Raw genomic sequence first — 63696 nt, forward strand, 5'->3', positions numbered from 1 at the left:
GTCTGTTTGAAACAGCCTGCCCTGCAATTAACCCCTCTGTGTCAGGGCTTTCCTTCTACAGGCAGAATTAATTGTCCTTTTGTCACATTATCTTACCTGTCCCAAGAAACAACTTCTTGTGTTGCCTCCTTCTTCCTAGGGATAGTTAACTAGCAGAAATTAGGCCATTTATCGAATTGAATCTGCTCTGCCATTCAATCATGGCTGATATGTTTCTTAACCCCATTCTCCCTGTAACCTTTGAGCCCCTCGATACTCAAGAATGAGTGAATGGTGGAGCAGACTTAATGGGCTGAATAGCCTAATTTCACTTCCTGTGGTGTCACAGTTTCTCATCGGCCCTTTCGCTTCTTGGTCCAGAAAGAGTTATTGTTGATTCGTGAAGTTTGGAAAGCTCTGGAGTTTACAGGTGCACACCACGCTCCTCTCTGCCTCCTCCCGGAATAACGATTCCTCCGGAGTTACTGGCAGTTCTTGAGATCCCTGGATATCCCGGAATACAAGTCAGTGTGTCTGGAAGTCGCTGCTGCTACCCTGGAACAGAAGGATTATGGGGAGAAAATTCAGAAATCCGAAGAGCAAAGACACTTGGGACTTCTCGCCCAAGATTCTCTCAAGGTAAACTTACAGGTTGAGTCAGTAGTGATGAAGGCAAATGCAACAATGGCATTTATTTATTTTGACAGGACTTAAATATAAAAGCAGGGATGTACTTCTGAGGATCTAAAAGGTTCCAGTCAGGCCACAATTGGAGTACTGTACACAGTTTTGGGCCCCATATCTCAGGAAGGATGTACTGGCCCTGGAACATGTTCAGAGGAGGTTGATGAGAAAGGTCCCAGGATTGAAAAGCTTAAAAGATGAAGAACATTTGAGGACTCTGGGTCTATACTCAATGGAGTTTAGAAGATGACAAGGGAACTAATTGAAACCTACAGAATACTGAACAGCATAGACAGAATGGATGTTGGGAAAATGTTTCCATTGGGAGGAGAAACGAGGAGCCAAGGGCTCAGCTTTCAAGTAAAGGGAAGACGTTTTGGAACGGAGATAAGGAGAACTTTTTCAGACAGAGTGTGGTGTATCTATGGAAATCACTGCCCCAGAAGGCTGAGGAGGCCAGATCATTGAATATATTTAAGATGGGGATAACTAGGTTCTTGAGTATCAAGAGGATCAAAGGTTACGGGGAGAATGGGGTTGAGAAACTTATCAGCCATGATTGAATGGTGGAGCAGACTCAATGGGCTGAATGGCATAATTTCTGCTGCTATAATCTTATGATATGCTGATGTGTGGAGGGGTGAGTATGGGGGAAAAGCGATAAAGAGGGGAACACAATTAAGGTGAAGCTGGATACAGATACATAGGAAATACATGAATTGTACGATAAATTTCAGACCACATAGAAGCACTGGCACACACAGGGATCTGGGCATATAGATCTCTAAAAGTGGCAACACAGGCGGATAACGTGATCAAGAAGGCACACAGCACGTTTGCCTTGATCGTAAGAGTTGGCGAATTATGTTACAGCTATTTATTCTGATCACATTCAGAATATTACGTGCAGTTCTGGTCGCCACACTACCGGAAGGACATGGACACTCTGGGGAGAGGGTATAGGGAAGGTTCACTAGGACATTGCCTGGTCTGGAGGTCTCATTATGAGAAGAGATGGGATAAACCTGGATTATTTTCACTGTAAAGATGGAGGCGGAGTGATGACCTCAACAAAATGTTGAGACACACAGATTGGCTGGACAGGGGCGGCATGGTGGCTTAATCATTAGCACTGATGTGTCACAGTGCCAGGGAAACTGGTTCAATTTCAGTCTCAGGCGACTGTCTGGGTGGAGTTTGCACATTCTCCCTGTGTCGATATGGCTTTCCTCCGGTTTCCTCTCTCAATCCAAATGTGTAGGTTCGGGTGGAGTGGCTATGCTAAATTATCCCAATGCCCAGGGATTGGCAGGTTAAGTTGGATTGTCCGTGCTTAAATTGCCCCACAGTGTTCAGGAATGTGAAAATTGGTTACGTTAGTCAGGGGTAAATGTCGAGTAATAGGGGTAGGGAAATGGGTCTGTGTGGATTATTCTTTGGATGTTTGGTGTTGGGCCAGATAGTCTGTTAGATACTCAGAGGCTTTCCCCCCAGGGTGGAAAAGTCAACTACAAGAGGGCACAGGTTCAAGGTGAGAGGGGGACAGTCTGGGGGAGAATTGAAAGGGAAGAATTTTCGCACAGTTGGATGGTGGATGCCTGGAATACACTGCCAGTGGATGTAGTGGAAAGAGCCACCTTAGCAACACGAAAGATGTATCTAGATAGACACATGAATAGGAGGTGAATACAGGGACAGAAACCACGCATCGGCAATAAATAGCAGGACGAAGTTAGGATTAAGAATTCGTATAGACTTGGGTGGGGAGGGAATAGGGGCTAAATTGAACTTTCAAAAAGCAGGGGATAGCTGTATGCTGATGCAGGGGTGGGTGGAGGTTCAGGTGGAGCATAAATACTGACAGAGGCCAATTGGATCGACTGTGCTGGAGACTCAATGGGACAGCGACAAATGTATCTATTTCAGATCTACCTGCACTTCAGCCGCTTTTGTGGACTGTTTCCGTAGGGAAGGTGCAATCCCAGGCTCAGAGAGCGTCAGCCCCCACGAGAGGTAAAGTGAGTGAGAGCGCGATAAGTCAGCATAAAGGAACCCCTTACTCCTCCCACGTCACCCACTAAACAAGGTTCAAGATGTGACTCTCAGCAGTGGTAACAGCAGAATCCAACCCAAAACCCTGCGCCATCTCACTTGTGAAGTTGCTGATGTCTCCACAAGTTGCACGACTGGGTGAAGCCCTTCCCACACACTGGACAAGTGAACGGCCGCTCCTTTGTGTGGATGCGCTGGTGGAGGAATCGCACAAGCCATTGCTCCACATGGGACAGGTGAACGGCTTCTCCCCAGTGTGGACACGGAAGCTGAGCAGCAGGTGATATGATCGGGTGTAGCCCTTCCCGTACACGGAGCAGGAAAACGGTTTCTCCCCGGTGTGGATCCGCTGGTGCGGCAGCAGGTGGTGTGACTGAGTGAAGCGCTGCCCACACACGGGGCAGATGAACGGGTTCTTGCTGGTGTGGACACACTGGTGGGCCAGGAGGTGGTGGAACTGAGTGAAGCCTTTCCTGCACTGAGTGCAGGTGAACAGTCGCTGCCCCGTGTGCAAACGCCGATGAATCTCCAGCGCAGATAGCGAAGGGAAACCATTCCCACATTCCCCACATTTCCACGGTTTCTCCATGGTGCAGGTGCCCTCGTCTGTCTCAGACCTAAACAATCAGTTGAAAACTCGCTCACACTTACAGCCTGTGTGTGGTGTTACTGGTGCACCCGCTGATAATTGGAACACTCTCATTCAGTCTGTAAAGCTTGTTCCAGTCACTACTCTGGTGTGTGGGTATGTGAGACTCTGAGTTTCCTGTCACACTGACGTTTAAAACCGAACGAAGCAGACAGATCTTCTCCCCTTTGTTTTCAAGGTCATCAATATCCACATCCTCGTGAATCAAGTGACTGTCAGACTTTGATGTGATGTTTGGTCTGAGATTTCTGCCGCCAAATTCTTCTCTTGTAATATTCCTGTGAGGTGATTGCAAAGGTCATCACAGTCAGGCCATGGTAGAAAATCTGAACGTAACTCTAGTTACTGTGGAACATTCTTTCCTCTCAATCCCAAAGATATTTCTGATCTATATGTAACTGTAAACCAACAGGGTTATGGGGCAGACTGCATACCTCCACGAAGAGTTCACATGGACTCAAGTTGCTGAATGGACCTCTGTAGTGCAGTATTGACCCTCTTACTGAAGATCTACAATATGTTGCAGTTCGATGTTACAAGCCCAGAAACAACTGCAAATCAGACAAGGTCCTTTCAGAAGTTGGACCATGAACTTCTGAAGCTGCTGCTGCTCTTCCTCTCAATGAAGATTGATCTTCACCCAGACTGCAACTTCCTTCCTCTGTCCAATTATTTGTGAACACAGCCCTTTTTTTGAAGGATGGCATGTTTCCTGATCATCAGAATTAAAGGGGTGTCTTCCCCCGATATGCAAATGGACGGGAGGGCAGGGTCACATCTTGTTGTTGTTGTTGTGTGGAATCTGTGACAGCTGTAACAATTCATTCCAACTCCTGTACTCAGTGCTCTGACTGATGAAAGCAAGCATGCCGAAAGTCTTCTTCACCGCCCTGTCTACGCATGACTCCACTTTCTAGGAGCTATGAACCTGCACCCCGACATCTCTTGGTTTGAAATACTGCATATGAAACAGATTTGGTGCTTGTTGGTATGTGTGCTTATCTCGACTCTAATTCGGTAATTTATACTGAATGCCATGACTGATGAAGGCCAGTGTGACAAAAAATTTCTACCTGTGACTCCACTTTCAGAGAACTGTGAACCTGTACTCCAAGATCCCTCTGTTCCGCTACACTCCTTAAGGTCCTACCATTCACCATGAAATTCCTACCTTGATTTGACTATACAAAATGTAAGACCTCACACTTATATATATTAAACTCCATTTGCCATTAACCTAAAACCTATGCCCTCTAATTTTGGACTCCCCCACCCCAAGGGAAAAGACCTTGCCTTTTTACCCCACCCATGCCCCTCATGATTTTATAAAATGTCTTTAAAGACACCCCTCAGCCTCCAAAGCTCCAGGAAAAATAGCCCCAGTCTGTTCAGCCTCTTCCTGTAGCTCAAACCCTCCAACCCTGGCAGCATCCTTGTAAATGCTTTCTGAACCCTTTCAAGTTTCACAACACCCTTCCTGTGGCAGAAAGCACAGAATTGCATGCAGTATTGCAACAATGATGGAACCAATGTCCTCTCTGAAGAGGATTTTAAAACAATATTTAGAACTACAAGCAAATCAGGTTAGTTGGGCATGACTTTCCCATAGCAGTTTATTTTGGTTGTCCTTCATTAACCTATGCTTTATAATATATATGAAAATATTTTGAGGGTTGGGATTGTTGCTAGCATGTCCAACATTTGCTCACCATCCCTCATGGCCTTTGGACCGAGCAATTGGCTACATGCTAGAAGGCAGTTGAGAGTAAACCAGGATCAATTTGAAACTCCAGATGTAAAATCCAGTAACAATGCCCAAATGTCACCAACTCCCTACAATTTCTAAGCTTCCCAACACTGACTGGTCTGTAATTGCCAGTTGTATCCTTTTCCTTATTACTATTTACTATTCAATTCAGCCCATTGAGTTGATAAAATTAGATTACTTACAATGTGGAAACAAGTCCACACTGCCCCGCCGAAGCGCAATCCACCCATACCCCTACATCTACCCCTTACCTAACACTACAGGCAATTTAGCATGGCCAATTCACCTGACCTGCACATCTTTGGACTGTGGGAGGAAACCGGAGCACCTGGAGGAAACCCACGCAGACACGGGGAGAATGTGCAAACTCCACACAGTCAGTCGCCTGAGGCGGGAATTGAACCCGGGTCTCTGGCGCTGTGAGGCAGCAGTGCTAACCACTGTGCCACCGTGCCGCCCACAAACTGCTATTTATTGAGATCACGATTATTCTGGTAAACATTTACTCCACTTTCCTGCCATTGTTCCATAATCCTCAATTCACTTACTGATTAAAAAAAACAACTATCTCAGCCTTGAATGCAAACAACAACCCAGGCTCAACAGCCCTGTGTAGTATCAAGTTCCACAGATTTACTGCCCTCAGGAGAAATTCCTATCTGTCCTCAACATGCAATCTCTTATTTGGAGGTTCCTTCCTCTGGTCCCAGACTTACCCACGTTTCCACGTCTAGCCTGTCAAGTCTCCTCAGAATCTTGTACATGACAATAAGGTTACCTCTAATTCTTCTAACTTCTAATAAGCACAGGCCCAACCTATTCAGTTCTCCTCATAAGACATTCTTTCCATCCCTGATATCATCATGGTCAACCTTCTCTGGACTGCCTCCAATGCCAATATATCTTTCCACAGGTAACGGGCCCTAAACTGTTCACAGTATTCAGTTGTGGCCTGACTAATGCCTTACATAGGTTCACTATAACCTTCCTACATTTATACTCTATTGAAAAGGCCAACCTCCCATTTGCCTCCCTATTACTCACTGAAATTGGATGAAGAGATTCGTGGATGTGATTCCAAATCCCTCTATTCTAAAGCTTTCTGCATTTAATATTCAGTTCTTAACCTCCTGACAAACCGCATTACCTCATTTTCCCATCTGCCAAGCTTTCACTCATTTGCTTAACCTGTCTATATCCCTCTCCAGATATCTAATGTCATGCTCACTACCTGCTTTCACATCAACTGTCTCTTCTGCAAATTTAGCAATAGTACGTTCACTTTACTTATCCAAGTAATTCATATATATATATTGTAAATAATGTTGGCCCCAGGGCTGATCCCTGTGGTACACCACTAGTTACAAGTTGCCATCCTGATCATGCCCCTTACCACAACTGTGGGAGTTAGCTCATCCTCTATCCATGCTAACATAAAGCCTCCCAACACCGTAGGCTCTTTGATTATTTCACGAGATGTGAATATCATTGACTGTGCCAACAACTCTTCCCAAACTGACCTTGAAAAAGGTGGTGCTGAGATGCCTCTTAAATTGCTTCACAAATATGATGCCGACTGCAACAATGTTCAGGAGTGAGTTCCAGCATTTTGGTCAATAACAAAGAAACAATGCAATATATCGTGCAGTCGGAATCCTGTGTTCACACTTGTCTGTTCTTGGTGGTTGAGGTCATGGCTTGGAAGGTGCTTTTGAAGAACCACCACTCATGCAATCAAGCCAGACTGATAAGATTGTGGCCCCAGACTCTGCCATTTGATTTTCCTCATCAATCTACATTCTTTTCAGCCATGTTTCAGTCTCACACTGCCACGCAATGCCTTCTGTTATGGCTTAAAGGTAAGAATACACAAGATAATCAATCGTATTTTGGGTTGTATAAATCTTAGCCTGCCAGAATTACTTTCTTAGACTTTAATTAAACTTTAATTGGCTGCATGAAATGGTTTGTTGGTCAGACTTGAATCATCATGCTCAAAGACAATGCGAATAATATCATTAAACTCCTCTTTTTTGTTAAAAAAGGACAAGCTCTTGATTTATTTTTACAACTTACTGGTATTCACACCTGCACATTCAATGTCAAACTCAGATATCATAAATGAAATTACACCATTAATTTTGTTTTACAACAATCCAACAGATTAGTTAATAATACACAGTGAATACCAAGGCTGAAGAATGGGAAATTAAATTTGACCGAAAATGTAAAATCAAGATGTGAGATAACAAATGGGGGAAGGGCAGAAGGCAAGAAATGCAGCATCATAGAAGATGCTCCTCCAGGGAGTGTATTTTACCAACTACAACTGCTCAATATAAACAAACACTCTGACATGATCCTCCGGTTTTAATGTAAACCATAGCCCCATACAGTAGGTACCATTTAAATAAGTTAATAGATACAAGCCTTGAGCAAATCCAGCCTCCAGCCGGACCCCCCGCTTCTTGGAGCTCGGACCTTCCTCCAGCTCCGGGGGGTTGTTGAGCTCCTGGGCTCCGGCCGCCGCCGAAGAAGCCGCGGGCGCCGGCTCTCTCTCCTCCACCGCCGACATTTTTAATTTGTTTTCTCGTTCACCCGGTAACCGTCACCTCCCCCTTCCCGGGCCCCGGAAATTATACAAAAATAAACAATAAACCCCACCGGGGACTGTCTCCTTTTCTTCACAACTTTTGTTTGAAAAGTTCCGACTTTAATTTGAAATGTATTTTAAAGGTATTTTCTGAGGTAAACGATGCCTGTCTGCCCCCCTCCCTCCGTCAGAAACCGCCCGCTGAGTCGATGAGAAAACCGCAGCCTCGCGCCGCCATCTTTGTTTTTCTTCTTCTTTCCGTCTCCTCCTTCAGTGACGCGCGTCATCCACGCCCCGCCCAATCAGAGCGCTCCTTACTCCACCTGACCAACGGCGGCCGACTTTCGGAGACACGCCCCTTACATGCCGCACAGACTGCAAGTTTTGTGATTGGTGGAGAGGTTCGCAATCGTGGCGTGTCTCCGCCCCTTTCTTCTGAGGGTCTGTCTCCCTGAGGTACATTTGTATGACTCAAAAATTACCACATTGACTCAATCTAACTCAGAGAGTCAATGTTCCTGATAGTTTTTTTGTGTGTGAAACCGAGGGCCCTATGTGTCTTGTTATAGAGGCGGAGAGATACTCAGCAGGGAAACAGACTCCTCAATCCAACTCGTCTATACTAACCAGAAATCCAAAATTAATCTCGTCCCATGTGTCAGCATTTGGCTCATGAACCCATCCAGATACTTAGTGGATGTGCAGGTAAAACTTTAATAGATGTGGAATGCTCTCTTAGGGCCTTGGATGGAGGTGAGGGAGGAGGTGTGGGCGCAGGTTTTGCAGTTCCTGCGGTGGCAGGGGAAGGTGCCAGGATTGGAGGGTGGGTTGTATGGGTGCGTGGACCTGACCAAGTAGTCACGGAGGGAATGGTCTTTGCGGAAGGCGGAAAGGGGTGGGGAGGGAAGTATATCCCTGGTGGTGGGGTCTTTTTGAAGGTGGCAGATGATTTGGTTTATGCAAAGGTTGGTAGGGTGGAAGGTGAGCACCAGGGGCGTTCTGTCCTTGTTACGGTTGGAGGGGTGGGGTCTGAAGGCGGAGGTGTGGCATGTGGACGAGATGCATTGGCATGCATCTTTAACCACGTGGGAAGGGAAATTCCGGTCTCTAAAGAAGGAGGCCATCTGGTGTGGTTCTTTGGTGGAACTGGTCCTCCGAGGAGCAGATACGGTGGAAGTGGAGGAATTGGGAATACGGGATGGCATTTTTGCAAGAGGTAGGTCGGAAGAGGTGTAATCCAGGTAGCTGTGGGAGTTGGTGGGTTTGTAAAAAATGTCAGTGTCAAGTCGGTCGTCATTAATAGAGATGGAGAGGTCCAGGAAGGGGAGGGAGGTGTCAGAGATGGGCCAGGTAAATTTAAGGTCAGGGTGGAATGTGTTGGTGAAGTTGATGAATTGCTCAAACTCCTCGGGGGAGCATGAGGTGGCACCAATGCAGTCTTCAATGTAGCGGAGGAAGAGGTGGGGAGTGGTGCCGGTGTAATTACGGAAGATCGACTGTTCTATGTAGCCAACAAAGAGACAGGCATAGCTGGGGCCCATACGTGTGCCCATGGCTACCCCTTTGGTCTGGAGGAAGTGGGAGGATTCGAAGGAGAAATTGTTAAGGGTGAGGACCAGTTCGGCCAAACGATAAGAGTGTCGGTGGAATGGTACTGTTGGGGACGTCGGGAGAGGAAAACACTTGGAGGCCCTGGTCATGGCAGATGAAGGTGTAGAGGGATTGGATATCCATGGAGAAGATGAGGCGTTGGGGGCTGGGAAACGGGGTCTTGTAGGAGGTGGAGGGCGTGGGTGATGTCTCGAACGTATGTGTGGATTCCTGGACTAGGGGGGATAGGACAGTAGGTAGGTAGAGATGAGTTCAGTGGGGCAGGAGTATGCTGAGACAATGGGTCGGCGAGGGTGGTCAGGCTTGTGGATCTTGGGAAGGAGGTAGAACCCGGCACACCAGATGGCCTCCTTCTTTAGAGACTGCAATTTCCCTTCCCACGTGGTTAAAGATGCCCTCCAACGCATCTCGTCCACATCCCGCACCTCCACTCTCAGACCCCACCCCTCCAACCGTAACAAGGACAGAATGCCCCTGGTATTCACCTTCCACACTACCAACCTTTGCATAAACCAAATCATCCACCGACATTTCCGCCACCTCCAAAAAGACCCTACCACCAGGGATATATTTCCTACCCCACCCCTTTCTGCCTTCCACAAAGACCGTTCCCTCCATGACTACCTGGTCAGGTGCACGCCCCCCTCCCCACAACCCACCCTCCTATCCTGGCACCTTCCCCTGCCACCGCAGGAACTGCAAAACCTACGCCTGCACCTCCTCCCTCACCTCCATCCAAGGCCCTAAAGGAGCCTTCCACATCCATTAAAATTTTACCTGCACATCCACTAATATCATTTATTGCATTCGTTGCTCCCGATGCGGTCTCCTCTACATTGGGTTGACTGGACGCCTCCTAGCAGAGCACTTTAAGGAACATCTGTTGGACACCCGCACCAATCAACCACACCGCCCTGTGGCCCAACATTTCAACTCCCCATCCCACTCTGCCGAGGACATGGAGATCCTGGGCCTCCTTCACCCCCGCACGCCTGGAGGAAGAACGCCTCGGAATACTTCAACCCCGAGGCATCAATGTGGACTTCACCAGTTTCCTCATTTCCCCTTACCCCACCTCACCCCAGTTCCAAACTTCCAGCTCAGCACTGTTCCCATGAATTGTCCTACCTGCCTATCTCCTTTTCCACTTATCCACTCCACCCTCCCCCCGACCTATCACCTTCATCCCCTCCCCCACTCGGAGTTCCTGCTCGTTGGATGCTGCCTGAACTGCTGTGCTCTTCCAGCACCACTAATCCAGTATTGTACTCTATGCTACTTTCTCCCCACCCCCCTCTAGCTTATCTCTCCACGCTTTAGGCTCTCTGCCTTTATTCCTGATGAAGGGTTTTTGCCCGGAAAGTCGATTTCGCTGCTCGTTGGATGCTGCCTGAACTGCTGTGCACTTCCAGCACCACGAATCCACAATCTGGTTTCCAGCATCTGCAGTCATTATTTTTACCCTCAGAATCTCAGTCTAACTTCAACATTTAGACAATAGCAGGGCTCTAATTGGCAGGAGGACCAGACTCCTTCCGGTCCTCCAGGGTTCTCCATTGGTCAGTAAAAGATAGTCGCGCGGCGGAGAGCTATGCGCATGCGCAATACTCTGCGGACACAAATGCACATGCGCAGTGCTTGCTGACACAAAGGAGCATGTGAAGTAAGCCCTTTGGAAATTTTACGCTTTCTAATTCTAGTAAGTGGGACTTGATTGGGTTAGGATATCTGGTCAGTACAGACGGGTTGGACCGAAGGATCTGTTTCAGTGCTGTACAACCCCATGACTCTGTGGGATTAGGGCGTCACTGGTTAGACCAGCATTTCTTCCCCGGTGGGAGCGAGGACTGTCAAAATCCAACTCACTGCTGCGGGTCTGGAGTCATGTGTGGGGCAGACCAGGTAAAGGATGACATTTACCTTCCTGATAAAAGACATTAGTGAATCAGATGCCCCCCCCCCCCCCCCGGAAGTGATTTCATCGTTAGATTCTAAGTTTCAGACCTCTGACCGGATTAAAATTCCACCATCTGCCACGGCGGGATTCGAACCCGGGAGTCCCCAGAACTGGGTTAATCATCCAGCCAATAATAGCACGAGACTGTCGCTACTTCAATCCCTCTGCGATGGCACATGAACTCACCAGTGCTTGCGCAGGTAGGAGGAGTCAATGAACTCTTTCCCACACTGAAAGCAGGTGAATGGCCTGTCCTTAGTGTGGACCTGCTGGTGGATCAGCAGAGCAGCTAACTGAGCAAACCACCTCCCACACGCAGGGCTGTGAATGTCCTCTTTCCCCGAGTGGACCCGCTGGAGTGTTCACAGGTTGCACATCTGACTGAAGCCTTTCCCGCACTCAGGGCAGGTGAACAGCCTCTCTCTGGTATGAACCCCCTGGTGCGTCAGTTGGGTGGAAGAATCAATGAATCTCTACCCGCACACAGAGCAGGTGAAGGGCCACTCCCCGTGGATTTCAAGTGCCGAAAGGGGAGGGAATCATTTCCTAGCGTCCCCACATTTCCATAGTTTGTTTATCATTTTTGAGCTTGGGTTCTCCTGGCGTTGCTCTGGGTTTGCCGGCCAGCTGCAATTGCAAACAGAACAGATACACAGTCTCGAGTGGTGTGATGTTGATACCCCAAGCTGAGTAATTCGGTAGAGCGCTTTTCAGTCAATGCCCTCAATCTCCCTCACTTGGGTATCTATTCCACTATGTTCTTCCTGCCACACCAGTGTCCAAGATCTCTGAACCACACAGAAACAAACATTTCTTCTTGATTTAAATGACTGCTGATATTCAAGTTCCAATAAATCAAGTGGCTCAGTCAGAAGATGATATTACACTTGGTTTCAGATCTCTTTCTGCATGTCTTCCTCTTGAAATTCTCTAGAAAAAATAACAAAATAAGTGTACTGTTAAATTAGCATAGCATAGGCACCTAATTCCTGCAAACTGCCAGATGCCTTCTGATCACATATTATCCAGGGCACCAAAACTGTCATGCAGCCAGCCGGCCAGCCTTAAGAATCACCTAAGTGAAGCTTTCCTCCATACACAATGACCTGGAACAAGATGCTCTTAAAGATGCTGCAAATGGAGCTGAATCAAGGACGTGAAAGTATCAAGGCTGCTTGAAAAAGAAAGCCATTTAAGTTGCTGAATGACTTCCTTCTATCCTATTAAATGGAAAAGATGACAATAAATATAGAATATTATTAGAAGGTGAAACATATTAGCCATGAAGCTTTTACAACAGTGAGTAATATTAGATATACACAAAATGAAGCAACATATATGTACTTTTTATATTAATGTGCTAATCCCTTAATTGCTGCTTAGTTCCATGAGAAACGACCCTTTTAATTGTGTACATGAGGAAACAAGCAATCTATTTCTAGGGTGCAAACTGTATTCAAATGTATGTGTCAAATTAAGGAAAAAAGTGAAAATACTTTTGAGGAGGGAGTTTTACACTGAAATTGAATGAAGATAGAGCTTCACTCCAGACTGCAATTTCCTTCTGCATTCCAACATCTGTGAGTCCAGCACTTTCTGAAGGGTGGCTTGGCATGATAGATGCCGATAAAATGCTTCCTTGTCAGAGAATCTAGAACTCGATGACACAGATTATAAATAAGGGCTTTCCCATCTCAGGCAGAATGAGGAATTTATTCTCTTTTCTTTATTGCAATGCTCCCACACAGAGAGTAATAGAGACTGGCTCTTTGAATGTATTAAAGGCTGAAGTGAACTGAATTTTGAGAGACAGGGAATGAAAGGTTATGGAGTACAGGTAAAAAAATGAAGTTAAGGCCACAGCAGGACGTGTATGATCTTCTTAATTGGAAAGTAAGCCTGATGAATGGCAGTAGCAAGAGATTGAACACGTCCCATGCGTGAGTGGTCCTTCAAACAACTGTCGAAGCTGGAGATAGACATGGATTCCCTTATCATGGAGAAACCATGGAAATGGGAGGACTGCGGGAAGGAATTCAAAATTCAATCTTTGCTTAAACGCCATTGCCACGGTCACACCAGGGAGAGGCTGTTCGCCTGCTCCATGTGCAGCAAGGGCTTCATTCATTTATTCACACTGGTGACCCACCGGCGGAGTTTCATCGGGAAGAGATCTTTCACCTGCTCCGTGTGTGGGAAGGGGTTCATTTATTTATCAGCCTAGTGACACACCAGCGGGCTCACACCGGAGAGAGGCCGTTCACCTGCTCTGAGTGCAGGAAGGGATTCACCCCGACACCTGCCTTGCTGATCCACCAATAAGGCCATACCACTGAAGCGACCATCCTCCTGCTCTGTCTGCATGAAAGCATTCATTAATTTGTCCGCCCTACTTCCGCACCAGCGGGTTCACACCAGGGAGAGACTGTTCTCCTGCTCCATGTGCAGGAAGGAGTTCATTCATTTATCCACCCTGGTGACCCACCAGCGGGTTCACACCAAGGAGTAGACATTCACTTGGTCTGAGTGTGGGAAGAGATTCACTCACTCCTCTGACCTGCAGAAACCCCGGCACGTTCACACCAGGGAGAGGCTGTTCACCTGCTCCATCTGCGGGAAAGGGTTTAGCCATTCATCCATCCTGCTGGCGCACAGGCGCATCCACACTGAGGAGAGACCGTTCTCCTGTTCTGTGTACGGGAAGGTATTCACGGATTATTCCAGCTGCAGAGACACCAGCGGGTTCACACTGGGGAAAGGCCTTTCACCTGCTCCCTGTGCGGAAAGGGATTCAGTCAGTCATCTCATCTACTCAGACACCAATCCAGTCACAGCAAGGAGAGAACGTCTGGATTCTTTGTGGGTGTGACATGTGTTAGTATTCAAGAGGAAGGGGAATATTGCTGAGGCAGGACTGACTGCAGGTAGAGTAGGTGGCGGTGCATGGCTGATAGCATGGAGCAGAGGATCCGGAAAGAGAATTGTTGCTGAAGGTTATCGAATTTGTAGTGTGTACTGGGTATCCTGTTCAGGTTCAAACTGTGTTGGGCTGAATGTGGTCCGGAGTCCATGTGAGATCAGATGGTTCCATAGGCAGTTCTGAGAAATAGCTGATCCTGATGAAGGGCTTCTGCCTGAACATCAATCCTGATGAAGAGTTTATGCCCAAAACATCGATTCCCCTGCTTCTGGGATGCTGCCTGTCCTTTTCCAGCAACACACATTAGTACGCAAGAGGGCTTACAGTCACTGGTCAGTTGAGCACATATTAAGACACACTTACTGATTTGGAACATGCAGTGGAGTCGGGAGATGTATACCTGTCATGTTTTACTCTGTGAAGAAATCTATCCCATGGAAAGATTGGCTCCAGTTTGTCCCTTCCCCAGGAGGCTGTCAGGACGATAACATGGGAAACAGAGAATGCTTGTCCAGTACTGAAGGTTGGACAAATTAGAAAAATGAGAGTTTCTGATAATGTCCTACAATCCTGGTGGCTTTTGGAGGTATTTTTGAAATTGTCATGGTCTGTGTGACCCACTGATGTTCCCAGAGTTTGAGCCACACCACAAATGGCAGGATGGAGAAGGGAATGCAGACATTGGGTATATCGCCACCATAGAGTCATAGAACCTGACCACATGGAAACAAACCTTTCCGTCCAACTCATCCATGCTGACCAGTTATCCCAAATTGGTGAGTCCACTTCTGAAATATTGTGTTCAATTCTGGCCTTCTTGCATCAGAAGGATGTTAAAGTTGAAAGGGTTCAGACAAGATGTACAAGGATGTTGCCAGGCTTGGAGGGTTTGAGCTCTAGGGAGAGTTATAGAGTCTTAGAATCATGGAGATGTACATACGGAAACAGACTATTCATTCAAAATTGTCCATGCTGACTAGACATCCAAACCTAAACTAGTCCCATTTGCCAGCGCTTAGCCCATATCCCTCGAACCCTTCCAATTCATATACCCATCCAGATGCCATTTTGAATGTTGTCATTGTAGCAGCCTCCACCATTTCCTTTAATAGTGCATTCCATACACGCGCCACCCTCTGCGTGAAAAAGTTGCCCCGTACGGTTTCTCACCATAAACTTATGCCTGCTAGTTCTGGACTCCCCCACTCCAGGGAAAAAACCTTGTCTATTTCCCCTATCCATGCCCCTCATGATTTTATAAACCTGTATAATGTCACCCCTCACCCTCTGACACGCCAGAGAAAGTAGCCCTATATTGGTCAGAGCATTGAGTATATGAATTGGGAGGTCTCTGTCCAATGGTCACTTACTGTTCCCTTCAATAATTCTATAATTGGAAATATATGACATAGCTGAAGGACAAAAATACAACAGATAATTGTATTTGAATCTCGGAGACGAGCATATTGAATATAAAACCACTTATGGGTGGCACGGTGGCACAGGCTAGTCAGGCAGCAGGAGAGTTGATGTTTTGGGCACAAGCCCTTCATCAAGAATGATGTGTAGATGTACAATGGGACCTCAGTGTCCTTCTGCACCAGTCACTGGCAGTTGTCAGACAGGTGGAGCAAGCTATCAGCAAAGCAAGTGGTATATTAGCAAGAGGAATTGAGTTGAGAAGTGGGGATGTCTTCCTGGGGGGGGGGGGGGGGGGGGGTGTCATTGAACGTATTCACTGCTGAGTTCATCTGATATTTTGAACAACAATGGAATGGATGTTTATGGGGGATGTCAAGAAAATGGTTTCAAGACTAGTATAGAACAGTTACAGTGTGAGACAGCACAGAAACAGCCCCTTCAGTCCAACCAATCCATGCTGACTACGTTCTCAAACTAAACTAGTCCCACCTGCCAGTATTTGGTCTATATCCTCTGAATCTTTCCTATTCAGATACTTATCCAAATGTCCTTTAAATGCTATAACTGCACCTGCATCCACCACTTCCTCTGGACATTCATTTCACACGTGAACCACTCTCTGTGTAAAATGAAAAATAGTGTCCCTCATGTCTTTCAAATCTTTCTCCTCTCTCCTTCAAAATTTGCTCCCTAATCTTGAAACCCCCACCCGAGGGAAAGGACACCTGCCATTCACGTTAGCTATATCTGTCATGATTTAATCATCCTCAGTAAGGTCACCTCTCAACCTCCTATGCTCCAATGAAAAATGTCCCAGCCTATCCACCAAAATGTAGGTATATTCATATCCAGTTATGGTCTGTGCAATACAGGTCCAGGCTCGAAAGACCAGATGTCCTAGTCCTGCTCCCAATTCTCACCCTCTGTGTCCAGTACAGCAAGAGACCATAAGACATAGGAGCTGAGATTAGGCCATTCAGCCCATCAGGTCTGCTGATAGCCACAATCGCAGCTGATAGGTTTCTCAGCCCCATTCTCCTGCTTTCTCCCCGTAACCCTTGACCCCCTTGATACTCAAGAACCTGTCTACCTCCGTCTTAAATATTCTCAATGACCTGTCCTTTACAGCCTCCTATGGCAATGAATTCCAAAGATTCACCACTCTCTCGTTGAAGATGTTTCTCCTTATCTCCGTTCCAAAAGGCCTTCCCTTTACTCTAAGGCTGTGCCTTCAGGTTCTTGTCTCTCCTACCAATCGAAACATCTTCCCAACGTCCTGTCTGTCCATGCCATTCAGTATTCTGTATGTTTCAATTCGAGTGTGGGCCTGTGTATCAGCATGAACCAGACCCTTCAGGATGAGATGCAGCAGGAATTAGGTTCAGCAAAGTGAGAATGGAGGGAGTGAGTTTGGGATGGAGATTTTCAGCTTCTAGGGAATAAGAGAGTTTGCCATAAATGGGAATTGAGCAGATGGGTCATTGGGCCGAAGTTTGGGAGATGGAGTTTAATTTAGACAAATGTGAGGAGTTGCATTTTGGTCAAGCAATCCAGGCAGAACTGATACAGTTAAGGGGAGTGTTGCTGAACAAAGACCTTGGAGTGCAGCTTCATAATTCCTTGAAAGTGGAGTCTCAGGTAGCTAGGATAGTAAAGAAGGCGTTCAGTATGCTTTCCTTTCTTGGTCAGTGCATTGAGTATGGAAGTTGGGAGGTCATGTGGCCCCTGTACATGAAATTGGTTGGGCCACTTTTGGAACACTGCATTCAATTCTGGTCTCCTTGATATAGGAAAGATGTTGTGAAACTTTGAAAGAGGTTGGAAAAGATTTACAAGGTTGTTGCCAGACTTGGAGGAATTGAACTACTGGGAGAGGGAGAATAGGCCAGGGATATTTTCCCTGGAGCATCAGAGACTAAGGGGTGACCTTATTGACGTTTGTAACGGGCATGGATAGGGTGAATACCCAAGATCTTTTCCCCAGGATGGTGCAGTCCAAAACTAGATGGTGCATATTTGAGGTGAGAGGAGAATGGTTCACAGGTGTGGTTGTGAAGACTGAACTTTCAGAGTAGCTGTCAAAGATATTTTGCCCTGACTAGGAGCAGAAGTTGTAACAGTGAAATCTTTCATTTATGAGCAAACAACTGAGTGAGTGAGTCCATCTGGGATTTTGGGGGAAAGTGGGAATTCATTGCACTTTGGGGATATAGCCCTTCCCTATCCAGTCATTTCTGCTGTTGGGTGAGACTAGACCTCAAGGTTAGGGGGAGTAGCTTTCAAACACAGATTAAGAGGAACTGTTTTTCCTGGAGAGTAGTGAATCTATGGAATTCTCTGCCCAGTGAAGCAGTAGAGGCCATTTCAGTATATTGAAGACACAGTTGGATGAGTTTTTGCATGGTTGGTGAATTAAGGGTAGCTTTGACAATGCAGGAAGGAGGAGCTGCAATGGTGGATCGATCAGCCATGATCTTAATGAATGGCAGAGTAGGTCTGACAGGACAAATGGTCTACTCCTGCTTTTATTACTATGGAACTATAACCCTGCATTTCCCATGGCTAACCCAGCTTCAGGATTACAAGGATTGGATCCTGAATATTGAAGGGGTAGTTAAATGGGCAGCAAAGTAAAGGTAGAGGGTTGGTACTGCGAATCAAAGCATTGATCACAGGGTAGTCTGGTGTCAGCTCAGATTTCAGGTCCTGATTTCTCTCTCCTCTGTTGACCTCCCTGTTCGCTTAGAGTAAGATGTTGGTCTGTCAGCTCTGCTGGATTTCTGCTGAAGCTTTGACCCCCAGTTTTACACCATTTGGAAGAATAAAACATTGAGTCAATCGAGACTCAACCCACCATCTCTCAGCCTGTCAACCATCCAGATACAGTGTTGTCATAGCAGGGAATCAAACAAGAAAATCGAAACAAAATTAGAAATAAATAGATACTCGTGCTTAATGTTTGTTCACTAGTAAGTATACCAGGATAGGGTTCTCCCAGGATTCTTATAGTGCCCTATTTTGAGGAATTCTGTCCCTTACATCTAACTATTAGTATCCAGCTATAATTTACAACAACATTTTCAACCACAGAAATAAAGCATCTGTTATCTCAATGTCTGTGTGATATGCAGCAAAGAAATAGACTTTTTATTTCTCTCATGTGTGTGTGTGTACACACAAGTCCATGGCAGTGAATTTGTAGTTGCAGCATTATATTTGCCGATACATTCTATTTTGCTCCTAAAATGAACAATCTGCAGACAGTCAATACATGTAGTATTATGTAAACTCAACTTTGAAAATAGAACCAACCTGACTCAAGGTTATGATACAGACAGGCTCTGATCTCACACCTTTCATTGATTGTCTGAGCTGAAATAGAGTCGTAGAGATGTACAGCACAGAAACAGACCCTGCGATCCAACTTGTCCATGCCGACTAGATATCCCAACCTATCTAATCCCACCTTCCCACACCTAGCCCATATCCCTCCAAACCCTTGCTATTCCACCTCTTCCTCTTGCAGCTCATTCCATACACATACCTTTGTGAAAAGGTTGCCCTTTAGGTCTCTTTTATATCTTTCCGCGCTCACCCTAAACCTATGCCCTCTAGAACTGCCCTCCCCCTCCTCCCCCATCCTTCCCCCCTCCCTTTGCCCCCTCCTCCCCATCCCTGCCCCTAATCCCTCCCCCCTCCCTCTCCCTCCCCTTCCTCTCTCTCCCTCCCTCCCCCTCCCCCCTTCCTCCCCACTCTCCTCCCCCTCCCTCCCCCCACTCTCCTCCCCCTCCTCCTCCCTCCCCCCACTCTCCTCCTACCCCCACTCTCCTCCTCCCCCCCAACTCTCCTCCTCCCCCCCAGTCTGAAAAATGTCATCTTCTGTTATAAAATCTTATTTATCTCGAAGGTGCCTTGCAGCAAGTTGTGGGATTTACATATGTGTGATACCTGCAACACATTCTAAAAGATGAAAGATTACACAATCCAGGTTTGTTCAATAGATCATTTCAGTGGCAGGGCACTGTAATGATTTTTCATAAGTTCTGTGCGTTATGATCTTATCCTCCACAACCACATGATGAAGGAGCAGCGCTCCAAATGGTACTCTTTTCAAATAAACCTGTTGGACGATAACCTGGCGTTGTGTGATTTTTAACTTTGTCCAGGTTAAGGTGGATTGGCGATACTAAATTACCCATAGTGGCACGGTTGTGTAGGTTCGGGTGGATTAGTCAGGGGGTGAATGTAGAGGAATGGGTGTGGGTGGGTTACCCTTTGAGGGGTCGGTGTAGACTCGTTGGGCCGAATTGCCTGTTTCCACACGATGGGGATTTGTTGAAGGGAAGGGATTTTCCCAACTGTGCAGGGCAGCGCCGGCCGTCTGGAGCGGGCGTAATGCGGATCAGTCTGACACCGACCATAGCAGGCGCAGTGAGGGCCAGCCGGATGCTGTCCGTCCGGAGCAGGCGCAGAGAGGGCCAGCCGGATGCCGTCCATTCGGAGCAGGCGTAGTGAGGGCCAGCCGGATGCTGTCCGTCCGGAGCAGGCGCAGAGAGGGCCAGCCGGATGCCGTCCATCCGGAGAGGGCCAGCCGGATGCCGTCCATCCGGAGAGGGCCAGCCGGATGCTGTCCGTCCGGAGAGGGCCAGCCGGATGCCGTCCATCCGGAGAGGGCCAGCCGGATGCTGTCCGTCCGGAGCAGGCGCAGAGAGGGCCAGCCGGATGCCGTCCATTCGGAGCAGGCGTAGTGAGGGCCAGCCGGATGCTGTCCGTCCGGAGCAGGCGCAGAGAGGGCCAGCCGGATGCCGTCCATCCGGAGAGGGCCAGCCGGATGCCGTCCATCCGGAGAGGGCCAGCCGGATGCTGTCCGTCCGGAGAGGGCCAGCCGGATGCCGTCCCTCCGGAGCAGGCGCAGTAAGGGTCAGCTGGAGGCCGCCGTCCGCAGCAGGCGCAGCGAGGGCCAGTCGGATGCCGTCCCTCCGGAGCAGGCGTAATTCAGGTCAGTGGGACGCCGGCGTCTGGAGCAGGCGCAGTGCGGGGGCTGGGTGTTGGCCTAGGTCCGCCCTTGTGATGTCACAACGCGGAAGTGGCCCTGTCAGTTTCAGAGTGAAACTCTTTCCGTCTGGGCAACTCTTCTTCCTGGGAGCGAGAGAGAGAAGGGAGGGACATTTGTTCACTTTAGCAACTGGAATGAATCCAGGGAGGGAGCAAACTCAGCTATGAATCTTCATTACCTGGGTGAGTGAGGATGGAAGTATAGGATGGAGTTGTTTTCCCTAGCGCGGCAGAGTCTGAGGGGTGACCTTATCGACTTGTATAAAACCATCGGTAGTGTGGATCGGGTAAATAGACAAGGTCTTTTACTTGGGATAGGGGAGTCCAGGACAAGATAGTAACAAGATTTCGGGTGAGGGTGGGTGGGGTGGGCATTTAAAAGCATCCGAAGGGGCAAATATTTCACGCAGAGCCTGGTGCATGTTTGGAATGAGCTGCCAGAGGAAGTGATGGAGGTTGGTACAATTACAGCATGTAAAAGATATCTGGATGGGTGTATGAATAGAAAGGGTTCAGAAGCATATGGGCCAAGTGCTGGCAAATGGAACTAGATTAATTTAGGATATCTGGAAGATTTTGGCTGAAGGGTCTGTTTCTGTGCTGTATATCTCTATGACTCTGGCTTTCCACTAATATTTGCCACATCTGTATGTTCAGTTTCTCTCTGGTGTCAGTGTTAATGCCTTGATGTCTCATTTTGTTCCCCTCTTCCTAGGGGCATTAACCATTTTGTGTCTGGTTGTTCCTCAAGAAGCTGCATGGCAGGTTCACCCTGAATTAACATTTTTGTTTGCTTCCCAAAATCAGACCTGCTCGCTCTCAGCAGCATACCAATGTCGTGGAAGATATTAACTTTCAGGTGGAGTCATCCAAACTTCAGAGAGATGTCAGTCTTGATATTTTTGCTTTTCTGCCCCTGTAAGATCCTGAATCAATACCTTCAGGAGAATTAGTTAGAATGGAGTGAGAACAGAGAGAGAGAGTGGGATGGTGCTTTCAATTTTGTGGAATATTCTGCAGAAAGTAGAATTGCTTGTTCTGAGTTTCTATTCTGGACTGACAGTGATGACATTTGTAATCTCTTTTTACAGAGTATTTGAAGATAGAAGTTTCAAATCAACAGATGAAGGGCTTATGCCCAAAACATCAACTCTCCTACTCCTCAGATGCTGCCTGACCTGATGTGTTTTTCCAGCACACTTCTCGACTCACTGTACAGCATCTGCAATCCTTACTTTGACATCAATACCTGACAGTCACTCAATCCATCAGGACCTCAGCAATTTTCAACTTAGATTCTGTGAGAAGGAGCAAAGCTTTTTGGTTCCTGTTTCAATACATTTTCAGCATCAGTGGGATTGGATGAGAGACCCTACTGTTCAACTGCACTGAGTGTGGAGCCTGGAAGAGTGATACGGCCTGAAACGAGGAATTCACAGCGGGGAGAGGCTATACACGTGTTTGTGAGCAGCTGAAGTTTTGGCCATGGAGAATCCCGAGGAATCTCACCCTGTGGAGAAACCGTGGAAGTGTGGCGACTGTGGAAAAGGCTTCCGTGTCCCGTCTGCCCTGGAGATTCATCAGCGCAGTCACACCAGGGAGAGGCCATTCTCCTGCACCGAGTGCAGGAAGGGTTTTACTCAGGCTTCTACCCTGCTGAGGCACCAGCAGGTCCACACAGGGGAGAGGCCATTCTCCTGCCCTGAGTGCAGGAAGGGCTTTACCCAGGCTGCCTCCATGCTGAGGCACCAGCGGCGCCACACAGGGGAGAGGCCCTTCAGGTGCCCTGAGTGTGGGAAGGGCTTTACCCGGGCCTCCATCCTGCTGACCCACCAGCGGGTCCACACAGGAGAGAGGCCATTCCCCTGCCCCGAATGCGGGAAGGCCTTCAGCAATTCCTCCCACCTTCTGACCCACCAGCGTGTCCACACGCGGGAGAGGCCCTTCAGCTGTCCCAAGTGTGGGAAGGGATTCAGTCAAGTGGGCACCTTGCGGAAGCACCAGCTGCTCCACACCGGGGAGAGGCCCTTCAGCTGCCCCGAGTGCTGGAAAGCTTTCAGCGATTCTTCTGCCCTGCTGAGGCATCAGCTGGTCCACACGGGGGAGTGGCCTTTCAGGTGCCCCGAGTGCGGGAAGGGCTTTAGCGATTCCTCCAATCTCCAGACCCACCGGCGGGTCCACACGGGGGAGAGGCCCTTCAGTTGTCCTGAGTGCGGGAAGGCCTTCAGCGATTCCTCTAATCTCCAGACCCACCGGCGGGTCCACACGGGGGAGAGGCCCTTCAGTTGCCTCGAGTGCGGGAAGGCCTTCGCCTGCTCCTCCCCCTTGCGGAGGCACCAGCGAGTTCATTTGCCATCGCAGGATGATGAAGGAATGACAGCCTAGTGCCATTATCAACTGGACTAACAGCCCAGTTCTGGCGAATCCTGCCGCGGAAGAAGACGGAATTGGAATTCGGTCAGAAACCTGGAGCTCAGTATTTAACGATGAAACCATTTTTGGGGGCGAAGAAAACCCCCATCTGACTGACTCATGTCCTTTTTAGGGAAGGAAACTGTTGTTAGGGGAAACGATTCACTCAGTCGTCCCAGCTGCATTGTTTCCCTGGTCTGGCCTACGCATGACTGACTCCAGACCTACAGCAGTGTGGTTGTCAACACAGCTCCCCCCACCCATACACAGGGAGAAACTTACTTGGATACAGGGTATGGGTTGAAATTATTGAGTGAAGCAATACTTTCTATGGGTTAAGGCTGTACCAAGGATCCAGTTACAAAGGGACAACTAGATGCTAACCAATAGTAAAGTGGAGGGAGTGTGTGGGTTTTGACCTTGAGCTGTTTAAAAAAAATCAGTTACTTTTTTCTATGCCATTTTGCTAGGGGAATCTGAAGCTGTAACAAAGTTCGGTCACAATAAAGGTTACCTGAACTTACCGTCAGGCTCAGACTCTCATTGAAAGCTTTGAGCTCCAAATAGTTTTTGTTTTAAAGCTGCTCATTTCTTTCAGCCTCCTGCACTAAGTTTCCAATGTCGTGTATCAGATGGAGCAGTGAATGAGGAGCTTGTATCATTAGAAATTGCAAATTTTTCAGGAGTGCAGGTGCTGCATCGTTTCAGCAGCATTGTAAAGTTTACTGGCAGCACTGGGAGGTGTGGGATGTGTTCGCTAGAAACTGTTTTGGGGAGCCGATCTTGGACTGGGATGGATAAAGTTAAAAATCACGCAACACCAGGTTATAGTCCAACACATTTATTTGGAATCACGAGCTTTTGGAGTGCTGCTCCTTCATCAGGTAGCTGTGGAGCAGGATCAAAGCACACAGAGTTTATAGCAAAATATCACAGTGTCATGCAACTGATAGGATATATTGAACAAACCTAGATTGCTGTTAAGTCTTTAATCTTTTCGAATGGGTTGCAGATTTCCTTAATGTATAAATCTCAGAATTTCTTTTAAGTTACAATCTCATGATGACTTAAGGTTTTATAAAAATAGGTGACTTCTGAGCTCAGACAATGCATGGCAGGTGTGAGGTTTGAGTCTGTCTGTATCCCATCTTGAATCAGAATGGTTTCATTTCTAAAGTAGGAATTTATAAAATACTACATGGATTGACTGCCTGCATTAACTGTCTGCAGATTGTGTGCTTTGTTGAGCGAAATTGCATGTATCTGCAAATGTAATTCTACAAATGCAAATTCACCCCATAGATTTTATATATATGTGTGTGTGTGTATGCATGCATGTGACCTTGTGCATCAGAGTGCGCGTACCATGCTTCGTAAAGTGTGGGTGTGTTGGAGTATAAGCCTCAGGAGTTGAGAGTGTTGGGGTGTGTGTTTGAGAGGTATGGATAAAAGCAAGAGCTTGCATTTTGCTAAAATAAAGAAGTGCAGGACTTGTACAGTTAATGGGAGAGCCCTGAGTTGTATTGTAGAACAGAGAGATCTGAGGGTGTTGAGGTACATAGAAGTTTGAAAGTTGCATCATTGGTAGACTGGGTGGTTAAGAAGGCATTTAGCACACGTGCCTTCATTGTTCACACCATTGAGTATAGGAGTTGGGACATAATGTTGAGTTTATACAGGATGATGGTGAGGCTACTATTGGAGTACTGAGTACAGTTTGTCCTGTTATAGGAAGAATACTATTGGAGAGGGTTCGGAAAAGATTTGTCAGGACTGGAGGGTTTGAGTTATAAGGAGAGGCTGAGACTTCTTTCACTAAAGCAGAGGAGGTTGAGGGGTGACCTTATTGAAATATATAAAATCATGAGAGGTGTAGTAAAGTGATTAGCAAAAATAGCGAGGCGCACATATTGATATGTCGAGCTATGGGGGGGTGGGGGGAGGAGAGGTGTGTGTGTGTGGTGGTGGTGGTCATTGTGGCTCTATCCTTTTTTCTCCCATTGGCCTTTGGTCAGTTAGAAACTGTCAGTAACTTCATCTCCACAGAGTCTACTACGCGTGCTCCTCAGTGTCAGCAAAAACACCGCACATGCTTGTAGCTGTCCGCAAAAACAGCGCTACATTGTTTTGATAGACCAATGAGGAGTACGGGAGGACCAGTAGGAGTCTAGTCTTCTTGTTAAACACAGCCTATCTATTGTCTGAAGGTGGACCATTAGCTTCTCAAGCGGCTGCTGCTGCTGCTGCTTCTCTCTATGAATGAAGATTGAGATTCACCACAGACTGGAACTTCCTCTGTCCAACATCTGTGAGCACAGCGATCTCTCTTCTCTCCCCCCTCTTCTATTCTCTTTTTTTCATGCTGGGGTTCAATTTTTGACTTAAAGCAATTAAAAGCAGAGGGAGGGAATCCAGGGAGGGGACAGACTGGAAAAGTTGGTCCAGGTCTGTGTCTCAATTGGCAAACACATGGCAAATGCGTTACCTCAGTGTGAAGTTATAGCCGGTGTTGTGGAAAAAGAAAACAGCACAAAGCATTGTTTAAATGATCATATATTGGGATGTGGAATAAGTGAGGATGCAGAAGCTGGAGATCAGACTCAAAAAATGTGGCGCTGGCAGCACAGCAGGAAAGACAGCATCCGAGGAGCAGGAGAGTTGATGTTTCAGGCACAAGCCCTTCATCAGGAATGATGTGTGGATGGACAAAGAGGTCTCAGCGTTTTTTCACACCAGGAGAAATTGAGGTCTGCAGATGCTGCAGATCAGAGTTGAGAGTGTTGCTGGAAAAGCTGATTTTGGGCTGATTCTCCTGCTTCTCGGATGCTGCCTGACCTGCTGTGCGTTTCCAGCAACATGTTCTTCCACACCAATCAATGCCAGTTGTCAGACAGGTGCAGCAAGCAATGCGCAAGGCAAGTGGTATATTAGCAAGAGGCATTGAGTCCAGAAGTGGGGATGTCTTCCTGCAGTTTGGGGTCACTGAATACATTCAAGGCTGAGTTCATCTGATATTTTAAACAACAATGAATTGGATGGGTATTGGGGAAGGCAAGAAAATGGTTGTGAAGACCAGTACAGAAGAGTTAGAGTCAAACAACACAGAAACAGACCCTTATCCGAGGATGGATGTGGTGTCCCTACTTGGACAAATAGGTAGAAAACGAGCCACTAGGATATATGAACATCAACTAGCCACAAAAAGACATCACCCACTATCCCTAGTATCCTTACATATGCATGAGGAAGGACATCACTTCGACTGGCACAACACATCCATCCCAGGACAAGCCAAACCGAGACACACACGAGAATTCCTAGAAGCATCACATTCCAACCAGAATTCTATCAACAAATACATTGACTTGGATCCCATTTACACCCCCCTGAAAAAGAACAGGAAATGACATCGCCATACGAAATGATGCCACCACAGGAAATGGCATCACTGGCCCAAAGAAATCCAAACATCTAAATAGGAAGTGAGCTACACCACTGGTGTTTCATCTGGAGGCTCACTGCAGATGTTACCTAGTACAGTGATGAAAATGAAACTTCCAGCTCAGCGAGCAAACCTACATCCAGAACCTCAACCTGAGCTACAAACCTTCTCAAAACTCACCAGTTTCATGGTCCATTCTGGTTGCTGAGATTCTTCATATTGATGGATCCACTCCAATTAAACACTGGGAAGGATGAAGCTACTGCTTTCCAGTTTTTGCATCCATCTTCATTCCTGAGCTACTGCCTCCATCTCCCTCTCCCTTATAACTCTCAGATTCAGCCAGGCTGTTCATAACTTGCTGCATTGGATTCTGAGAGGAGCTTCTGACCTGTGCCAATACAAAGCCTCCTGTATCCGCCTCTGTCATCTCATTCGAGCCTGTCCCATTCTCAAAGTAGCTGCTGCTGCTGGAATCATCTTTGGTCCCTTCCTTACCTCCAGGCTTGACTACTTCAATGATGCAATCAATAATTTTACGCATTTGCCCTTCTGTAAACTTGAAATCATCTAAGACTTTGCTCTTGTTTCATGGCAACAATTTTCATTACTCTGTGGCTCATGTGTCCACTGACCTGTGCTGGTGCCAATTCAAGCAACAACCAAATTTTAAAATTCTCATTTTAGTCTTCAAATCTCTCCAATGGTTTCTCCCATCTTTATCTTTGTAATCTCCATATGTTGAGATGAGTGTGCTGCTTCAGTAGTGAGTGTCTTTGAACAGAACTTGCAGGTAATGGTCTCGAATGTAACTGATGCTCTTGACCTTCTTAACGGTAGTAGTTGGAAAGGAGCTATCTAAAGAGTTTTGACTTTCCAAACATCCTGATATTGCTTCCTTGATAATTGATTCTAACAACTTCCTATTAACAGCTGTTGAACAAACTGGTCTGCAATTTCTCACATATTGCCTCACTCCCTTTTTGAATACAGGTGTTACATTAGTATTTTCCCATTCCAGTGGATTCAGAAGATATCAGAGCAGAAATGAGGCCATTCAGCCCAGCAAGTCTGCTCCTTCACCCAATCATAGCTGAAATCAACTCCTTTCTGGCGCTTTCTCTTCGTAACCTTGACAATCAAGAATCTACCTATCTCAGTCTTAAATAAACTCAATGAATCTTTCTTAGGTCCAAGGAATTTTGGAATATTGTGACTAACGTATCCACTTCCTTTAGTACATGAGAATGTGGGCCATTAGGCCCAGGGGACCTGTCCGCCCTCAATCCTAATAGTGTACCAATCGACGTTGATTGTTTCAGTTCTACCCTTTCCACAGCCTCTGACTTGCCTGTTCCAATAGGGATAGTATTGCTGTCCTCCAATGTGAAAGCTGAGGAAAGTTTTGATTTAGCAGCTCTGCTATTTTAGTGTTCCCCATTAACTCAGCGGTATTACCTTCCAAGGGACCAACATTTACTTCAGCGATTTTGTTCCCTTCAGCATACCAATAGAAGCTCTTGCTATTCTTTTTGATATTTTGTGCTGGGTTTATTTCGCAATTTAACTTACCTATTTTTATTGATTTTATTCGTATCCGTTTGTTTATGTCTGAAAGATTCTCAATGCTTCAGCCTTCCAGAGGTCTGGAATAACATTTCTGAAAATTGAAAGAAAGTACGTTCAAACTTAAAAGAAACCCACCTTTCAAGTGGCTGAGGGCGGGGAAAACGATCGCCCCGCCCCCATTGTCTTCGAATTCTTGGAGGACTCCTCCAACCGCGCCACTTCGGCGGGTGATGACGTCACCAGGAGGGACCCCGCCCCCTGTGAGTTGGCGCATGTGCAATGGGACAAAGACCGTGTTACTGAGTGTGGGAGAGGAATGGCGCCGGCGGCTGAAGGAACAAGAACAGGAGCCGCTGGAAAAGCTGAGCAGGTCCGGCAGCTCGTGTCGGGAGAAATGTGAGGACGGGTTTCGGGTCCCGGTGATCCTCCTTCAGGACAGGACCAGGTTTCAGAAACATCCCGGGGAGGTCGCCAGGCCCGAGCGCCAAGACCTGGCTCCTGCCCCCGGGGAGAGGAGACAGTGAGACAGGGTAGGATTGGGAACCGCGGGAGGAGGGAGACTGGGGAGTTTATAAACTCCTAGGGGGAGGCCTGAGGCCTCCAATAGAAGCCCCACAGGCCCAGTGTTTACTTCACCGGCGAAGGAGCTCTCGGGTTGCCCGGGCAACCGGCCGCCATCTTTGTGAGGGTCAGGCGCATGTTGTCTTGGGGCGGGGTTGTTGGATTGTTGTATAATATTGATCTCCTCTGTACTTTGATCTTGAATATTTTTTAAATGTACACTGGCTTCAATTTATGAATTCTAAGTACAGAAGCAAAATATAAACATCTCCTTACATGGATCCCAACATATGCATAGGAGCTAAGACTGCCTCAAGATTTACTGAGGTGCTGAATCAATAGCTCTTTCCCTTTTGATTAATGAAGGTGGTGCCCAGCAGACTGCTGCTCACAGCCTGTTCTGTCAGTCTTTATGGGAGAGATACGATAGCAAAACCCGTGTAGCCAAGTAATTTGAAGTCTCACTTTGGTGCTTTAATCCCCTCAAATTCAGCATAACGTCAAGGCTGTAGGTGTACCAGACTCCCTAGGACAGCCAGGATGGATAACAAAGAGGAGAGCTGAGGTGTTATCCTCGTCAAGCCTGTAACTTCTGCAAAAAAGACCATCAAGTTAGTTAAATGCAATGTCCCCTTCAGCAATCCCACGCTGACTCTTCCTAATCCACCTTTCCCCATAAAACTACAAATTTTGACCAGAATAACTATTTCTGCTTTTCCACCAAATTTAAACTGGCTGCCCTGTCATTGCTGAGTATATGTTTACAACCTTTCTTAAACAAGGCTACAATGTTTGCAGTTTTTCAGTCACTTCCTCCAATTCCATGGAGGACCGTTGAATTATGGTGAGTGCTCCCACAATTTCTGTCGTCCCTTTCTTCAAGATCCTTGGATACATTTCATCGAGTCCCAGTGCCTTGTCAACTTCTAAGTGCCAACAGCTTATCGAAGACTACTTTCATATTAATTTTAAACTTATACAGTGACAAAGTCACCTTGTTGGTTTCCCTGTAAAAATTAGTTAGAGCAGAGTGAGAACAGAGGGGGAGAGAGAGTGGGATGGTATTTTCAATTTGTGGAAGAATAATATTCTGCAGAAAGTAGAATTGCTTGTTCTGAATTTCTACCCTGCACTGACAGTGATGAATTTTATTATTTCTTTTTGCAGCGTATTTGAAGATCTGAAGACAGAAGTTTCAAAATGAACAGGTGTAAGCGTTATGCCAGAAACATTGACTCTCCTGCTGCTCGGATGCTGCCTGACCTGCTGTGCTTTTCCAGTGCTGCGTTTTTGGACTCTGACTCTCCAGCGACTGCAGTCCTCACTTTGACATCAATGTCTGACAGTCACCCAATCCATCAGGACCGCAACAATTTTCAACTATGATTCTGTGAGAAGGAAACAAGCTTTTTGGTTTTTGTTTGAGTACTTTTTCAGCATTAGTGGGACTTGATGAGAGACCCTACTGTTGCAGTGCACTGAGCGTGGAGCGTGTAACAGCTATACGGCCTGAAAACAGGAATTCACAGCAGGGAGGGGCTGTACATGTGTTTGCATACAGCTGAAGCTTCAGCAATGGAGAAACCATGGAAGTGTGGTAACTGTGGGAAAAGTTTTCGTGCCCTGTCTGTCCCGGAGACTTATCAGCGCAGCCACACCGGGGAGAGGCCGTTCTCCTGTCCAGTGTGTAGGAAGGCCTTCAGCAAATCCTCCGACCTGCTAAAGCACCACCAGGTCCACAGAGGGGAGAGGCCATTCAGCTGCCCTGAGTGCGGCAAGGCCTTCATGAATTCCACCGCCCTGCTGACCCACAAGTGGGTCCAGACAAGGGAGAGGCCCTTCAGCTGCTCAGAGTGTGGGAAGGCCTTCAGCAATTCCTCCGACCTGCTGAAGCACCAGCGGGTCCACACAGGGGAGAGGCCATTCTCCTGCCCTGACTGCGGGCAGGCCTTCGGTGATTCCTCTGCCCTACTGACCCACCGGCGGGTCCACACAGGACAAAGGCCCTTCAGCTGTCCTGACTGCGGGAAGGCCTTCAGCAAATCCTCTGACTTGCTGAAGCACCAGCGGGTCCACACGGGGGAGAGGCCGTTCTCCTGCCCAGAGTGTGGGAAGGCCTTCAGCTATTCCTCTGCCCTGCTGGCCCACAGGCGGGTCCACACCGGGGAAAGGCCCTTCAGCTGCCCCGAGTGTGGGAAGGCCTTCAGCAGTTCCTCCTACAGGCTGAACCACCAACGGGTCCACACGGGTGAAAGGCCTTTCAGCTGCTTAGAGTGCGGGAAAGCCTTCAGCAACTCCTCCAACCTGCTGACCCACCGGCGTGTCCACACGGGGGAGAGACCCTTCAGCTGCCCCGAGTGCGGGAAGGCCTTCAACAGTTCCTCCCACCTGCTGACCCATCAGCGGGTCCACACGGGGGAGAGGCCGTTCCCCTGCACAGTGTGCGGGAAGGCCTTCAGCAATTCCTCCAACCAGCTGAACCACCAGCGGGTCCACACGGGCGAGAAGCCCTTCACCTGCTCTCGGTGTGGGAAGGGTTTCACCCGCTCCTTCAACCTGCGGAGCCACCAGCGAGTTCACATGCCATTGCAGGAGGATTGAAGGAGCAATGGGTTGGAGGGGTTGGTAGTGGTGTTGGGTGGGGAGAGTGTGTGCGCTTTGACCTTGAGTGTTTTAAAAAAAACCCTACTTTTTCTATGCCTTTTTGCTGGGGGGAATCTGAAGCTGTAACAAAGTTAGGTCATAATAAAAGTTACCTGAACTTAATGTTGGGCTCAGGCTCTCATTCAAAGCTTTGAGCTCCAAATGGTTTTTGTTTTAAAGCTGCTCATTTCTTCCAGCCTCCTGCACTAAGTTTCCAATGTCATGTATCAGATGGAGCAGTGAATGAGTAGATACTATTGTTAGAAATTGTAAATTTTTCAGGAGTGCAGGTACTGCACCATTTCCTCAGCACTGTGTAAAGTTTCCTGGCAGCAGTAAAGTGTGTGGGCCGTGTTCACGAGAAACGATGTGGAGGAGCCGGTGTTGGACAGGGGTGGGTAAAGTTAAAAAGCACCAGGTTATAGTCCAGGTTATTTGGATGCACGAGCTTTCAGAGCACTGCTTCTTCATCGGGTAGCTGTGGAGCAGGATCATAAGACACAGAATTTATAGCAAAAGATCACAGTGTCATGCAACAGAAATGATATATTGAAAAAAACCTGGATTGCTGTTAAGTCTTTCATCTTTTAGAATGGGTTGCAGGTTTTGGTTCATTAATGTGTAAATCCCAGAACATTTTTTAAGTCACAGTCTCGAGATGACTTCTGGTTTTATAAAAATAGGTGACATCTCAGCTCTCAACGTATGAAAGGTGTGAAGTTTGAGTGTGTCTGTATCTGAAGCTTGAATCAGACTGGTTCCATTATCAACGTAGGAATTTATAAAATAATACATGGATTGACTACCTGCTGATTTCTGCTCTGAAAGCACACATCGAATGTATCTGCAAATGCAAATTCACCCCATAGACCCATGTGTATGTGTTTGCATGCTTGGTAAAGTTTGTGTGATGGAGTATAAACCTCTGAGAAGTCATGTGCGTGGGGTGTGTTTGTATGTGTGTGTGTCTGAGAGACCATGTGTATGTGAGAGGGTCTGCGTAACTGTATGTGAGAGAGAGTGTGAGTGTATAATATAGTGGGGTCACCCAAGGTCCCTGTCGAGACTATCCTCATGGGTTCCGAACTTTCATCAGCCTCTGCTCGGCCACTAAAAACAATTGAGCAGTTACACAACACTCGTTGGAGAGTGCAGGGTGGGACTTGTCTTTTGCTTTGCAGAAGGTGGGAGGCTCTGGATGAGAGCAAACACATGATGGAGGACTTTGGCTCAGAGTTGGAGCTGGAAGCCAGGCTGCATACGCATCAGGGGGAAAATTAACCAGCATTTTATTCCAGGTGATGGTCATTCATCTCCAGACAGAGCCTTCTCATTGGGTCAGTGGACAGGATCAGGTGGGTGAGAGGTAAAGGGGATCAGAGAGGGCTGCAGGGGGGAGGAGCTAACTGGCTGGGTGGTGGGAGGAAGAACAAAGTTGGGGGGGTGGGGAAGGTGGTGGTAAGGGACAGAATAGTGACAGATCGTTTCTGTTCTCTGCAGTTGGCAGCAGGAGGCATCATGGCATCAGGATTCAGGAACCAACGTGCTCAGGGCTGGAGAAGTGGGAAAGGGAGGCTGGTCCAACAATGTCAGGAAGACACAGCCAATCAGAAGCTACAAAGACAAAGCAGAACCCCAAAGCTATGGGCAGCACAATGACTCTATGGCTAGTGCTGCTTCCTCTCATTACCAGGGACCTGGGTTTGATTCCAGCCTCTGGGGACTGTCTGTGTGGACTTTGTGCATAGTTTACCTCTGGGTGCTGTGGTTTCAACCAACAGTCCAATAATCTGCAGTTTAGGGTGGGTAAGCCAGGGGGAGCTGCAGAGCTATATGGTAGGTGAGTTGGTCTGGTGGGATGCTGTTTGGAAGTTTGGTGCGAATGGCCTGCAGGGATTATATGATTCTGCTGCCATGGCCACATGTAGATTGAGAAGTGCCTGCTGTGGTCCTGGGAAAGGTGGGGTTTGTGGTATCACTGCCCGCTGTCCATTCTCTCCCTGTCCCCCCCCAACCCCTGTCCATTTTCTCTCTCTCGACCCCCAGCCATTCTCTTTCCCTTTCCCCCCCCAGTACCTGTTCTTTCTTGTGCCTCAAGACTCCTTTGATTGCTGTATCAAGACTTTCTAAGAAGAGAGAGAGAGAGAGAATGGATGTTGATGAGTCTATATGAGAGATGGGGGTGTATGAGAAATGGCTGATCTTTAAAATGAAGAATAGCTAAAATGATATCTTCAGAAACATCATTAAAGCATCTTCAATTTTATTAAAAAGCTGCAGGCACCTTTCTGAACCTGCCTTGAAATATACGCAGTTGGGCCACAGTTGAGTACAGGCTGTAATGGGTGAATGGCGTATTCCTAGTCTTGTGATATAGGTTCCAACTATGTAGAACAAGAGTGACAAAGTCAGCAACGGACTGCTTATGCTCTTCGGTGTCAGCAAAAATCTGCGCATACTCCTAGATTTCCGCACAAACGGTTTGTGACCTTCTTTTGATGGACCAATAGAGAGCCCTGGAGGACTGGAAAGAGACTGGACCTCCTGCCATTCAGAGCTCTCCCATTCTCTGAATGCAGAAGTTGGACAATGAGCTTTGGAAGCTGCTACTCTTCTCCATGAACGATGGTTGAGCTTCACCCCAGACTGCAACTTCATTCCTCTGTCCAACATCTGTGAGGTACAGCACTCTCTTTTCCGTTTCTTGTTTTGCATTCTGGGCTTCAATTGTTGACTTACAGCAAGTGAAAGGAAAGGGAATGAATCCAGGGAGGGGACGGACTACGGAAACGTTGGTCCAGGTCTGTTCTCAGTTGGCAAACTCATGGCAATTGCATTACCACAATGTGATAATATAGCCTTTACTGTGGAATAAAAAAGCAGAAAGGAATTGCATTGTTAAAAGTGACACATTGGGATGTGAAGGAAGTGAGGACTACAGATGCAAGAGATTAAGAGTCAGTGTGGCGCTTGAAAAGCACAGTAAGTCAGACAGTATCCAAGGACCAGGAGAGTCAACATTTCAGACATGAGCCCTTCATCAGGAATGATGTGTGGATGTACAAAAGGCCTTCTATAGGCCGCCTACTTACGGAACGTTTCAGAGAACACCTCTGGGACACCCGGACCAACCACCCTGTGGCTCAACACTTCAACTCCCCCTCCCACTCCACCAAGGACATGCAGGTCCTTGGACTCCTCCATCGCCAGACCATAGCAACACGACAGCTGGAGGAAAAGCACCTCAGCTTCTGCCCAGGAACCCTCCAACCACAAGGGATGAACTAAGATTTCTCCAGTTTCCTCATTTCCCCTCCCCCCACCTTGTCTCAGTCCCAACCCTCGAACTCAGCACCGCCTTCCTAACCTGCAATCTTCTTCCTGACCTCTCCACCCCCACCCCGGCCTATCACCCTCACCTTAACCTCCTTCCACCTATCGCATTTCTAATGCCCCTCCCCCAAGTCCCTCCTCTTTACCTTTTATCTTGGCCTGCTTGGCACACTCTCCTCATTCCTGAAGAAGGGCTCATGCCCGAAACGGCGATTCTCCTGCTCCTTGGATGCTGCCTGACCTGCTGCGCTTTTCCAGCAACATATTTTCAGCTCAGCGTCCTTCTACACTAGTCAATGCCAATTGTCAGATAGGTGAAACAAGCAATCAGCAAGGCAAGTGATATATTAGCAAGGAGTTGAGTTCAGAAGTGGGGATGTCTTCCTGCAGTTGTGAAGGGTCATTGAATATATTCAAGGCTGAGTTCATCTGATTTTTGAAAAGTGGATGGTGATGGGGGAAAGTTTAAAAAAAAAAGTTTTTAAGACCAGCACAGAATAGTTACAAAGTAATACAGAACAGAAACAGACCCTTCAGTCCAACTAGTCGACGCTGACTACATTCACAAACTAAACTAGTCCCATCTAGTTTGACCTATATCCCTCCAAACCTTTCCTGTGAATGTACTTATCCAAATATCTTTTAAATGTTGACAGTTCCTGCATCCACCATTTCCTCAGGACATTGAAAAAGGGCGATTCCACGTGTAAACCAAAAGAAAAAAGGTGCTCTTCATGTCTTTTTTTAAAATCTTTCTCCTCACCTTAAAAATGTACTCCCTAATCTTGAAACCCCCACCCGAAGGAAACAGCATCTGCCATGCACCTCATCAATACCCCCTTCTTGACTTTATAAACTAAGGTCACCTCTCAATTTCTTGTGCTGCAGTGAAAAATGTCCCAGCATATCCACCTAGATGTAGATATATTCATATCCAGTTATGATCTGTTCAATGCTGGTGCATGCCCGAAAGACCACATGCCCTACTTCTGCTCCCAATTCTCACCCTCATGAGTCTAAGGACAGCAAGAGACCATAAAACATTGGAGCACAAAATTAGGCTATTCAGCCCATCAGGTATCTTCATACCATTCAATCATGGCTGATAAGTTTCTCAATTCCATTCTCCCACTTTCTCCCCGTAACTCTCGATCCCCTTGATACTCAAGAGCCTATCTATCTCAGTCTTAGATATCCTCAGTGACCTGGCCTGCACAGCCTTCTGTGGCAATGAATTCAATAGATTCGCCACTCTCTGGTTGAAAGGTTCCTCCTTATCTCTGTTCTAAAAGGTCTTCCCTTTACTCGAAGGCTGTGGCCTCGGTTTCTAGTCTCTTCTGTCAGTGGAAACATCTTCCCAATGTCCACTCTGCCCAGGCCATTCAGTGTTCGGTATGTTTCAATTAGATCACCCCTGTGTGGGGGCCTGTGTTATGGACTAAACCGGACCATGCAAAACATTCTTAAGTAGCCAGCCCCACACCATAGCTTTGAAATTTGTTTCGCTAAGTGTACAGTAAAAATTAACTGAAGTTAGCTTGGTTGATTACTAGATTTTAAAACAGACAATAATTATTCACAAACTTACACAATTAAACACAAAGATCAGAATAAAGAACCCCTACAGAACTCAACCTATCCAACTAGACTTAATTATGCTGTTCGAATATAAACAACAGTCCCAATAAGCAAACTCAATTTGAAAACCAGTAAAAATAGAACACATACCTACAGATTGAAGTTGAGAGGCAGAAAAGAAAAGCTCCCTGTTGAACTTCCAACCAGTTCCAGAGCTGACTATGCCCCCTTTTTTATACAGGTAACTTCTAAAATATGACCACGTTGGCCTGAAATCTCATCAGTTTACATATAAACAAAAGGCCTCTTAAAATCCTTTTCGTCTCTGTACCAAACCAGACTGATCGGAGATTGACCCAGTTTATTACCCCTCTGGGAAAAAAGTCAAAGACACAGTCTCCTTGAGTCAAGGGACATCTTTTAGGAAAGAATGGTACTAGCTTTGTGACACCTGTTAATCAGCAAGAACCAGACCCTTCAGGATGAGGTCCAGCAGGGATTAGGTTCAACAAAGTGAGAATGGAGGGAGAGTGTGAGGATATGGGGCCTCTGGAAGGTAGGATAAAATGGCTGAAGGAGCTGCACAAGATGGCTTCTGCATTGCTACGTGACGAGCTGCTGCTCGTGTCTATAGCTGTATAAACAACTAACGACTAAAACCACTAGAATGCAGAAGTAGACCAATGAGAAAGTACTAACCACACTCTGCAAGCTGCAAGTCCTTTGTATCTCAAGATAAAGATGACCTAACCTTTATGACTTAACTTGTTTACCAATTATCATAAGAGTCATAGAGATGTACAGCATGGAAACAGACCCTTCAGTCCAACCCGTCCAGATATCCCAACACAATCGAGTCCCACCTACCAGCACCCAGCCCATATCCCTCCAAACCCTTCCTATTCATCCAAATGCCTTTTAAATGTTACAATTATATCAGCCTCCACCACTTCCTCTGGCAGTTCATTCCATACACGGACCACCCTCTGCGTGAAAAGGTTGCCCCTTAGGTCTCTTTTATATCTTTCCCCCCTCACCCAAAAGGAATGCCCTCTAGTTTTGGACTCCCCGACACCAGGGAAAAGACTTAGTCTATTTACCCTATCCATGCCGCTCATAATTTTGTAAACCTCTAACGTCACTCGTCAACCTCCAATTCTCCAGGGAAAACAGCCCCAGCCTGTTCAGCCTCTCCCATAGCTCAAACTCTGGCAACATGCTTGTAAATCTTTTTTGAACCCTTTCAAGTTTCACAACATCGTCCTGATAGGAAGGAGACCAGAACTGCACACAATATTCCAACCAATGTCCTGTACAACCGCAACATGACCTCCCACCTCCTGTACTCAATACTCTGACCAATAAAGGAACAGCTACCAAACGCCTTCTTCACTATCCTATCTACCTGCAACTCCACTTTCAAGGAGCTATGAACCTGCACTCCGAGGTCTCTTTGTTCAGCAACACTCCCTAGGACCTTACCATTAAGTGTTTAGATCAGAGTGGCACTGGAAAAGCACAGCAGGTCAGGTAGCATCTGAGGAACAGGAAAAATCAACGTTTCGGACAAAAGCTCTTCATCAGGAAGAGAGCTTTATTCCTGACGAAGGGCTTTTGTCTGAAACATCGATTTTCCTGCTCCTCGGATGCAGCCTGATTTGCTGTGCTTTTCCAGCACCACTCTGATCGAAACTCTGGTTTCCAGCATCTGCAGTCCACATTTTTGCCTAGTTGATCCTTACCATGAAGTGTATAAGTCCTGCTAAGATTTGCTTTCCCAAAATGCGGCACCTCACTTTTATCTGAATTAAACTACATCTGCCACTTCTCAGCCCATTGGCCCATCTGGTCAAGATCCTGTTGAAATCTGAGGTAACCCTCTTCACTGTCCACTACACCTCCAATTTTGGTGTCATCTGCAAAGTTACTAACTGTTCCTCTTATGCTTACATCCAAAATCATTTATGTAAATGACAAAAAGTAGAGGACCCAGCACTGATCCTTGTGACACTCCACTGGTCACAGGCCTCCAGTCTGAAAAACAATCCTCCACCACCACCCTCCGTCTTCTACCTTTTGAGCCAGTTCTGTATCCAAATGGCTAGTTCTCCCTGTATTCCGTGAGATCTAACCTTGCTAATCAGTCTCCCATGGGCAACCTTGTCGAACGCCTTACTGAAGTCCATATACAACACATCTACCACTCTTCCCTCATCAATCCTCTTTGTTACTTCCTCAAAAAACTCAATCTGACTATCCCTAATCAGTCGTTGCCTTTCCAAATACATGTTCATCCTGTCCCTCAGGATTCCCTCCAACAACTTGCCCACCACTGATGTTAGGCTCACTGGTCTCTAGTTTGTTGGCTTGTCCTTACCACCCTTCTTAAACAGTGGCAACACGTTAGCCAACCTCCAGTCTTCCAGCACCTCTCCTGTTGACTATCAATGATACAAATATCGCAGCAAGAGGCCCAGCAATCACTTCTCTAGCTTCCCACAGAGTTCTAGGGTACACCTGATCAGGTCCTGGGAATTTATCCACTTTTAGGTGGTTTCAAGAGATGCAGCATTTCCTCCTCTGTAATATGGACATTTTACAAGATGTCACCATCTATTTCCCTATAATATATATCTTCCATATCCTTTTCCACAGTAAATACTCTCCTTAATTCTACTTGCCAAAGCTATCTCATGTCCACTTTTTGCCCTCCTGATTTCCCTCTTAAGTATACTTCTACTTCCTTTATACTCTAAGGATTCACTATATACAACATATGCTTCCTTTTTCTTAACCAATCCCTCAATTTCTTTCATCATCCAGCATTCCTTATACCTACCAGCCCTTCCTTTCACCCTAACAGGAATATACTCTCTCTGGATTCTCATCATCTCATTTCTGAAGGCTTCCCATTTTCCAGCCGTCCTTTTACCTGCGAACATCTGTCTCCAATCAGCTTTCAAAAGTTCTTGCCTAATACCGTCACAATTGGCCTTTCTCCAATTTATAATCTGGTCAATCCTTTTCCATTATTATTTTAAATCTAATAGAATTATGGTCACTGGTTCCAAAGTGGTCTCCCACTGACACCCCAGTCACCTGCCCTGTCTTATTTCCCAAGAGTAAGTCAAGGTTTGCATCTTCTCTAGTAGGTACATCCGCATACCTCCCTACTCCTATACTCAATTCACTGACCAATAAAGGAAAGCAAACATTTTCTTCATTACCATCTCTACTTGTGATTCCACTTTCAAGGAAAGGAACCTACACTCCCTGTCTCTTGGTTCAGGAACACTCCCCAGGACCTGACCATTTAGTGTATAAGTCCTGTCCCAATTTGCCTTAGACAATAGGTGCAGGAGTAGGCCACTCAGCCCTTCGAGCCTGCACCGCCATTCAATATGATCATGGCTGATCATTCCTAATCAGTATCCTCTTCCTGCCTTATCTCCATAACCCTTGATTCCACTATCTTTGAGAGCTCTATCCAATTCTTTCTTAAATGAATCCAGAGACTGGGCCTCCACTGCCCTCTGGGGCAGAGCATTCCACACAGCCACCACTCTCTGGGTGAAGAGGTTTCTCTTCATCTCTGTCCTAAATGGTCTACCCTGTATTTTTAAGCTGTGTCCTCTGGTTCAGCACTCAGCCATCAGCGGAAACATGTTTCCTGCTGCCAGAGTGTCCAATCCTTTCATAATCTTATACGTCTCAATCAGATCCCCTCTTAGTCTTCTAAATTCAAGGGTATACAAGCCCAGTCGATTCAGTCTTTCAGTGTGAGGTAATCCCGCCATTCCAGGAATTGACCTCGTGAACCTACGCTGCACTCCCTCAATAGCCAGAATGTCTTTCCTCAAATTTGGAGACCAGAACTGCACACAGTACTCCAGGTGTGGTCTCACCAGGGCCCTGTACAGCTGCAGAAGCACCTCTTTGCTTCTATACTCAATCCCTCGTTATGAAGGCCAGCATGCTATTAGCCTTCTTCACTACCTGCTGTACCTGCATGCTTGCCTTCATTGACTGGTGTGCAAGAACACCCAAATCTCTCTGCACTGCCCCTTTACCTAAATTAATTCCATTGAGGTAGTAATCTGCCTTCCTGTTCTTGCCACCAAAGTGGATAACCATACATTTATCCACATTAAACTGCATCTGCCATGCATCTGCCCACTCACCTAACTTGTCCAGGTCACCCTGTAATCTCCTAACATCCTCATCACATTTCACCCTGCCACCCAGCTTTGTATCATCAACAAATTTGCTAATGTTATTGCTGATACCATCTTCTATATCATTACCATATATTATAAAAAGCTGCGGTCCCAGCATGGATCCCTGCGGTACCCCACTGGTCACTGCCTGCCATTCCGAAATGGAGCAGTTTATCACTACCCTTTGTTTCCTATCAGCCAACCAATTTTCAATCCAATCTAGTACTTTGCCCCCAATACCATGCGCCCTAATTTTACTCACTAACCTCCTCTGCGGGACTTTATCAAAAGCTTTCTGAAAGTCCAGGTACACGACATCTATTGGATCTCCCTCCTCCATCTTCAGAGTTACATCCTCAAAAAATTCCAGAAGTTTAGTCAAGCATGACTTCCCCTTCATAAATCCATTATGACTCTGTCCTATCCTGTTACTACTATCCAGATGTGCAGTAATTTCATCCTTTATAATAGACTCCAGCATCTTTCCCACCACTGAGGTCAGACTAACTGGTCTATAATTTCCTGCTTTCTCTCTCCCGCCTTTCTTAAAGTGGAATAACATTAGCCACCCTTCAATCCTCAGGAGCTGATCCTGAATCTATCGAACTCTGGAAAACAATCACCAACGCATCCACGATTCCCCGAGCCACCTCCTTCAGTACCCTGGGATGTAGACCATCAGGCCCCGGAGACTTATCAACCTTCGGACCTAACCGTCTCTCCAACACCAATTCCTGGCAAATATAAATTCCCTTAAGTTCAGGTCCTTCAGCCACTGTTACCTCAGGGAGATTGCGTGTGTCTTCCCCAGTGAACACCGACCTGAAGTACCCATTTAATTCTTCTGCCATTTCTTTGTTCCCCGTAATATATTCCCCTGTCTTTGTCTTCAAAATGCCTTTCCAAAATGCAACACCTCACATTTCTCTAAATTAAACTCCATCTACCATTCCTTGGCCCATTGGCCTATCCGATAAGTTATAATTCATAGTGAACTCTCTTTCCTCTCTTATTCCTGAAAAGCTGAAAATCTCCATCCCACACACTCTCCCTCCATTTTTACTTTGCTGAACCTCATTCTGAAGGGTCTGGATCATTCCGATGAACAGGTCCACACTCAGGGGGATCTAATTGAAACATACAGAATACTGAACAGCCTGGCCAGAGTGAACATTGGGAAGATGTTTCCACTGATAGGAGAGACTAGGACTCGATAGCACAGCCTTTGAGTAAAGGGAAAACCTTTCAGAATAGAGGCAAGGAGAAACTTCATCAGCCAGAGAGCAGTGAATCTATGGAATTCATTGCCACAAAAGGCTGTGGAGGACAAGTCACTGAGAAAATTTAAGATGGAGACAGATCGGTTCTTGAGTATCAAGGGGCTTCAGCGTTACAGGGAGAGAGTGGAAGAATGAGTTTGAGAAACTCATCAGCCATGATGGAGCAGAGCTGATGGGCAGAATAACATTATTTCTGCTCCTATGTCTTGTGGTCTGTTGATGTCCTGGACACAGTGTCAGAATTGGGAACAGGAGTAGGCCATTTGGTCTTTCGAGCTTGGACCAGCATTGAACAGATCAGAACTGGATATGAATCTACCTCCATCTCGGTGGATAGGCTGAGACGTTTTCACTGGAAGTAAGTGAGGGCTTCAGATGCTGGAGATCAGAGTCCAGAGTGCGGTGCTAGAAAAACACAGGTCAGGCAGCATCTGAAAAGCAGGAAAATCGACAGTTCGGGCATATGTCCTTCATCAGAGCTTATGCCCAAAACGTCAATTTTCCTGCTGCTCGGATGTTGCCTGACCTGCTGTATTTTTCCAGCACCACACCTTACTGAGGTTTACAAAATCATGAAGGGGATAGATGAGATGAAAGGCAGGGGTCCTTTCCCTTGGGTGGGGGTTTCAAGATTAGGGAGCAAATTTTGAAGGTGAGAGGACAAAGGTTTAAAAATTCATGAGGGGCATAATTTTTTTTTTAAAAGAGTGGTTTGTGTAGAATGAATGTCCAGAGGAAATGGTGGATGCAGGTACAGTTACAACGTTCAAAAGGCATTTGGATAAGTACATGAATAGGAAAGGTTCTGAGGGATATGGGCCAATCTAGGTGAGACTAGTTTAGTTTCAGTACATAGTCAGCATGGAGTAGTTGGACTGAAGGGTCTGTTTCTGTGTTGTATGACTAACTGTTCTGTACTGATCTTAAAACCATTTTCTGCTTTCCCCCACAAACATCAACTTCTTTGTTTTTCAAAGATCAGGTGAACCTAGCCTTGAATATATTCAATAAGCCCCTAACTGCAGGAAGACATCTCCAATTCTGAACTCAATTCCTCTGGCAAATATACCACTTGCTTTGCTCATTGTTTGCTGTACTTGTCTGACAACTGGCGTTTACTCGACGCTGATTCCCCTTTGTACATCCATACATCATTCCTGATGAAGGACTCATGCCCAAAACGTGGACTGTCCTACTCCTCGGATGCTGCCTGACCTGCTGATTTTCCAGCACCACACTTTTCAACTCTGATCTCCAGTATCTGCAGACCTCACCTTCTCCACATCCCAATATATCACCATTTAAACAATGCACCTTCGTTGTGTTATTTTTTCCATAGCAAAGGCAATAACTTCAAATTGCGGTACTGTATTTGCCATGTGTTTGCCAATTGTGGTCTTCTCTACATCAGGGAGACCAAACGTAAATTTGGGGAATGGTCCACAGCTGAAGCCGCAGAGTCCGAATGGACCTCCCAGTCACCACCCATTTTAATTCCCCTTCCCACTCCCTTTCTGACTTAATCACCTTCGGCCTCCTGCATTTCCACAACGAACCAACCAGTAAATTAAAGGAACACCTCATCTTCCGCCTGCGCAGCCAACAGCCTGGAGGCCTCAGCACTGCGTTTTCCAATTTCAAATAACCTCCCTTTCCATCACCAACTCCCTTCCCAGTCCCTCCCATTCCACTCTTCCTTGCCACCAACCAGATTCCTTCCACCCACTTATCAACCAGGTTGTACCATCTACCTGTCTCCAGCTATCTCCACTTCACCACCCTGCCCCCAGCACACCCTTGTTCTGCATCTTCCCCTACAAACATCCCCAGTCTGGAACAAGGGTTACACCTGAAACGTCGACTTCTCCACCTCCTGATGCTGCCTGGCTTGCTACATTCTTCCAGCCTCCTGCCGGTCTATTTTGCCAATTGAGACACAGACCTGAACCAACATTTCCAGAGTCTGCCCCCTCCCTGGATTTGTTCCCTCTCCTTTCGGTTGCTGCAAGTCAACAATTAAACCCCAGAATGAAAAATAAATAGAAAAAGGGGTGAGAAAAGAGTGTTGTACTCACAGATGTTAGACAGAGGAAGAAAGTTGCAGTCTGGGCTGAAGCTCAATCTTCATTCTGAGAGAGTGGAGCAGCAGCAGCTTCAGAAGGTCATGGTCCAGCTTCTGCTTTCAGACAGAAGGGGAGCTCTGATTGGCAAGAGGACAAGTCACCTTCAGGTTCTCCAGTGCTCCTTATCGGTCCATCAAAAGAAGATCTTGCACCTTTTCTGCCAATAACAAGGAACATGCCCAATGTTTTGGTGACACCACTGAACACGCGCTCTGCAATATGCTCTGTGGCGATACTAGTGTTACTGACAGATTTCAAGTGTCCAAATACCGAGAGGAGAAAAAAGGGTAGAGCCACAATTTTTTTTCCCACATGGCTTGACATTTTACTGTTTTGACATTTTGTCTGGCTGCTCAATCTCTTTGCGTTTTCCCCAGTGTAGCGGTAAAGTTCAGAACTAGAGGGCATAGGTTTAGGTTGAGAGCGGAAAGATATAAAACGTACCTAAGGGGCAACATTTCCATGCAGAGTGTGGTGCATGTGTGGAAGGAGCTGCCAGAGGAAGTGGTGGAGGCTGGTTCAATTACAACATTTAAAAGGTATCTGGATGGGTATATGAATAGGAAAAGTTTAGAGGGATATGAGCCAAGTGCTGGCAAATGGGACTAGATTAATTTAGGATATCTCGGAGAAAGTGAGAACTGCAGATGCTGGAGATCAGAGTCGAGAGTGTTGGAAAAGCACAGCAGGTCAGACAGCATCCGAGGAGCAGAAGAATTGACGTTTTGGGCATAAGCCCTTTAACAGGAATCTTTTCTGAGGATGTAGAATCTGGGTTGCAGTTCTGGGAAAAGTGATGCTCTGAGCTTGGGCAGGACTGACTGCAGGTAAAGTAGATGGCTGATAGTGTGGAGTGGAGGATCCAGAAAGAGAATCGTTGTTGAAGGTTTCAGATTTGTAGTGTGTACTGGGTATCCTGTTCAGGTCCAAACTGGGTTGATCTGAATGTGGTCCGGAGTCCATGTGGGATCAGATGGTTCCGTAGCCAAGCAATGAGAAAGGAGATATGGCTGTGGTAGTCAAATTGCTTGAGGACATGGCTGAAGAAATTCTGGGCAGAGGAGAGGACTTGGGGGGTACAGTGAGAGAGGGACTCTCAGATCTTTGAAGACAGAGGAGGACTTCTTCCAGATAGGCATCCATGGAAGAGATGTCGCAGTAATGTTGAAATCAACTCGGAGAAAGTGAGGACTGCAGATGCTGGAGATCAGAAGAGAGAGACTGTAGTGCTGTAAGAGCACAGCAGGTCAGGCAGCACCCGAGGAGCAGGAGAATCGACGTTTCGGGCATAAGCACTTCATTTGGAATCTTTTGATTCCTGCTGTGTTTTTCCAGCACTACACTGTCAACACTAATTTTGGATATCTGGTCAGCATGGACAGGTTGGACCAAAGGGTGTGTATAACTCTATGAGAAGCATACTTTGACAAATTACAAGCTACTGTATGTCCTTGTTAACAAGGCTTAGTACACCACAAGCTTTACTAACCATTCTCAACAGGTCCTGCCCCTTCAATGACTGAATAACATATACATGCTGGTGCATAATCTCCTTCACTAGTATCTCCACACTACCCGAGGGAATTGCACAAGTAACAGCAAAGAGTAAACAGCACAAGGATTTTAAAAAAGTGAGGATAAACAGCACAAGGATTTAAAAAAAAGGGTAAAAACCACAAGCCCCAGTAAAAGCAGATGGAAAGTCAGTGTAAAATGTCACTATGACAGGACAGGCCCCACATTCCTTCCCCTCCGTCCCCCCCCCCCAACCTGCCTCACCTTTCACCTCCCGGGCCCAGTACCTTCCAGGTGGCCCCAGAGTTGACACAGGGGCCGCCCCACGACCAGTAGAACTCCACCACCCAGGCGGCCGACGGGTTCCCAAACAGGCCCTTAACCCCATCCGCCTCCAGAATGGTCACCGGCTCCTGCCTGCTGTACAGCCGGGCGGTGTGGCCGTGACACAGCAGCTGCGCCAGGAAGGCGGCGGTGCCCAGTGACGGGTGTCTGCCCCGGGGCCGCACGGCGCCATTTTCCTAACGGCCGCCCCTTCCCCGCTCGAGCGACTTCTCCTCCCAACCGCCTTCACCCCCGCGTGACGTCAGCTCAGGGGGATGGGCGGGGCCGGGGGAGCCTCACCGTCACCAAGCAACAGCCACCTCGCGCTACAACTGCTCATTCACAAAAACAAACTCTCCTGTCTCGCTCTGCAGCTGCAGGGGGGACACTGCCACGTTTCGAGGAGCCCTGTCTACATTGGGAAAGCTCACGGCTCAATTTAAACAGATATTTCTACATAATAACGAAACGTCGTCATACCTAAAGGGGGAAATCTGCATTTTAAAGGGACATGGACATTTTCACGGGCTATTTCTGCAAATAAAGAGATTTAATGGACAAGAGCTCGTGGGTCCACAGTTAAAAAAACAACCGTTTTTTTTTATTTCACTGCCTTCCCAGGATACAGAATTTCTCCCATCTGAAATTGTTTGCCCAGAAAAAAATTCCAGCAGGAATATGATTATGGAGCTATCAATAAAAATGTCTAATTTGGGTCACCCAACGTTATTAAAGGTTCGATTTGCCCATCAAAATTGCTTGAATTTAAGGTGTTCCATTGTTGTTTCAATTATGATCCATTAAAAAGGAATATCCAGTCTCATCTGAGTGCAGAACCAACTCAACTGACTGAACAACCGAAACAACTATTCTGTATGAACTTTAGATGTGACATCCTCTCCCCCTCTCTCTGTGGACCCAATGGAATTAACCAGGGCTGGAAGTACCACTCTTAGAATACGATTGCTGATCTACAGTTTGCTTCTGCTGCTGAACATAAGGAATTAAAAGCTGCGAGCCTGATCCCGCACAATGCACAAAAACAGATTGTTCACCCGTGTCTGCGCAGAGGATAATTTTCACTTGGAATGGATCACAAAATAACAACTGTTACCAGTCCCGCAATTCATGAGTTTCCCATGGACAAAGTTAAAAATCACACAACACCAGATTGGAATCCAACAGGTTTATTTGGAACCACTGGCTTTCGGAGCGCTGCTCCTTCATCAGGTGGTTGTGTAGAATTAGGTCGTGATCCCGGAATTTGTAGTAAAAGAGTCAAGTGTCATGAAAATGTGATACATTAAACAATTTTAGATTAAATCTTCCATCTTTTAGAATGGGTTTCTGCTCTTTGATATGTTAATCCCTGAACTTATTTTTAATTACCTTCTCAAGAATGTCATTTAAATGCAGAGTTTTTCTAATAACAGGTGTGAATTCTGTCTGGGTCCCAATGTTGAGTCAAACTGACATTTTTCTTAGAAAAGCTCTGCAATTAAATTACACTCGAGAAGGTAATTTATAGATTAGGGTGCACATTAGGGTGGATTGGCTGTGCTAAATTACCTATAGTGCCCAGGGATGTGCAAATTAGGGTGGATGGTCCATGGGAAATATGGAGTAAGGGGGTGGGTATGGGTGGGATGTTCTTCAGAGGGCCAGTGTGGAATAGATGGGCTGAATGGCCTACTTCCACATTTTCGAGGTTCTATGACTCCCCAACCCCGCCCCCCCCATGTCTCTCTGTTTTACAACATAACCCAGGGCCCTACCATTAACTGTACATGTCCTGCCCTTCCTTGTTTTCACAAAACGCAAGCCCTTGCTTTTATCCATACCTCTCTCATACACACACTCTCTCAGACACACAGACATACTCCCCCCAACACACTCACAGGTTTATACTCCATCACACTCACAATTTACCTGCACACACACACAACCTGACATGCACACACTCACATTGTCTCATGAATACGCACACATAACTCTATGGGGTGAATTTGTATTGGCAGGATTATTCTTGCAGATACATTCAATTTTGCTCAAAGAGCACGCAAACTGCAGGCAGTCAATCCATGTAATATTTTATAAATTCCTACTTTGGAAATAGAACCAGTCTGATTCAAGATTGGGATACTGATAGACTCGAACCTCACACCTTTAAAGCATTGTCTGAACTGAGATGTCACCTATTTTTTATAAAACCTTAAGTCATCTCGAGAATGTGATTTAAAAGATTTAAATGAACCAAAACCTGCAACCCATTCTAAAAGATGAAAGAGGTAACAGCAATCTAGGCTTGTTCAATATATCCGATCAGTTGCACGACACTATGATCTTTTGCTATGAAATCTGTGTCTTATTACCCTGGTCCACAGCTACCCGATGAAGGAGCAGCATTCCAAAAGCGAGTGCTTCCAAATAAACCTGTTGGACTATAACCTGGTGTTGTGAGATATTTAACTCTATCCACCCCACTCCAATACCGGCCCCTCCATATCGTATCTCGTGAACACAGCCCACACCTCCCGGTGCTGCTATTACACTTTACAATGCCAATGAAATGACTTACTCTGCACTCCTGAAAAATTCCCAATTTCTCAAGATACTAGCTACTCATTCACTGCTCCATTTGATATGCGACATTGGAAACTTAGTGCAGCAGGCTGATAGAAATGAGCAGCTTTAAAACTAAAAACTCTTGGAGCTCAAAGCTTTCATTGAGAATCTGAGCCCGGCAGTAAGTTCGGGTAACCTTTATTGTGACCCAGCTTTGTTACAGCTTCAGAACCCCCCCCCCCCCACCAGCAAAAAAGCATAGAAAAAGGAACTGCTTTTTAAACAGTCCAAAGCACACACACTCTCCCCACCCATCCCACCTCACCTTCTTTACTGTTTGTCACCACCAAGTTGTCCCTTTGTAACTGGATCCTTGGTACAGCGTAACTCGAAGGAAGTATTGCCTCACTCAGCAAAAAAAAATTGTCAATTCAGGGTGCAATGCACCTTCTTGATGAACAACCAGATAAGAAATGGTTAACGTCCCCAGGAAGGTGGGAGCAAAATGGAACATCAAGACATTAACACCAACACACTTCAGTCAAACATTTCTGCTCCCAGTAAGGGCAAAACATCCTGAAACTCCAGTCTTCACCATCAGATTTCTGCTTTCACAGAAGATGATCAGAGTCATACAGCATGGAAACAGACCCTTCGGTCCAACTTGTCTGTGCCAAACAGGTATCCTAAATTAATCTAATCCAATTTGCCTGCATGTGGTCCATATCCCTCTAAATCCTTTCTATTCATGTACCCAACCAGAAGAATTTTAAAATTCCCCTCTCACCTCAAACATATGCCCCTCTAGTTTTGGACTCCCCTACCCTGGGGTAAAGACCTTGGGTATTCACCCTAGCCATGCCCCTTATGAATGTCAACATGGTTACCCCTCAGCCTCTGATGCTCCAGGGAAAATATCCCCAGTGTATTCAGCCTCTCCCTGTAGTTTAAACCCTCCAACTCTGGCACCAGCCTTGTCAATCTTTTCTGACCCCTTTCAAAGTTACACAATATCTTTCCAATAACAAGGAGACCAGAAACAAATGCAGTCTTCCAAAAAGGCCTGTACAGCTGCAATGTGACCTCCCAACTCCTATACTCAATGGTCTCACCAATAAAGGAAAGCATACCAAATGCTTTCTTCACTATCCTGTCTACAGCGACTCCACCTTCAACGAACTATGAACTTGTACTACAAGGTCCCTTTGTTCTGCAACACCCCTCTGACATGTGTCAGTCCTGTCTGCATTGCTTGACCAAAATGCAAACCACGCATTTTCATCTGCCACTCCTTGGCCCTTCAACCCATCGAATCAATTCTAATTTATAGTGAACTCTTTGTTTCCTCTCTTGTTCCCTAGAATTTGAAAATCTCCATCCTACATGCTCTCCCTCCATTCTCAGTTTGCTCAACCTAATCCCTGCTGTACCACAACCTGTCCCTTTCCTTTCAGTTGCTGCAAGTCAACAATTGAAGCCCAGAATGAAAAAGAAATGGAAAAGGGGGTGCAAAAAGAGAGAGTACCGCACTCACAGATATTGGACAGAGGAAAGAATTTGCAGTCTGGTTAAAGCTCAATCTTCATTCAGAGAGAGAGAAGAAGAACAGCAGCTTCAGCACCTCATGGTCCAATTTCTGCATTCAGTCAATGGGATGGCTCTGATTGGCAGGAAGACCAGTCTCTTTCTGGTCCTCCTGGGCATCCTATTGGTCCATCAAGAGAAGTTTGCGCGCCATTTTTTCCAGACAGCGACGAATATGCCCAGTGTTTTGCTGACACCGGCAGGCATGCATAATACGTTTTTTGGGGATGTGGGTGTTATTAATACATTTAAATGTCCAAATGCCAAAAGGGAAAAAAAGGGTACAGCCACAATTGTTTTATTGCTTTTGCATTTTGTCTTGCTGCTCAACTTTTGTACATCTTTTCCCCTTGTTGAGAGAGAGAGAGAGACAGTGTCCCCCAGTGAACTGACAGTGGGAAGGAGCTTTAACCAGTTACACAGACTGAAGAACTATTACACTATTTGCAGGAGGGAGTGACTGTACACGTTTCCTGAGTGTGATCACAGTTTCACTTGTTCATCAGAAACAGAAAGCCAAAAGAACACCAGAACTGCGGAGAAGTCGTGGAAATGTGGGGACTGGGGAAAGGGATACCATTCCCTCTCGGCACTGGAGATTCATCAGCTCAGTCGCATTGGGAAGAGGCAGTTCTTCAAAACATTACTACAACATTATTTTCCATTGACAAAAATACATTTATGCTGCCTGATTACCTTGAACTTATACAAGTGCCTTGTCATAATATCATTAGTTTCAGCTTTCGACATTATCCCTATGACATATTGTTCACTATTTCACTGGTTAGTGTTTCTTTAAGAGTCTTGGATGAAATCCTTCAGGTACCCGGAACTTGTCAACACGTAGTTCCAACAGTTTAGTCAGTTTCCCCGGTAATTGTAATTTTCTTCAGCTCCTCCCTCCTTTTCAATTCCTGATTTACAGCTAGTTCCAGGGTGTTACTTGTATCCTCTCTAGTGAAGACAGATTCAAGCTCTTTTCAATTCACCTACCATCTTTTATCCTTCGTTATTGAAACCCCAGACTCATTTTCTATAGAACCAACACTTATTTTGTTAACTTTTTTAAAGAAAGCTGAAGAAACTTTCCAACCTGTTTTTATATTTTTGGCTAACTTTCGAACCCTAATTGCTGTGCTACTGCCTGCATTATTTCAGCTGTTTTGCCCCAGCTCTCAACTTGAGCATCAACCTGTCTGCTTCTTCTATTGAACTGACCTTGATTAAGTGTTGCAAAACACACAAGGACAAGTCTTTCCTCTCCAGAATGTCTTGGTACTTAACATGATAAAATTCACTTTGAAATATTGTTCATTCAAACTTTACCAAGCACATCGTACACATTCAAAATTCAACAATGAGATGCAGTTTTGTTACAATCATTCAGTTTGAAGAGAAAAACTATTAAATTTTGAAGAAAGTTTGAAAACCCAGTCATTAACTGGAAGAACAACTTGTTTGTTTAAAAATGTGAAAACCTAATCAACAGGAGTAACTTAGCAGAATAGTATCTATGGCATTAAATTGTAAATCTAGTTTCTTTCCTTCTCTGCCATAGTTCCCACTAATCTTTATATGAATCTTGATAGTTCATTCACTTTCTGGGAATAGTCCAAGACGTGCAATATCTTTCTAGGATTCACTTGAATTCTTCTCAGGATTCCAAGTATATCCGATAATTTTATGAGGATGCCTCCATTAGATTTTGGCTAAGTGAACTTCTAGATTTCGTTTGAGACTTCAAGGTTTAGATTGATCAGTTTGAATGTTGGTTGAAAACACCTCTGATTCCTCATGGCTGTCTGTACATTTAATCTCACAGCAGTGCGTGAATGACTAAGCTGCTGCTGAGCACAAACTGCTTTCTGTCAGCAATGCAAACTCCACAGTGGGTTGTTTGAGCGTTCTCGCCATCTGGAAAAATGATGGGGCAATCTCAGTCAGGATAACACAACAACACTTCTTCCTCAGGAGGCTTATGCTTTTCAGCATGTCAATAATGACCCTCACCAACTTTTACAGATGCACTATAGAAAGTGTTCTATCTGGATGTGTACAACCTAGTCCAGCTACTGCTTTGCCCAGAATGCTAAGATACCCAGAAGGTTTTATGCGCATCGCAGACCATCATGGAAGTCAACCTACTATCCATGGTCTCCACCTACACTTCTCTTTGCCGCAGAAATGCTGCCAACATCATCAAATTCTCCTCCAACCCCCTAATGCTCTCTCACAACTTCTTTAGTCAGACAGAAGATACAGAATCTGGAAACACATGACCAACAGGTTCAGAAAGAGCTTCTTCCCTGCCATTGTTAGACTGATGAACAGACTCTCTTTGTACATATGGAATGATCTGCAGAGAAAGTGGTGGAGGCTGCTACAATTACAATATTTAAAAGGCACCTGGATGGGTGAATGAATTAAGAAAGGTTTACAGGGATATGGGCCAAGTGTTGGTAAATGGGACTAGATTTATCCAGATTAACTGGTCAGCATGAACGAGTTAGACAAAGGGGTCTGTTCAATCTCTATGACTCTGTCCAATGCTCACTTACCGTCCCCTTCAATAACAGCATAATTGGAAGTATATGACATAGCTACAATACATAATTACAACAATTAATTATAATCGAATGTGAGAAAACCACGAAGAGCACGTTGAATGTTTAACAACTTAATAACACTGGACAAATCTCTGACCCTTTGCACATTCCAGTCTTGATAAATGCCATGAGGATCAGAAAGCCTTAAGAGAGAGCGAATCTGAAACCCCTTCACTTGCATTCATACTTTCCGCCGCCAGTTGGTACAAGTGTACAGTGCCTCCCCTCTTCTCTCTCCCTCCCTCCCAGGATGAGGAATAGAAAGGGGGAGATATTGCTTTGCTCCCAGATATTGCCCAGAGTTGGGAAGGTCTCAGTCTGAAACTGATCGCACTACTTCCGCATTGTGACGTCCACATACGGGGCGGGACGTCAGGAGGGAGCTGGCCGATGACGATCCCGTGTTCCAAGATGGTTCTCTCGTATTGGCCAATCTCTATGACGTCACACAGGTCAACTGTGAGCCAATTGGAATCCCTGGATGACCGGAAGGAGACTGGTCCGCCGGCCAATCAGAACCGCCGTATTGACTGAATGCGGAAGTTTGACCATGAGCTTCTGAAGCTGATGCTGCTCCTCTCTCCCTGAATGAAGGTTGAGCTTCACCTCAGACTGCAACTTCCTTTCTCTGTTCATCATCTGTGAGTACAGCACTTTCTTTTCTCCGCCCCCTTTCTATTCTGGGGTTAAACTGCTCAGTTTCTGACTCTTTATTCCATCCAGTCCATGCTGAACATGATTCTAAACTAGCTAGTCTCCACCTGTCTGGAATTGGTCTCCCATTTCAGGGAGAAATGAGGAATTTATTTTTTTCTCTGTTCGTTTATGGAATGTTCCCCCACAGAGTGTAATGGAGCCTGACACATGGAATGTATTCAAGGCTTAATTGAAGAGAAATTTAAATGACAGGGATAGGAAAGGTTATGGAGAACAGCAGGAAATGGAGTGAAGGCCAAAGCAGCACAGATATGATTTTATGGAACAGCAGAGCAAACCCCAGGAGCTGAATGGCTCACTCCTGGTTCAATCTGTGACAATCTGTGTCCAGGGCAGGAAGAGGCGAGCATAGATCCATCAGTCAACATGTTTCAGCATTTTTAGGAGAATGTGGAGCATGGGGCAATAATACCTAGTTAGAATGGAGGGAGACTGTGGCATTGAGAAGAAAGAATGTTCCACAGGAACCAGAATTGTCTGTTTGGAATTTCTATCCTTTGTAAACATTGATGTCTTCTGTAATCTCCATTTTACAGGATATGAGAACGGATGGAATTGCAGCCAGAAATCTCAAAACAAGATCTGATTGAGACAATTGATTCACTGGCACAGGAATGTTATCAGTCTTTTGAATCTCACTGGAAGTTTTATTTCTCTTCTGTCCAGTCTGCTTTGAAATGTTTCAAACTTCAGTGAGACTGAAGTACACAGACCTCAGTGAGCGTGTACCAGTGAACTGACTGTGGGAAGAGCTTTAAGCAGGTACAAAGTCTGAAATAGCAACACCCCGTTCGCAGCAGCAAGACACCTTCCATTTGTGAGTGGTCCTTCAACTGATTGTCAACACTAGAAGGCGGTGGGGATTCCCACGTGATGGAGAAACCGTGGAAATGTGGGGAATGCGGGAAGGAATTCAAATTCCCGTGCTTGCTTGAAAGCCATCGCCGCCGTCACACTGGGGAGAGGCCGTTCACCTGCTCCATGTGTGGGAAGGGGTTTACCCATTCATCCACCCTAGTGACCCACCAGCGGGTCCATACGGGGGAGATGCCTTTCACATGCAATGTGTGCGGGAAGGCGTTCATTCAGTTATCCACCCTGCATAGTCACCAGCGGGTCCTCTCTAGGGAGAAACCTTTCACCTGCTCTGTGTGTGGGAAGGCGTTCATTCAGTTATCCACCCTGGTGACCCACTGGCGGATTCACACTGGAGAGAGACCGTTCACCTGCTCTGTCTGCAGGAAGGCGTTCGTTCAGTTATCCATCCTGGCGACCCACCGGCGGATTCACACTGGGGAGAGACCGTTCACCTGCTCCATGTGCGGGAAAGCGTTCACCCAGTCCTCTGCCTTGCTGACCCACCAGCAAGTCCACACCGGGGAGAGGCCTTTCTCCTGCTCAGTGTGCGGGCAGGTATTCATACGGTCCTCTGCCTTGATGAGCCACCAGCGGGTCCACACCAGGGAGAGACCATTCACCTGCTCCATGTGCGGGGAGGGCTTCATTGATTCGTCTTCTCTGCAGAGACACCAGCGGGTCCACACTGGGGAGAGACCATTCACGTGTTCTATCTGTGGGAAGGCATTCATTCAGTCCTCTAACCTGCAGAGTCACCAACGGGTCCACACCGGGGAGAGGCTGTTCACCTGCTCAGTGTGTGGGAAGGGGTTCATTGATTGGTCTTCCCTGCGGAGACATCAGCCTATCCACTCTGGGGAGAGACCGTTCACCTGCCCCGAGTGCGGGAAGGGATTCAGTCAGTCATGCCACCTGCTCAGACACCAATCCAGTCGCACTGAGTAGTGAACATTTGGATGCTTTGTGGGTGTTACTTGTCTTAATACTCAAGAGCTGAAAATGTGTTGCTAGAAAAGCGCAGCAAGTCAGGCAGCAGCCAAGAAGCAGGAGAATCGATGTTTTGGGCATGAGCCCTTCTTCAGGATTCCTGAAGAAGAGCTCATGCCCAAAACATCGATTCTCCTGCTCCTTGGCTGCTGCCTGACCTGCTGTGCTTTTCCAGCAACACATTTTCAGCTCTGATCTCCAGCATCTGCAGTCCTCACTTTTTCCCTTAATATTCAAGAGGGCATATATTCCCTGGGTAGTTGAGCACCTATTAAGACACACTTACTGATTTGGAGCATGTACTGAAGTCAGGAGGTGTGTATCTGTCATGTTTGACTCCGAAGAAATCTGGCTCCGGTTTCTCCGACCCCACCAGGATGCCAGGATGATAATATAGTGTGACATATTGTGTTATAGGTCTCTTTACTAACCCACTCTCAAATGCTTTCTATTTAGTCATTCATAAGTCTTTTCTAAGCTGCTCACAGGAGCCCTATATCTAATAATACTGCATTCCCATTTCATTCACTCATATCTCTTTCCTATAACATAGCTTCATTCGTTCATTCATAAAATCACAGGTTTGTAGTATATTTTACTATTACAAAATAGAATAAGTTAAAACACCTCTTTTGAATCATTCCTGCTTTTTCACACCTTCATCCCTTACCAGCTCTTGCTACAAGCAGTGTTTAGGCCTATTTCTGCATCAAAAGCTACCTCTGAATAACTGTCAACATAGTAATGTTTTCAGAACAATACCACCCTGCCATCTTATCTCCATGAAAGAATACAATATTAATCAACCCTTGCCAACTGTCTATCGGGACCTGAATAAATACATCAATACATAAATACATCAAACCGTTTCCCTGACTCGCAGCCACTGTCCCCTTTAAGAAGCTGACTATCGAGACTGTGCTTCTATGAAATTGCAGGAATGAACGAAACTCACGCTGGCAAATGCTAAACAAATCTCACAATCCAGCAATGATAAAGAGTTTAATATCCTTATTATTTTATTCAGTGCAGGTACAATGTCTAAATTATTTAGAGCATACAGGCCGAGTAATTTTACTAACATTTGCTGACTTAAAAGATGAAAGAACTAACACCTGTTAATTCTGCAAGCAGACCACACAGACAATCTCAATCCTATCAGGAGTAGCAGCCAGCGTTTGTGTACAATGGATAAAACAATGGGACACCATAGTGACGGAGTGTTAAACTCTGTAAGAACTGTGTGTGAAGAGGCTGCTGTAAGGATGGTATTTTGGGATTCCATCACCACCTCAAACTTGTGCAACTTGCAGTTGCTGAATAAAGAGGCTATTTTCGCCAGTTGCTGATTTTGATCGCTGTTTGAACACGATCCCACAACGGGAACAGAGAATGCTCGCCCAGTGCTAAAGGTTGGACAAAAAGGAAAACTAAAGTTTCTGACAGTGGCTGACAATCCGAGTGGCGTTTGTGAGAAATGCCTGGAGCTATGTGGAAATTGTCAGGGTCTGGTTGACCCAACGATGTTCCCGGGCTCTGAGCCATACAACAAGTGGCAGGGTAGGGGGGGAGGGGGGGGGGAGATGTGGACACGGGTTATGTCCCCACCGTGGCAGGGTAGGGGGGGAGGGGAGATGTGGACACGGGTTATGTCCCCACCGTAGCGCTGGACAGCACGGAAACTGACCTTTCCATCCAACTTGGCCATGCTGACCAGATATCTGAAATTAATCTCATCCCATTTGCCAGCATTTGACCCATATCTTTCTCAATTCATCTATCCATCCAGATGACTTTGAAATGTTGTAATTGTACCAATCCCACCACTCCCTCTGGTACCTCATTCCATACATGCATCGCCTTCTGCGTGAAAAGGTTGCACCTTAGATTCCCTTCCCCATCTACCTTAAACCTATGCCCTCTAGTTATGGACACCAAAGGGTCTGATTCCATGCTGTGCAGCTCTATGAATCTAGTGTAAGTGATAACATATTGGTGATATACACTTGATGGGCCAAATGGCCTTTTCTGTACTGTATGATTCTGTGACCAGAAAACTGCCGTAGGGTTCCACAAAAAGGATGCCTCTTTGAATCAGACACCATTTATAACCGATTAATGCAATAATAACCTTAACGTGAAATTTAAGAACAGACATCATTCCATTAGAGCACATTCCTTCTGTGCTGAAACCATTCTATTGTTTGTGGGAGAGAAACTGAGGAGCTGTAGACTATTTAGGTTTTGATGTCACGCATATAAGTCTGGAATAACAGTGGATTAGGAATCGTGTTTAGAGAGAATGGTACTCCAAGCCTCTCTAATCCTATTATGTTAACGAGAGAGAGAGGATGTCGCATCTACAGATCCGACAGAAGAGTTGTGCAGCTTGTTCGGTCAGTTGAGTTGGTTCTCCTCTCAGACAAGAGTGGATGTTGATTTTGATGGATCCTGATTAAACACTATATCAGAACACTCCAAATCCAAGGAATGTGTCATGAGCAAATCAAACATGACATTTGGAGAAATAGGTGCTGACATTTCTATCCTTGTGGGGGCTGGGGCAAGTCGTCAGAACAGGTAATGTGTGTGGAGAGAGAATTGGTTAATGTCTCGTGTCTGATTTCACTCTCGTTCAGAACTGAAAGGGGCTTGAAAATGCTCGTTGTTATGGCATAGGCAGAGGGGGGGGGAGTAAGGCAGAGGGGAACATATGGTGAGAAGTACCCAGAGCCAAAGGGATAGATTGCTAATGATGGGAAAGGTGAGATTGAGGTATCATATGAGTGTTAATGGAAGTGTGAAAGAGAGAAAGTATCCACACTGCTCAGAACAAAGTCAACAAGACATGCCTGTGTGGGCAAATGGAACAAAATTGGAGAAGACTAAGCAGGGCAGACTGATACAGTGAATGGTAGAGCCCTGGGCAGTGTTGCTGAATGAATAGCTCCAGGAGTGCAGGCGTTAATCGTTGAAAGTGGAGTTGTGGGTAGACAGGGTGGTGAAGGAAGTGCTTGCTTTCGTGGGTCACAGCATTGAGTAAACGAGTTGGGACGTCATGTCGTGGCTGTACGAGACATTGGTGAGACCACTTTTAGAACAAGGCACAGAAGTCTGGTCGCCATTCATTTGGAAGGACACTGTTAAACTTGAGAGGCTGCAGACAAGATTTACAGGGATGTTGCTGGGGCTGGAGGTTTTGAGTTATAGGGAGAGGTTGGGGCCTTTTTTTACCCTGGAGCGTCAGAGCCTAAGGGGTGACCTTATACTGATTTATAAAATCATGAGGGGTATGGAGAGAGTGAATAGCCAAGGTCTTCTTTTCTCGGGGAGGGGAGGGAGGTCCAAAACTAGAGGGCATAGGTTTAAGGTGAGAGGGGGAAATATTTACAAAGGACCTAAGGGGAAACATTTTCATGCAGAGGGTGATGCTTGTATGGAATGAGCTGTCAGAGGAAGTGGTGGAAGTGGGTACAATTACACATTTTAAAAGGTATCTGGATGAAGGGTTCAGTTTAGAGGGATATGGGCTAAATGTGGATCTTGGGTCTGGGCCAGATTGAGACATCTGGTCGGCATGGATGAGTTGAACCGAAGGGTCTGTTTCCGTGTAGTGTGACTTTATATCTATCCCTCTATGACCAAAACCAGACCTCTTCACTGATAATCTTCTGGCTGGACTTTTTTTTAAGCACACAATTTCAGGAGATTTCTGGTGGGTAAAATTGGCATCTGTCCTATATCATGGAAATTCTTGAAAATAAAAATAAATAGTTCTCCCTGTGAATGGTACAACCCTCCCCACTGCTACCTCTCCAATGAACAATTACAATCCTTTCCGCCCCCACACCCATTCAGGGTACAGTCCTCCCCTACCCACATCCGACATGAATGGTAAGACCCTTGCTGTCTGAATTGTATAATTGTCCCCTTCCCATGTGAATGGTACAATCCTTCCAACCCCCACCACAACCCATGAATAGTAGGATCCTTCTCAGTCCCCATTCCCCCCAGAATGGTACAATCCTCCCCTGAGAATCCTGAGCTGGGAACTTCCAAGTCTCTTTGTGTTTCCAGCATGGACCCCTTCTGGAACTCCACTTGCCCCCTCCTGAAAAATGTCCCTTTATATCACCACTCTGCCTTCTGCCAGCCAATCCTCAATCCATGTCAGCACCTTGCCCCTAACACCAGGGACTCTTGTCTTATTTCACAGCCTCCTGTGCTGCACTTTGTCAAAGGCCTTCTGGAAATCCAAATCACTCTCATCCACTGGCTCTCCCTTTGTCTAACTTACTCATTCGCTGCTCAAAGAATCCTAATAGATTTGTCAAAGCCGTGCAGATTCAGTCCTGTTTTACCATGCACCTCGAAATATTCCACACTCTTACCCTTCAAAATGCATGTTCAGTTTACCCATTTTACCATAAATAAATTTGTCTGTTAATTAAAACGTAATCAAGTTTAAAGACTTCATATTATGTATGTATACTGTCTTTTCCCCTTGTAATATATTATCCTTCTGAAGAAGTCCTTCAAAAAATATTAGCATAAGGTATGAAATGGACATTGGAGTGAAAAAGGATGAGAGGTGTCTTAATAGAGGTATACAAGATGTTGAGAGGCATAGATAGAGTGGATAGCATTGGAAGAAACTATTGTTACAAATCGGCATAATTTTAAGGTAATTGGAGGAAGGTTTGGGGGAGATGTAAGAGTAGGTACTTCACAGAGTGGTGGGTGCATGGAATCCACTGCCAGCAGTGCTAGTAGAGTCAGAGATATTAGCAACATTTAAGCGACTCTTGGATAGGCACATGGAAGTTAGTACAATGAAAGGTATGCCTCATCTGAGAGTAGGATAAAGTGCCTGTTCTGTGCTGTACTGCTCTATGTTCTACGTCAAAAGTTTCGATTTGGAAGCAGTACAGTCAGATCCGAGCAAACAAGGACATGCAGGTCATACGGCGCTTAGACCGAGCGAGGCGTGCAGGGTTACGGCTGCACAGGAGGTGCACAAAAGCAAAGTCAACATTTAGATTTCAAATTGGACCATTTGGATGGTGTTGGACAGAGGAAGGAAGTTGCCGTCTGAGTTAAAGCTCAATCTTCATTCAGAGAGAGGAGCAGCAGCAGCAGCTTTAGAAGCTCATGGTCCACCTTCCGCATTCAGGCACTACGGGGGGCTCTGATTGGCCGGATGACTGGACTCCTTCCGGTTCTCCGGGGTTTCCCAAAGATTGGTCGGCCGTCTATCAGAACGATGAGGGGCGGCGCCTCATGCCGATCAGAGACATGCGCACCAGCACCTCCCTCTCAGCGCATGTGCACTGTCCGCCATCAGAAGAGCGGTTTCTCCATCGCATGGGAGTGTGGGAGATATAGCTGCCATTAAAGAGATGAAATCAAGCGTCTCATGTGTCTCCTTAACCGTCCTATTCGTGTGTTGCTGTCGTACATCTCAGGAACCAACCTTTAATCGATTTTAAATGTATACACTGAATGAAAGACTACAGGTCTTTGCCTCTAAACTCTATTTCCAATTCAGTGTCAGTATGTTGCTCTTTATCTGTCCTCAAATAAGGACCGAGTCAATACCCTCTACGGGTCACTCCTGAACGTTGATTTTTGTTTTTAGTTTGCACATTCCAATACTCTGGTTCAGTCATTTGTTAAAAGTTATTCGTGGTACACGAGAGTTGCTGGCTGGCAGCATTTTCTTCCCCTTGAGAAGGTGGTGGTGGGCTGCCGTTTTGAACTGCTGTGGTCCACACGCTTCACGATGACCTACAATGCCCTTAGGGAGGGAATTCCAGGATTTAGACCCAGCAACACTGAAGGAACAGCAATATATTTCCAAGTCAATATGATGAGTGGCTTGGAGGGGTACTTGCAAGAGATTGTGTTTCCCAAGTAGCTTTTGTCCTGGTTCTTCTAGCTGGAAGTGGTTGTTCCTTTGGAAGGTATTTTCTCAGGTTCTTTGCTGAATTTCTGCGGTGTGTCTTGTAGATAGTACACACTACTGGTTCAGAACAGTGGAGCAGAGGGAGTGGATGTATGTGAATATGGTGCCAATCTACCACGTTACTTTGTCCTGGATGGTATCAAGTATTTTTCAGTGATGTTGAAGCTGCACCGATCCAAGTTGGTGGGAGAGTATTCTATTACACTGCTAAATTGTGCCTTGTAGAAGATGGACAGATGAAAGTATTTGACAAATGCACCTCTTCCACAAGATCTAGTGGATTTGTGCCACTTTTACCCATCAAAAAGCTCCGGAAACTGGGTGCATTAAAACAAATCCAATGGGAAGATTATCACTAAAAAGGTCAAGTTTCGCTCATAAGAGGTTTACAAAATTATGAGGGACATGGATAGGGTAAAGAGGCAAAGTCTTTTCCCTGGGGTCGGGGAATCCAGAACTAGAAGGCATTGGTTTAGGGTGAGAGGGGAAAGATATAAAAGAAACCTAAGGGGCAACCTTTTCACACAGAGGGTGGGACGGGTACGGAATGAGCTGCCAGAGGAAGGGGTGGATGCTGGTACAATTGCAACATTTACGAGGCATTTAAATAGGAATATGAAGAGGAAGGGTTTGGAGGGATATGGGCCGGTGCTGGCAGGTGGGACTAGTTTGGGTTGGGATATCTGGTCAGCATAAACAGGTTGAATGGAAGGGTCTGTTTCCATGCTGTACATCTCTATGACTCTAAGTGTTATTGATTTATAGAGTATCACTGCACTGAAACAAACCCTTCAGTTCAACACGTCCATGCTGACCAATTGTCCGAGACTGACCCAATCCTAATTTCCAGCATTTGGCCCATATCCCTCTAAACCCAAATGATTCATCCAGATACCTTCTGTACTGCGCTATATTTTTCTATGTTCTATGATGTAATTGTACTCGACTGCACAACTTCCTCTTGCAGCTTGTTCCACACACACAACCATCAGCATAAAAAGGTGGTCCCTTACGTCCCTCGATCCAACCCCACAGCACCCCTTGTCCACTCCCCTGCCACACATATCGCCCCCATTCATTTACCCCCGTCACCCACAGTGCCCCCTGTATGTACCCCTGCCACCCACAACACCCCCTGTCCATTCTGCCCGCCCAACCATCCACAGTGCCCGATCCATTTCCCCCACCATCCACCGCACCCACGTCCATTCCCCTCCCACCCTAAGCACTCCCTGTCCATTCCACTACCCTACAATTCATAGCACCCTCTGTCCATTCGCCCATGGCTCCCACCACGCTCCCTGTCCATTCCCCCTGCCACCCACAGTGCCCATGTCCATTTTCCCCAGCACACACACCGCCCTGTCCATTCCCCCCCCACCCCACACAGCACCCCCTGTCCAGTTCCCCCCCCGCCCCACACAGCGCCCCCTGTCCATTTCACCCCCCCCGCCCCACACAGCGCCCCCTGTCCATTTCACCCCCTCCGCCCCACACAGCGCCCCCTGTCCATTTCACCCCCCGGCCCACACAGCGCCCCCTGTCCATTCCCCCCCGCCTCACGTCCATTCCCCCCTGTCCCACACAGCGCCTGCTGTCCATTCCCTCTCTCCATCCCCAGCTTCTTGCCCATTCCCTCTCTCCATCCCCAGCTTCTTGCCCATTCCCTCTCTCCATCCCCAGCTTCTTGCCCATTCCCTCTCTCCATCCCCAGCTTCTTGCCCATTCCCTCTCTCCATCCCCAGCTTCTTGCCCATTCCCTCTCTCCATCCCCAGCTTCTTGCCCATTCCCTCTCTCCATCCCCAGCTTCTTGCCCATTCCCTCTCTCCATCCCCAGCTTCTTGCCCATTCCCTCTCTCCATCCCCAGCTTCTTGCCCATTCCCTCTCTCCATCCCCAGCTTCTTGCCCATTCCCTCTCTCCATCCCCAGCTTCTTGCCCATTCCCTCTCTCCATCCCCAGCTTCTTGCCCATTCTCCCTCTCTACTTCTAACACCCTGTCCATTTTCTCTCACGCCACCCTCTGCACCTCTGTTGTTTCTCTCCGCACTCTCTCCTCTCCATCCATTTTCTCTTTCCCAACCTCTGTCGCAATTCATTCTCTATCACTTCCCCCACCCTCTGCCACACAGCCCATTCTCTCTTTCCCCCCCACCTTCCATCCCCATCCATTCTCTACCACCCAGTGCCCCTGTGCATTCTCTCTGTTTCTCCCTCTCCTAACAGTCTGCATATCCAATTCACGCTCTCCTCACATTCTGCACCCCACCCCATTCTCTATCACTCCTCCCCAGTACTCTGCATCCCCTTCCCCATTCTCTCTCATTCTCTGTCCCGCCACCCTCTGTTTCCCCCCCCCCATCTTTCTCTACGCTCTACCCTCTGCCCCCCTAGTCCATTTTCTCTCTCTCTCTCTCTCTACATCCCCCCCCCCCATTCTGTCTCTTTTCTCCCCAGCTTCCCCCTCACTCTGGTCTTTCTCGTGCCTTGAGCCCTCTTTGTTCGCTGTATCAAGCCCTTCTAAGGAGAGAGACAGAGAGAATGGTTGGTGATGACTCTACCTGGGGGAGAAGGGAAAGATGAGAAATGGCTGATCTTAACAACTGAGACTAGCTAAAATGATATAGTCAGAAACATCGTTAAAGTCTGAAAGTCCATACATTCACTTTTTTTTTAAATAATGTATATACTTACTGAAATCTTTCTGAAACTTGCATTGAAATATGC

The 63696-nt window shown here is 46.4% G+C and overlaps 2 protein-coding genes and 1 long non-coding RNA gene across 3 annotated transcripts; 2 read left to right on the forward strand and 1 right to left on the reverse strand.

Moving 5' to 3' along the window:
- Positions 1-20719: 20719 nt before the first annotated feature.
- On the forward strand, positions 20720-31440 carry LOC140460320 (uncharacterized). The gene is made up of 3 exons (XM_072554792.1): positions 20720-20873; positions 21782-22994; positions 30622-31440. The coding sequence occupies exons 2-3, from the start codon at positions 22176-22178 to the stop codon at positions 31273-31275; spliced, it is 1473 nt and encodes a 490-aa protein (XP_072410893.1). The 5' UTR covers positions 20720-20873; positions 21782-22175; the 3' UTR covers positions 31276-31440.
- A 2123-nt stretch (positions 31441-33563) lies between these two features.
- On the reverse strand, positions 33564-46121 carry LOC140460321 (uncharacterized). Its single transcript, XR_011953984.1, has 3 exons — positions 45628-46121; positions 43801-44005; positions 33564-34181 (listed from the first exon to the last, which is right to left on the reverse strand). It is a non-coding gene; the product is annotated as an uncharacterized lncRNA (long non-coding RNA).
- A 6850-nt stretch (positions 46122-52971) lies between these two features.
- LOC140460319 (uncharacterized) lies at positions 52972-55004 on the forward strand. Its single transcript, XM_072554790.1, has 2 exons — positions 52972-53083; positions 53696-55004. The coding sequence occupies exon 2, from the start codon at positions 54033-54035 to the stop codon at positions 54960-54962; it is 930 nt and encodes a 309-aa protein (XP_072410891.1). The 5' UTR covers positions 52972-53083; positions 53696-54032; the 3' UTR covers positions 54963-55004.
- The last annotated feature ends 8692 nt before the right edge of the window (positions 55005-63696 follow it).

The sequence above is a fragment of the Chiloscyllium punctatum genome, chromosome 36 (assembly GCF_047496795.1).
Source record: "Chiloscyllium punctatum isolate Juve2018m chromosome 36, sChiPun1.3, whole genome shotgun sequence".
NCBI classification, from domain to species: Eukaryota; Metazoa; Chordata; class Chondrichthyes; order Orectolobiformes; family Hemiscylliidae; genus Chiloscyllium; species Chiloscyllium punctatum.

What these genes read in the sequence shown, in the direction of transcription:
- LOC140460319 (XM_072554790.1), top strand. Translation starts at nt 54,033, where the DNA reads ATGGAGAAACCGTGGAAATGTGGGGAATGCGGGAAGGAATTCAAATTC.
- LOC140460320 (XM_072554792.1), top strand. Translation starts at nt 22,176, where the DNA reads ATGGAGAATCCCGAGGAATCTCACCCTGTGGAGAAACCGTGGAAGTGT. An exon ending in GTTGCCTCGAGTGCGGGAAG is followed by an intron (nt 22,995 to 30,621) that starts GCCTTCGCCTGC and finishes GACTGCGGGCAG; the next exon opens with GCCTTCGGTGATTCCTCTGC.